The sequence below is a fragment of the Prunus mume genome, linkage group LG5, assembly GCF_029339155.1.
Source record: "Prunus mume cultivar Tortuosa linkage group LG5, ASM2933915v1, whole genome shotgun sequence".
Classification (NCBI taxonomy): Eukaryota; Viridiplantae; Streptophyta; class Magnoliopsida; order Rosales; family Rosaceae; genus Prunus; species Prunus mume.
In genome coordinates, this window is record NC_142702.1 from 12,219,774 (window position 1) to 12,271,547 (window position 51,774).

The window sequence follows — 51,774 nt, forward strand, 5'->3', positions numbered from 1 at the left end:
CAAAAATTAAAAAAAAATAAACATTCAGAGATCAAGTTACGGGACAAAACTTTTCGACGGTTATAAACGAAAAATCATGATTTAATGGTTATTTTAACTCTAATTTTGATGATTTTTTACAGCTACACTCCTTGACCCTATATGAATACAATGACTGAATTTGATCTTCATTTTAAAATATTTACACTAGTGGATACCACAAAATCTTATGTTATATTTAACGAAAGTATAAATAAACTTTTAATTGTTAGTGAATATATTATTTTGATGGCATACGCATTCAACAAAACTAGTTTCAACAATCCAACCGTCAAACTTGTTTGTTTATACTTCAAGATCATATACGCCAAAAATCGGAAAAAAAAAACATTCAGAGATCAAGTAATGGAACAAAACTTTTTGACGGTTATAAATGAAAAATCACAATTTAATGGTTATTTTAACTCCGATTTTAATGATTTTTTACAGCTACACTCCTTGACCCTATATGAATACAATGAACTAATTCGATCGTCAATTTAAAAAATGTATTTTCTAACAAAAACCCAATCCGAACAACAATAATATATTTTTCTAGCAAAAATCCGATCCAATCTAAAATAATAAATTTAAAGCTACTTAATAAAAATATATATATACCGTTTAATTTCTTAAGTGTTATGCATACAAAATAAAAAACAAAAATAAATTGGTTTAGGCAATGAAATGTTTGGATTACGCCATGCAAAGATTTAAAAAAATAATTTTCTTATTTTATTTATTTTTATAAGGACTTTGCGCGACGAAGTTTATTGTTTTGTCGCGCAAAGTCACTTTGAGCGATGATGTATTGTCGTCGCGCCAAAGTTTGTCTTGCAAAGTGACTTTGCGCGACGAATTGTTTTTCATTGTGCAAAAGTTGGTTGTGCAAGACTTTGCGCGAAAAAGTTTTGAATTGCGTCGCGCAAAATGATCGTGTGCGACGAATAGTTTTTCGTCGCACAAAATTTGGTCACGCAAGGGTTGTTTTTTACTAGTGACATATGCCACGCTAGCCTTACTTATGTGATTTAATACATCAATGACCAATTAACTTTTTAAAACTTTTTTTTTTTTTTTTTATGGTTTTCAAAACGCGCGTGTTCTGAGCGAGAAGAGCGAAAGCATCTAAAGGAAAATAAATGAGGAGCTCGTCGCACAAAATTTGGTCACGCAAGGGTTGTTTTTTACTAGTGACATATGCCACGCTAGCCTTACTTGTGTGATTTAATACATCAATGACCAATTAACTTTTTAAAATTTTTTTTTTTTTTTTGGTTTTCAAAACGCGCGTGTTCTGAGCGAGAAGAGCGAAAGCATCTAAAGGAAAATAAACGAGGAGCGAGCTCAGAGCGATACCAAAGAGACCAGAGAGAGCGATACCGTCTTCTTCGACAAGCGAGACCAGAGAGAGCGATACCGTCTTCTTCGACAAGCGAGACCAGCGAGACCAAAAAGTGCTCAGAGCGAGACCGGCGATACGATCTTCTTCGATGAGCCAGCTCTTCGACAAGCGTCGTCCTCTTCGTCCCCGTCGTTTCGGTTTCTAAGTTTTCTCCCAATATCATGTGAGCTTTCTATTTCTCTTTGCTTTCAATGTTAGTTTTGATTTCATTTGAGTTAGATTTGAGTACGATTGTGACTCTGAGTCTGATTCTCTATTCCAGAATTCCCTAGTTCTCTAGGTTTGAATTGATAAATAAAGGCTTTAAGAAAAACTTTGTGTCCTTAAATCAGCTAGGTTTTCTTTTGGTACTCAGGCAGAGCTTGATTTTAGGTTCAATTTTGATTTCAGTTCTGATTATTGCATTTTTTTTTATCTACTGCTTGTTGTGACTTTCAGTTTGCAATGGACATGTTCTTAGTTTTCCACTATTAGCATCCACTTTTAACATTCGTAATCTGGTATTGCTATCAATTTCTAGGTACCATAACTTGGAGTATGTGGATGAACGGCATCGGCATAGATATGAGGTTGGTTGTAATTTAGTTCAGGTGAAACATGATCTTTCACAAGTGCCTTTATGTGGTGGACATGGTCTGATTCCGTCACGATGCAGGTGAACCCAGATGTTATTGGAATTCTTGAAGAAGCGGGCCTAAAATTGGTAGAAAAGGATGACAGTGGAAGACGAATGGAGGTAGGTTTTCTGCTGGTCTTATGCTCACTTGTAGTGAGCATTTGTCAGAATTTACATTCAGTGATGATCTATCAAGTCATTAAGTCTCTGTACTTCATTTGACATCTGTGACATTGCAATTCTAGGTCTTATCTTGGCAGCAACAGGGCAGTTGGAAACATATCTTGACCAGCATCCAAATACAAGTTGACAGCATTGAGTCGCTGTCTCAATATTCCCAGATAATTTTTTCAAGGTAGATTTGAATGTGGATGTGGATGGGGCCTAGTGTAGTAAAAGCTAATGTCTTATCTAATTTTGTTACTTTGATCAGTGCACTAGTAAAAAGATTGCTATAGCAGTTATCCTCAACTTCATCATCAATGAGGTTAGCTTATAACTCTCATCTTACTGCAATACAATTTTTGCAAACTGCACAATATACTAATTTCCTAATTTCCAGTTATCCTCGACTTTATCATCAATGAGTTCCTAATTTCCAGTTACTTCAGACAAGTGACAGATAAACTTTAAGCAACTAATTAATTAGAGATGCGCTAGCATGCTCTTGAGTTTAATTATTCTTGCATTTAGTTAATTCCCGGTTTATTGCATCCCAAGTAAGAACTGACATTATTCTTTGTTTGATGCAGGTCTGATGGATAAAGGGCAGAAGACAATCTACTAGTGATGAATCTTATGTTATTTGTTTTTGGGAATCACTTGGCATATTAGGTTGAACTTAAATATGCAGCATTTTGTTTTTGAGACATCTTGTGAATTTGTTGGAAGAATGTTATATATATGGATTCCTTTTGAATGCAATGAATTATTCGATGCTATAAATTTTATCTACAGCACTGTTTAAAAGAAATTAATTGTGATTTCATATTGTAATACAATAAATAAAGAACATGGAGAGGTAAACCCAATTTGTTACCAATTTTTTGAAAAACATTAGTGACCAAGCAAGTAGGTCACTAATGTGGGCACGTGACCCAGTTTCAGTGACAAAAATGTAAGCTCTTTAGTGACCAAATTTGTGGTCCCTAATAGTGTTTTTATTAGTGACCAGACAAGGATAGTCACTAATTCTTTGTGTTGTAGTGACCAATGGTTGACATTGGCCATGAAATAGAATTTGTGATGAGCTTCTACTGACCACCCAGTGACCACCAATATTTGGACACTAATTGCATTCAGTGACCAAAAAGGGTAGTTACTGTGACCAAGTGGGTGGCCACTAATACCTGTTTTTCTTGTAGTGATTGTTGGTTCCCTTAGTGAACTATTCTTGCTTCCATAACTCATCAAACTACAGCTCGTGCTGCGTGGCTCTCCCTCGAGAAATGATATGCCTCCTCTAATCACCATCGCATCCTCCATCTTTGCAGCCAACTTATGAATTTCCATCATGGTGATTTATCTGTTTGTACCATATTTGGAAAATGGGCCAAAGATGATTTTATTTCTAAAATAAGATTACATTAAACCCAAGCCCAACCTCTTTCTTTCAGAAACAACGAAAGGGATTATTTTTATTTTTTTTTCGGCCAGCAATGGGAAAAACCCTCTCAAAAGCCCATAGTACGAAAAGGCCCCAGCTTTGGTACACACTAAAGTTAAGAAAATGGGTAACTGTTACCTATTGACCCAAGTAAGGGTCTGAAGAGGGGTCATCACCATTAATAACGACTTGATTGCCGTCCCTCCCAGCAAGAAAGCAAGTTGGATTTTAAAAGCCAGAATTGGAAGGAAACATTTCCCAACCGGATTTCCAGCTTCGAAAGGACACAGATTAGAGAAGCATCCCTTGAGACCAGTAGTTTCATCTGAGATATCCTTTCCTCCTACCTATGGACCGTCTCACGAGGACAGACCAACAGCTAACTTTGGACAACATCCAAGTATCCTCCTTGAACTTTCATCATTAGGGATCTTGCCTATAAATACAGAGGCTCTACTGCACCACAAGAGGACTTTCTCTCCAAAATCCGACACAACGTATCGAAAACACTTGAACAAACTTCATAATTTTTTTTCAAATAGCTAACTTACTATATAGATAACCAGTTGACAACTCCTACGTTTATCTTTTATTGCTCTGCCATCTCATGGTACGATCTTTAATAGTATTGTGCATGTTTTGATGATAACAAATTGTTCCTTATTTATCTAATATATTTCAAGTGTGATAAGTTGTAAGTAGCAGGTATTTTCAAATGGATCAAAAATACTGTACACACTGGAAGACTTTTGGAACATTGAAGCAAGAAGCCGATACTTAAGCATATATTTTTTCAATATGGAAGAGTTAGATTATTCTTGCAAAACTCTTTATGAATTGAACATCTAAGGCTCTTTACCTTGATTGACCTTAGGTTCCTTCATGGATTCATGTCATACATGCAAAATTGTTTTATCAAAATTTTGGCTATGTATGAAAAATGCTTTTTCAGAATAATCATTTTCTCAAGATAATTTTTGGCGGCTTTTATTCCCTACATATCAAATAAGAAAACCTGATTTTATGAGATTTTTATATGGAGTATATATGACTTAATAAGCCTTCAATTTTATTCCAAATCGCATGTTGAACTAAAACTGATTTTTTCATATTTTGATTTGGTGGAAATTTGATTTTCTAATATTTTTATTTGAATTTAAATGAGGGGTACCTCCTTATTTACATTGTAAACTTAAGTAAATGGAGTAATATAAAAATAAATGAAAGAAAAAGGACATCTATATTTTTCTAACATATCTGTTTCTAACGGCTATACTTCCCAACAACTATATTTTTAACGGTTATATTTCCCAACGGCTATATTTCTAACAAATCTATTTTTCCAACAGCTATATTTCTATACTTATAAATATGTATTCAGATTTTTTATGATAACAACAACTCAACATATTCATCCAAGCTTACAATCATTCATCATACTTGGAATATCTTTTTCTCTTGAGCCATTCATTGTTCAAATTCATACAAGAGTTATAGTGTCCAAACTTTCCTCTGTAATCATCTACTCAAAAAGGAGAGTTATCTTTGTGTGAGGTTCAAGTGTATATCCCTCTCAAATAGCAGAGATTTTTGTTCCGAGAGTTATTTCATTCAAACTTGTAAAAAGGGTTGGTTTGACCCTATGAGGTGAGAAGGGGTCTTCCATCTTGTGTAAGAGTAGTGTGCTCAAGCTGTGAAGGAGTGGTGTACTCTGACAGTGTAAAGGTTTCAACTCCACTTGCAAGGGTTTTTCCAAGATAGCGGATCGAACTCTCAAGTGGTGTGCCTGAGGACTGGATGAAGGTCAGGTGGACTGAACCAGTATAAATCTCTGAGTCTAAATCTCTCTTTTCGTATTTCTTTTATTATTGTGCTTGTCAAATTCACTTATCTATGTTTAAATTTAAATTTGCAATTAACCTTATTCACCACCCTCCCCAAGGTTTTGGGTAACATCTTCTATATTGTAATTTTTTTAAAAGCATTTAAATGGAGAAATCTTTGGCTGTCGTTTCAACCTGTCATCATTGTAGAGTCGGATAGAGAAATCTTCAATGTCTGGAACCTTTTTTCTTTCTGAAATTTACTCTAGTTACTTTTTAAATATATGTCGTTTATCTGCTTCGTATATTCTCGTATACTAATTTATTTTCCCACCTTTACATATTCAAGTTTCTCGTTATTCAGACACAAGATAAAGGTTTTAGGCCCTAATAGGGCTTTATAAGTCCGAAGATAAGGGACTGTCCGAGCTCTAGCTACATTATTGGGGCCGAATTGGCTGAATCTTGACCTGATCTAGGGTCATCTCGAGCCCAAACTAGGTTTTTTAACCAGATCAAGGGTGCATTAACCAAAACATTTCTTTTCTTCTTATTTGATCAGGTACTGCCCGTATTTATCAAACCAGCAACGCATGAGTAAAAGAATATTGAAGTCCTCTTGATTGAGGCATAGAAAAAAACTCATCCAAGCCATACCCCCCTTGGAGCACAATGGCTTGATCAAAAGTCCAGAACTAGCGTGAATCCATCAAACAAATACCCTACCTCACATATATCAGCTCTATTGGGCTAGTCTCATACCCAATAGTAGCACGCCTACGCAACTTACACTCGGGTAGGAAGAAGGAAGTCCAGGCCCAGCCCGAGCTAGCCCGCTCTTCTCAACCTGATCCAATTTTCAATTTTATCCAAGGTTGAAGGAGTCCTCTCGTGAGCCAGAAATCCAATCGGGGCATCCCGAAAAAGGGACCAACATTATCTATTTCTAATTTCCTTCACAAAATCAATTCTACTGCTGATTTCCTTGCTCTCTCTAGTTCTCCGGTTAATGGCAATGATTTGCTTGCTCTCACTATGGCCAACGTCGGTCATGCATATGAACATACGGTGGCTTTTCAGGCTCGTGACACACCCATCTCCTATGCTGATCTTGAGGCCCTGCTTCTTAGCGCTGAGCAATGTGCCAAGGCTGCTCATTCCCCTCCTCTCACCGATCTCACGGCTCTTTCTGCAACTTGTGGGCTCTCGAATTCTCGTGATCATGGTTGTCATTCTTTTTATGGTTCTTGTGGTGGTGGCCGACATGGTGGTTCTTTCTCGCATGGTGGTCCGCGTTCTTCTTAGGTTTTGCCTATCATGATATGGGTCGCTTCCATTCCTCCTCCTCTCATTTTGGCTATTCACCTAATCAGGCTAGTGTTTTAGGTCGTACCCTTGCTTCACACAATTCTTTCTCCTCTCATGGGTCCCGAGACCGCTATCAAATCTATAATCGATCTGGCCATATCACACTTGACTGTCCTTAGCATGGAAACTTTGCTTATGAAGGCCGACCTCCACCTCATTGTCTCATTGCCATGGCAGCGACGTCCTCTCCCTCAGATAGTTCTCAGGATTGGGTTGTGGATACCAGGGCCAACTCACACCTCATCAATGACTTGAGCAATCTCTCCATTTCCCGTGAATATCGTGGCTCTGATTCTGTCGGTGGTGTGTTGGCGGCACAAGTTTGTCAATACATCAAATTGGTACCTCCAACCTTTCTCTTTATGATTTTAATTACCCCCTTAACAATGTGCTCCATTGTTTCGATGCATTGCAACAACTCTGATCTGTCAATAAATTTGCCAACGATAATTCTGTTTCTTTACTTTCTTTGCCTATTATTATATTGTGTAGGATCTGTCAACGGGGAAAGATCCTTTTTTTTAGGAGGTTTATTCCCATTATGTTAAATTCAAAACCCTTGTTGAGAATATGTTTTCTACTAAAATTAAGGCTTTACAAACTAATGGCGAAGGGGAATATACTAGTCGAGCTTTTACTCAATTTTTGGCTCACCATGGCATGTTCATCTTCATTCATGTCCACATCATCCGGAACAAAATGGGTTAGCAAAACGTAAACACAGCCATATAGTGGACACGGTCCTTACTTTATTAGCCCATTCCTCTATGCCTTCTTCCTACTGAGTTGAGACCATGCACACTGTTATTTATCTCATTATATATATCAAAAACTTTAGATTTTATTTATCCATACCAAAAATTATTTAATAAACTTCCTAATTATGGTTTTCTAAAAACATTTGGTTGTGCTTGCTTTCCATATTTGAGACCTTACAATCATAATAAGCTTCAATTTCATTCCACTAACTTCATTTTTTAGGCTATTCTCTTAATCACCAAGGTTATCGGTGCTTGGATTTTTCCAGCAACTGGGTGTTTCTATCTCATCATGTGTTGTTTGATGAACAATATTTACCTTTTCATGAGATACTCAGTCTCCAAAGCCCACAAAAGCTACAAGGAGATACGAATAGACCTACACACCCAATTTCAAGGGATAAAATCTCACAATATTTAATTATTAATCCAACATTTAAGTTTGATTTATTTATCAATTTGAATGTAAGCAAACTTATGAGTTTGCTCATGACACAAAGAGAAATAGAGGAATTAGAAGAAATTTTCTTTGTGACGGGAGATAAGCAGTAAACGTCAGTCAGTCAGGAAAAAAAAGTTTTAACTTTTCTTTTATACCCAGAAAAGAACTTCATCCAACTAGAAAATATCAGAACTTACAAACCATAATATTGGCAATCCAGAAAACTGGACCTAAGATGCTTAAATGTGGCCTTACTAATATTTTGCCATAAAAACCCCATGAAGCGTTTCTGGTCAATGACATGCACGGAAATGTACAATCTCTAAATGCAAAGACATGTAATCCATAGTAGCATATTAAATACATTGACGTTATTTGATTTCCTAATTTATTTTCATGAAATTAGATTAATATTTCACAGTATTTGTGATTAACGGCAGTATCTTACCTATTCTTAGTTGTACCATCTTTTTGTATGTAAGGGGCAGAGCCCAAAGCAAAGCAAAGCAAATAACTTCCAGGCTCGATGAAAGGGTTTTGTAGCTCCATTGTTTAAGAGCAATTACCCTTGCACTCAGGGTCCTGTATTCATATGACCCTTCCCTCAATATCACTTGTATAAAATAACAACAACAAAAAAATACTTCAAGACTCAATCCCCAATTCTTTCTAAGATGATTAATTTCTTTACAAAGAATGACATTATACTAGAAGTAACATGGGGTGGGGAGGGGAGAGGAGCCAAGCAAAAGGTTCTCCAATTCAATTATATCTTCTCAAGAACAAATAAAATGGATATTGAAATTTTTGTTCTTATGGCCAATTTGGCATTGCTGTGCTGTGAAAATAATCACTGTCAGATTTATTGTGAGAGAAATCAGTTCGGCGTTTGGTAAATTTTTTTTTTAAAGTATTGTTGGTATTGATTTTACGCATAATCAGAAAATGATTGTCGTATAATCATTAAACCTAACGCCTTTTCGAAACTGATTCCTGCATAATCAGAAAATGAAAACACCTCATTAGTTGCTTTCCCTTATAGCTTTCTCTCGCATCAATTTTAAACAATAAGTGATTTTCTCACTGTTTACCAAATGGGTTGGGCTTTTCAAAATTTAAAAAAAAATCACTTATCACCCCAAATAAGCAATGCCAAACTGGCACTTAATAGTGTATACAATACATACAAGCTTCTAAACAATAGATTTTTTGTAGCTAATGTGGGAGCAGATATTTTCGTCTCCAATCACAGCACGCCACGTGGAAAAGAAGATTATTTCTTTTAATTAATTAATTGAACCAGTTTATCTGGCCAATTAATTAATTGGGATAAATATCTTAATTAAATGATATTATCTTTATTTAATAAGATAATATCATTAATTAAGATATTATCCTAATAAAGAGAAGATAATGTCATTATCTCAGATATTATCTTCATAAAAAGAGATAATATCATTTAATTCAGATATTATCTCCATAAAAAGAGATAATATCATTAAATCAGATATTATCTCAGTCCGACTCGATCCCTATGAATTTGGGTAGAGAATAAACTCAGCATATTCTCTACGAAACCCTAGCCCCGAGGCTCCTATAAATAGATGACTTCATTCATCATTCAAGGTACATCTAAACCTACTCCTTATACCCGAGAAAAATAGCCGGAGCTCTTTCTCCCTCTCCACTCTCCATATTTTCTCCACACGGCTCCGGCCGCCCGGTTCACACCCTACATAAACACTACTCCGTACCCTTTGCTTAGCTATTGTTTTTCTACGAACACTCAAACTAACTTAGGCATCGGAGGGCCTTTGGCCAACACCCCCCGGGTGTGGTCTATTTACCCAATCTGTTTTACAGGAATCGAGGAAGAGAGAGAAGGAAGATCGAAGGTTGAAGGATCTAGAAGCGAATATTCTCCCGTGAGATTATTTGCACAAACAGCTAACCCGATATCACCTAATCCATATATTTTAATAATAATATTATTATTATTATTAATTAATGATAAATAATAACCTTTAGAGATCCCATATCCTCATTAACCCATATTGAATCGATTTTCAATCAAAACTCATTATGCAAGAAATTCCATATTAAAAGAATGAAGTACACTTGAAAATGAACGTCCACTTATTTACTAATAATTATAGCCAAGACCCAATACTCACTTCCATAACCCATCGATCAAGTATCCCATGCTCATCCATTCCATAACTTCAATTATCAAACTAATATCCAAAAATTCCATAGATACTTTAAAACAATATCATAATCACAACATAATCAACATAACTCAAATAACAATTAAGACTCTTAATAAGGTCGTTCTAGTACTTCTCGAAGGGTGAAACTACCTCGGAAAACTCACGGTCAACAGAGGGGTCAAACTACCCAAACTTGGTCAACCTGGCCCATAGGGCCATGACCTCCGTTTTCCGATCTGAAAGTTCTTATGGGTTCAACAAGGTTTATTAAACATGTCCAGCAAGTTTGCTCCGAATCACAATGTCAGATCGCTATTGAACGGTTATCTTTTAACGCAAACTTTAAGTTATTGATTTGGAGCATCCCGAACTCCGATTCATGATCCGCGAATTCCTACACGATCCTAGAGGTGCCTAGATCAGCATATTTGAAATTGGAGTCGATCCAACTGTAACATATCGAACCCGAATAACGCCTAATATGCGATATCCGTTAGACAGTCAAACAATAACCAAATTCAAATTTGAGTATACCATAGTGTTCGGAATGACATGGTGATCATTTTAGGATCAAGAGGATCACCCAAACAGTGCTCACGTGCCGCCACATGCTCCAGTAGCGCGTCGGTGCCCAAAGTGATTTCGGAGATCGAAAAATCTTCAAACGGCCGGTTAAGACCTATACCTACATAATCAAGACAACGAATGGAGCAACTTTTGTTTTGGACAATGGCCAAAAAGTGACCAGAACTTTCCGGAATCACAAGCTGAAAATTGGCCAAACTTTAAGCTATAAATCTAGTTATAAAACGCAGAAATCGATCCTACTCAAACCAACATTCAGCTAGAACACATTGAGAGGATGAAAAAGTATACCTAGATCGAAGAAATTGGTGGCCGGAATCGCCGAAACAAGTGTCGGAAAGTTTCAAGAAAAACTGGTCCGTTTTCTATTTTTGGGGCAAAATATTCTTGCAGTGGTGAGGGTGGGTAGGAAGAGGGAAGTGTGTTGGTTCTTTTGGGACCGTACCACCCAAATTGGTGGCGGATGAAGTGGCGGCGACCCAAAAACCGTTGGCTTCAAAAACTGCAGAGGGGGGACACACAAGGGGAGAGAGAGAGAGAGAGAGAGAGAGAGAGAGAGAGAGAGAGAGAGAGAGAGAGAGGAATTTCAGCCATTTTTGAAGTATTTATAGTTTTGCCACTATGCTTCCTTAGATAGTAACTTTTTCATTACAACTCCGATTTGAGTTTACAACGTGTCTACGGACTCATCTCGACACGGTCTACGTCATGGTGCCAATCATTTCCCCAGAATCCTTCAATATTAATAAGTGACCAAAATAACCCTATCCCTGAGGGCAAAATTTTAATTTTGTAATTAAATAAATTAATAAATCTAAATAGTCAATAAAATTAGGGTTGGGGTGTTACAAAATATCCGCACAGGGAAGAATTGATTCTTCACCTTTCAAGTTTCCTTTTCTTTCTTCCTCCTCGGTTCCTGGAAAAGAACTCTAGGTCAACGGACCACACCCAAAAGGTGTTCACCAAAGACCCTTTAATGTCTAAGTCAGTTAAATGATCTTGAGAAAAATTTGGAGATAGCAGAAAGGTCAGAGTTTCCTTTCACGCAGAGAGTGGGGCAGCTGGAGCCTTGTGTGGTGGCTCATGACAGTGTGATGTGAGAGAGAGAGAGAGAGAGAGAGAGAGAGAGAGAGAGAGGGGCTGTGAAAGAGTGATTTCTCTAGGGTTTCAGGATTTAGTTTAGGATTACCTCATATGTGGTGTGAGGCCGTTTATTTATTGTCTCCTTACTTGGCTAGGGTTTGAAGAATAATCCATATTTACTTAGGATTATTTTTACTCAAAACGATGATATAAATTAATCAAAGAGGGTGAAGGCTGTATCAAGTTTACAAGCAATGAGGGTGAAGGCTGTTAACTATATCAAGTTTACAAGCCAAGAATCATAGACATTTCGTCCCACACAAAAAAAAAAGGAAAAAAAAAAAGCCAAGAATCATAGAAAACGATCAAGTGATTGAAGTCTACCAAGAAATGTAAAACTTGTCTTTCAATTAGATAAGTTTCTTATGAGGAGGGGAATTGCGTCCATCGAATTAATTATATGTGGTTCCTTAATAGATGGAAACCAATTATATATACACATGGCAAGCAAATACATGGAGAAACAAGGTACCCTTACACAAGATGCTCACATAAGTCTCTGAAATCTGTGTCTATTATGTCACACATCTTAGCAGGGAGGCTATTATGTCCATCCCCAATTTTTTTCTTAGAAGCTTGATTTCTTCATGAAGAATCACATTATATTAGAAGGTCCATGGGGATGGGAAAGGAGCGACGCAAACCTTCTCCAATTCCATTATATCTTTCCCAATAAGAAATAAAATAGATATTCAACATCAAATTTTTATTATAGGATACAAAACACATGCATAGCAAGCGCAATACATAAATGATATTACAAGAAGTGACAACATTACGATACAATGTCAAGTACACGTACCATCAAGAATTATGTCCGTGGACCATGGTTTCAGCTTCCTATCAAATATTCCTCTTCCATAAGTCGAAATGAAAATCTCAACAAGAAGAGGAAATTGCATCCAAATAAATAAGGTGATTGGAACACTAGCAAGGAAAATCATTGGAATAACAATCCATGATTGCTCATGGATCATAATGAAAAGGCCAGAAGAGAAGGCAACCATCATGGCGGCAATAGAGACAAATAGGGTGGAAAGGCCTATTATCATCTTTGTTGGTAACGATTTGAGGAAATCCTCTTCTGCATAACGAGATGTAAGGATTCCCAAAAACATCAACACTGAAGTTGTGGAAGAAAAGAGCGATATAGCATCTGATACTATAAAAGCCATAAATAACTTTGTTTTCAAGAATATGGGAATGCCTGTTTCTCCATTGTTTCCACCAGGGACTGTAAATGCTGAAGCAAACATGATGGTAATAATGAGAGCGCCTACAACTGTACACGAAGTTGCAGTTTCTTTCATCCATCTTTCTCCTTCCTTCACCAATTGCTCGTGGTTCTTGGTAAATAGATCATGCGGTGTCATATTCTCTTCATTAAAAATTTCTTGAACTCGGGGAAATACAATAGTCTCCACCTCCTACATGAATATAAGGTTATTACTCCATTTTCCCAACCAACCCTTGAATCTTTGAAATTTGAGAGGCCATATAAACAAAAACTATTAGACAACAATAGTACAAGAAGACTTGAGCGGTCACTGTAACTAAAAAAAGTCTATAAAAGGGCGCTATTAATTTAGGAAAACTATTTCATAAGAAAAAAAATATATAACTATGAATTGTATGGAATATAGTCTGACCTTGAACCATTGTAATTCTCTCTGCATTTGCAAAGCTGCACCTGAGATTTTATTGAGCTTTGCTAATGGGGATAGCATCCCTGCCATATGTAGCGTGGAATTGCGAGAACTATCTGCAACATTTCCAATCACAGTTCTTTTTTTTTCATCGAATCTATAAATAAGGCTATAAACCTTTTCTTGACGACACTCAATGGCAAACTGAAAGACGGTCCTTTTCATTTGATTAAAACTCCCAATGAGATCAGGACTTGTTTGTAATAGACGATCAACAAACTCAAAAATCCCTCTCTCGATAGCTTGGAAGATTGCTTGATCTATACCTCTCTTTTCGTTCTCTTCTGAACATTTTATCACTTCACACATGCGATCTAGGAGTTCAAGGGCTTGAATATGGATCAATTTCATTTCACGTATGCGGTTGATTCCTAGGTTGGCATTGAAAAAGCATGTCATAAAAATACTTCTAGAAAAAACTGATTGTTAAAAACATTAATGGAGAACAACATAAATAAGAAAAGAAATGTAGCATACCCAAAAGTTCAAGGAGATTTGAGATCAGACCTTTCAAGAAACCTGAAATTGTGCAATGCGAATTCAAAATCCAAACTATATGATGGCAAAAGCTGTATGTATTTCTGTTAATTAGATAATGTATGATATGAAAAATGTGAAAAAGGAAAAAGTAGTACCGCTCACATGAAAAAGTTTCATACTAGGTAAAAGGAATATTTTCATACACACATGCGAACATGGTATACTAAATATGATTAATGGATTCCTAATTGAATAACCAAAATATGATTAGATGTGGAGAGACAGAGACCATCTCTAAACGGTATAAAGGGTTGGCAGATGAACTTGTTTTCAATTTTTATTTTGATGAAATATCTATTCACCTCATCATGTTTTGTTCGATCATGTTAAACTGGATTATGAGCAATATCGATCGCTGACTTGTTATCACAATGTAACTGCATTGCCTTCTCCGGTTTAAAACCCAATTATGTCAAGAGTCTTCTAATCCACAATAATTCAATAACTCCTTGAGCTATACCTCGATACTATGCTTCTGCACTAGACTGAGCAACCAATTTTGTTTTTTACTCCTCCAAGTGACTAGGTTACCTCCAACGAATGTAAAGTAACCCAATGTAGAGCGCCTATCTGTAATGGATCCAGCCCAATTAGCATCTATATATCCAACAACTTCGACATTCTTTGAGAACATTAATCCCTTTCCAGGAGCACACTTTAAGTACCTTAAGATCCGATCAACGACATTCCTATGAGAAACACTAGCTGAATGCATAAACTGACTAACTACACTCACAACTATGCAATATATGGTCTTGTGTGTGCTAAATATATCAACCTTCCAACAAGGCACTGGTTTTGTTCCAAATATGACTTTTTGGGTTCGCAAACTTGATTTTTCTTGTCGAGAGCTAAATTGCATTCTGGTGGTAAATCCATGTATACTTCTTCTTCCAAGTTTCCACGTCATAAAGCATTTTTAACATCGAACCGATGTAGTGGCCAATCTAGATTTGCTACTAGAGATAGTAGGACTCTGATTGTATTGATCATGGCTACTCGGGCAAAAGTCTCCTGCTAGTCCGCCTCGTACTTTTGTGTATACCCCTTTGCCACCAATCTGGCTTTATATCTTTCAATGGATTCATTTACTCTGAGTTTCACAGTATAGATTCACTTGTATCCCACCATCTTTTTTCTGTGAGATAAAGGCATGAGCTCCCATATGGCATTCTTCTGGAGAGCTCGCATTTCTTCATTCATGGCTTCTTTCCATTTTGAGTCTTATAGTGATTCATTCACACTATTTGGAACAGCTATGTTGGCCATCTACTTCACAAAGTGTACATGTAACTTTAATAATCTGCGTAGAGATATATAATTGTTGATGGGGTATTTTTCTTTGGCTTAGGATCTACTTCGTACTATACTCGAGGTTTCCCCTAGTTCTTCATCTCTAGAAGTTGGTATATAAGGGTATCTAGAACTTTTATGCTTTCTAAACGCAAATCATCATGATATACTTTATTAGTGTTACCAGTTTCAAGGGGAGAAGTTACATGAACAACTTCCTCGACAGGTGATTAGGGTGGTACTATAGCGGAAGACTAGTCCGGAATGGGGAAAATCTCATCAAACGGGTCAACTTCCTCCTCTTGATTTTGACAGCTTGAAGGCGATCGGTCACTTCAAGGCTGAACTTCCATTGTGAAAAAATCTAGAAACTTAGGGGTGTTTGGTCACTACAACAAAAAGCGAAAAAGACGACCAGAAAAACACGACGGTCTAAGTGAAAACCGTCGTTGTTTTTTAAAAGACGACGGTTTTATAAAACCGCCGTGAAATAACACATTAGACAACTAAAAAATGGAGTTTCAAATGGCTGTTCATAAAACACGACGTACTTAATTTAAAAACCGACGTCTTATTGAAATAGGATTTTCAAGAGGTAAAATCGAAGCCAACAAATAACGGCGGAAGTTATGAACCGACCGACGTAGAAAGTAAAGACGACGGTTTCAAAAAAAGCCGTCGTTTTACCCGGAAATTAACACGACCAAGTTTTCGTATAAGGCGCCGTAGAATTACAAATAAATCCACGGCGGTAAAATACAAAATACCGCCGTATTAAATTAATGTACAACTACGGCAAAGGTAAATATAACGACGTCTTTCTCGTATTTCTACGACGACATCTTTAATTCTTACCAAGTTGGGGTTTTCATATAACGACGTATTATATAATTTAACGTCGTATTTGTCCACTTTATACGTCATACATTATATTTAAACCGTCGTCTGAATAAGAATTGTTTTTAACAATTTATTTCTTGGATTTTGTTATCCTACGTCGGTAGATCTACTTAACGACAAGAATTGAAATAACCACGACGGTTTATATAGAAAACCGCCGACATAATCAGATTATTCTGAGATCACAAGGGTTAGGAAATCTTACAAGATGGAACTCTGTTGCTCATCATCATCTTACCAGAAGACAATATTTTAGAGGTTAATGATGTATGTGTATTTGTGTCTTTGAGATACACAAACGCACATACACATTAACATCCAAAAAATTGCATCTGAAATTTGACGACGGCAGCCTCAGATTTGCAATCAGAGAGACAATTTTTTGGAAGTGAACATTCACATCCAAACAATTGCCTCCTAAAACTTCACGACGGCAGCCACAGATTTGCAATCAGCGAGACAATTTATTGAAAATTGGTGATTTGCAATCAGATTTGCAATCAGAGATGAGGTGAGAAGAAGTTGAAACCCTAATCGAATACTTAAACTGAAAGAACCCGTGGAAAAAAACCCTATTTATAATTAAAAAACCAAATCCACGTCGGTTATATTACACATAACGACGTTTAACAAAAATAATCCTCGTCGGTAACAAATACATTACGTCGTTTTCTTCTTACTTAAGACGACAAGAAACAACGACGGTATAACAAAAACAGTCGTTGTTTTATATTTTTATTTGATTTAAATCAGTCACCTAGAAAAGAAACTTTATAAATTCTAGAACATTAATTTCCTCGGGAAAAAAAACTATATGTATAAGGCAATGTTTTTGAAAAATAAACTATAAGAAAAAGGAGAAAAAATTATATTTATAATAAAAAAATAAAATCCACGTCGGTTATATTACACATAACGACGTGTAAAAACGAATCCACGTCGTAAAAAAATAATACGTCGTTTTAGTTTAGTGTTATCCACGTCGGTATATTACAATAAAACGACGTATATTATGAAAATAAACGTCGTAACTTTAAAATAACCGTCGTTTTAAATATTTCTACCATGACGCGAGATATTGAGTTATCGACTTTTATTTAGGAGTTTACTACGGCGGTACCTACAACACTACTGTCGTATTATGTACCACGTCATAAGTTCAAATTAACGTCGTAGTTTGTCTATTAATACGTCGTCGTTATATGTAAACCGCCGTCTTATTACTATGAAACGGTTTGTATACATATACAACTTTTCGTCTACCTGACTTACACATGCACTGTTTCCAAACCCGAGAAAAAATTTCAATCTCCCAGAGAAAACTTTTCGTCTTTTTCCTTGTCGAGCATCGTCAGAGTATCTCATCGTCTTCCTCTTGTCTTCGTCGTCGCCTCTGAACTTAAACACCAAAATCCGAGAGAAAGCTTTCATTGCACGCAAAAGGTAAGCTTTCATTTCTCTGTTTTGTTGCTATTTTGCATGCTCATACTGTTTTTGTTTTGAAAATCTTTTTACCTTTTTTCTGGCGAAAATCATTTTTACTCTTTCAAGTTTGATAAAATACACAGAAAGAGAGGGAAAGTTTCAACTTTGAACACAACTAATTCAACTAAATAAGACGACGGTAGCTTTGTATTTGCGTGGTTAAATATGTAGACCACGACGGTTCGTCAGTCGTCCTAGCGTCGTCTTAAAATTGATCTAAGTTGTTTTTAAACAGATGTCAAAATTTTTATTTGCTTGTTTAGTTGCAGGTTTGATTTCTCTGAACCATGGTTTTCGTTTTTCCTAATTTGATAAAATACAGAGAGAAAGAAAGTAGGGTTTGGTATCTTATATAGACGACGGTATCTTATTATTGACGCCGTGTGAATGTTCATACCACGACGTTGTTTTAAGATACCGTCGTCTATAAAAAGATGCCAAAGCTTTTTTTCTTTCTATTTTATCAAATTAGGAAAACAAAAACCATGTTTCAGAGAAATTAAACCTGCAATCAAACATTCACAAAGAAAGAAAAATGTTTTTGGTTTCTTATAAATACGACGGTAGCTTATTATTCACGTCGTGTGAATATCCATAACACGACGGTATATTAATATTTACGTCGTGTTAATATGAATATCACGACGTCGTGTAAATATCGCCGTAATAAGTTCTTTTTACGTCTTATTTAATATTGTTTCACGTTGTTTAAACATTTGTATTGTTTCTTCTTTAAACATTTATTACGTCTGATGTTATGTTATTACGTCGTGTAAAATCTTATCATACGTCGTAGTTTATAAATAACCGTCGTTTGTGTTCTAATTTTTTCCCGAAATATTTTCACTTGCAGGTTTGTTTATTCTGAACCATGGTTTCTCAAGACCAAAGTAAGTACTCTGGCTCCAAAAAAAATGGAGGTAAGGAGCTTGGAATGGAAACTCCTCAAGACAAGCCCTTGAAGAAGATGAAGTTTGTTTCATCTGCTGAGACAGAACCAAGCAGCCCGACAACAATTTCTGAGGATTCAAAGTCTGGTCGAGGTATGAGCACAATGCCTCGTGTTGTGAAGAGAAAATTGCAGAAAATCAAGCCAGTTGTTGAGTACAATAAAAGGGGGAAAGGATGTGGCCCTGCACATACTGAGATGCAGTCCTACATTGGTGTGTTGGCACGCTCCAGAGTCCCACTTGTGGACAAGAAATGGGCTGAAATCCCCAATGATATAAAGGAGCAGATTTGGGAAGCCGTTGACATGGCTTTTGTGGTAGGTCAAGGGGGCAAGACCTCGGTGTTATCTTCTGCTGCCAAGAAATGGAAGGATTTCAAGTCTACACTGACGAGGCATTATATCCTTCCATACATCAAGGAGAGGGAGAAATTAAGCCAACCCCCTGAAGTATATAAATTCATAGAGAAAGCAGAATGGGATGCCTTTGTAGCTTCAAGGTTATCCAAAGAATTTGAGTCTGTGCATTCTCAACATGCACAGATTAGGGAGAAACTTGAGTACAATCATCGATTGTCTCGAAAAGGATATATTGGTTTGGAGGATCAATTGGAGGAAACCATGCCTGGGGTAGAAATTGATCGATCTACCTTATGGAAGAAAGCTAGACAGGACAAACATGGTAACATCCCAGATCCAAAGGTGGCAGAGAAAGCAAAATTATTTGTAAGCCTACACACTCTGTTTTAAATTTTTATTAAACTGTGTATATATAATTCTTATTACGTCTAATGTTATATTTTTTCGTCGTGTCAATGATTTTACTACGTCGAAATATTTTAAAAAACGTCGTGAAAGATCTAAAACTGGAATCACAACTCGTTTTCTGTAAGTATAGATAAGACGTCGGTGGTTAATTTTTTCGTCGTTTTAATGTTATTACTACGTCGAAATGTTTTCAAAAACGTCGTGAAAGATCTAAATCTGGAATCACAACTCTGTTTTCTGTAATTACAGCAAAAGACGTCGGTGGTTTATTTATTGCGTCGTTTTAAACATCTAACCACGTCGGTTTTAATTAACGTCGTTATAAATATATTATAACGTCGATTTCTATTTTGGTGCGTCGTGTGAAATTATATACTGCGTCGCTTTGTTTATAAATAACCGTCGTGTGTTTTCTTGTGCTGACTTTTTTGTATGTCTTTGTTTTAGGATGAATTGCAAAAACAAGTGGCTGAAGGCAGTCCGAGTGTAATCGGCAGTAATGATGTCTTGACCTTGGCTTTGGGTCCCGAGCATCCAGGGAGAGTAAGAGGGGTAGGTGCTGGGATTTCCCCTAGGCAATTCTTCAATTTACCTAGACCACAGAGGGTAAAGTTTGCTGATCAATTGAAGGAAAGTGTAAGACTTGTCCTTCAAGAGGAGACTAAGAAGATGGAAGCTAGAACCAAACAATTAGTAGAGGCTGAGAGGGAACATTTACTAAGTCAGCTTTCCCACCTCATCCCCAATTTTGATCCAAGCATGCTTAAACCGAAAACTAGCCCCTCTCAAAACCAAGGTCTACAGCAAAGCCCCATAAATCCAATGTCTGATAAAGCTAGCTGTTCTGGGGCTGAAGGGAGATCCCAACATTTAGAGGATGATACTGCCAAAAATGGGGAGCAGCAGGAAGAAACGGTAACATAACTGAACTTTGAATTCTCTGTTTTTTTTTTACATTAGACGTCGTTATTATGAATAAACCCGTCGTTTTAAAACCATACCACGACGATTTTATAAATAACCCGTCGTTTTTATTTAAATATCACGTCGTATTTAGTTTACTTGTTTTACACGCCACTAGACGTCGTACTTTGTGGTTTTTAGACGACGGTTTTAGTCCTTAACGACGTAATATACAATTACCACGACGTTTATTATTTACCATCGTTTAATAATTTTAAGACGTCCATAATTCTTACATACCGTCTTAGGTTATGCCTTACCACGACGTTTTGGTTTAATTTTTTTACTCTCTGTACAATCTGTCTTATATATATATTTCTTTATTATTTAAAACAGAAATCTGGGGCTTTAGATAATCAAGATGAAGAGAAGAAAGGAGAAAACAAAGATGAAGGGAAGAAGGAAGAAAAACAAGAGAAAAAAGATGAAGGACAAAAGGAAGAAACAAATGATGAAGAGAAGAAAGAAGAAGAACAAGAAGAAGAAAAGCATGACGAGGAGGTATATTCTCATAACTTTGCCTTTTTAATTTGTTTTTCACATTTCAGACGTCGATATTTTTCTTTAAACCGTCGTTTGTTTTCACATTAGACGTCGGAATTTATTTTCTACGACGTCTATAGTTATATAAAACGACGGTATTTAATTATCGTCGTTTAAATTATAATAAGACGACGTTTTTTAATTTAAACCGTCGTTTTTAATGAATTACCACGTCATTTTATTTTGCTTTATTTCTTTAAACAGGGTACTGAAGTAGTTGATTATTCGAATGTGGAGGTGCCATCTTCCTTACAGTCCCTTTGTCGTTATGTGGAAACGACACTAAAGCCTCAGGAGAAGATCATGACCTTCAACATTGAGAAGGAGGTGTTTGGTGCAGCTCGAAGTACCTTCATCTTGCATGAAGATATTACACAGTTTGCAGGCATGGAAGAAATTGGGGCTACTGTGGTTGCAGTATATATGAGGTTTGTCATAATCAAATATCAAACATTATATCATAAGACGTCGGTTGTTTAATTATTACGTCGTTTTAAACCACTAAAAACGTCGTTCTTTTTCTACCGTCGTGATAAATTAGTTATCACGTCTGTTTCTATTTCATTTCGTCGTGTGAAATTGTATAATACGTCGTTTGTGTATAAATAACCGTCGTTTGTTTTATATATTTAGGTGCTTATATGATGTTTTGAGAGACGCAAATATGTGCAGCATGGTTGGCTTTATCGACCCTGCTCAAGTTAGTGCCAACGCTGGGTCACTAAGCGATGATCACGAATTGTAGCCAGTCGACTTCAAAAAACAGATGGTGAACAGATTTTCATGATGCCTTACAATCCAGGGTTAGTCTCCTTAAAAGGATTTTGTTTGTATGATTTTCACTAATTGACCACTTATAAAACTGTTTAACTAATTCTGTGTCGTTTGAAACATCTAACCACGTCGGTTATTTATTTATTGAGTCGTTTGAAACAACTAACCACGTCGGTAGTTAATTATCGTCGTGATAAATTTATAATAACGTCGATGATTAAGTTATTACGTCGTGTGAAACTATATAATACGTCGGTTTTTATATTAACCGTCGTTTTTTATTTTATTTTTGTGCAGCCGTCATTGGGTCTTGCTGATTGTGAGGGCAAAGAGGGAAACCGTCTATTTTCTGGATCCTCTGCCTGGAAATCGTGTGGTTGATGAGGAGGGCAAAAACATCGTGAACAGTGCTTTAAAATTTATAATTCCCACATAGGCGTACCAGGCCGTAAAGCACCAATCTGAAAACTCGCCAGCACACCAAAGCAACCCAAAGTGTCGAATGCGGGTATTATGTGATGCGCTTCATGAGGGACATCATCATGGATCCTTCCTTGGAGTTTGAGAAGAAGGTAAGAATAAAATTTTCAGAAACATTTTTTGTGGTTTTTTGTATTATCAACGACGGTCATTTAAAATTACCGTCGTTGAATCGATATACTACGTCGGTTATGATAAAACAACGTCGTCTGTCTCTGAATTTCTTTTTGTAAAGCTTAATAATCATTGTTTATGGATTGCAGTTTGCCAAGGGAAAAGATCAAGCGCCATACCCCCAAGCAGCCATTGATGAAGTCAGGAAAGAATGGGCAGAGTTTGTTTGCCTTCATATGGATTAGATGATTGTTGGAACACTTGATATTTTTATATAATATATAATTTTTTCTATAATATATAATGTCCAAATTTTGTTTATAATATACATCCTTTTTTTCCCTGAAAATTTGTTGAGGTTTTCATATTATAAAAGAAAAAACAAATTGCGTAACCGACGTGTAATAACTTTCCAACGACATAATTATGTAAAAACCGACGTAAAATGATATTTAGACATGATGGGGCGTACATAAGACGTCGTTTTGATGACAATTTCGCCATGGTTTCGCTTTTAAACGACGTGCTTTTGAACAAGTAAGTCGTTTATTAGGGTTTAGGTTAATACCTTATAATGACGGTGATTAGGTCGTTGAATATGTATTTTACGTCTGATGGTGAAACATCCGCCATGGTTTCTCTTTTCAACGACGTCTTTTTACATGTGAGTCGTTTATTATTATTTACAACGTCGTGGTTTGTTGTTGACATAAGAATATTTTATTATTTTTAATTCAAAATTTTAAAAATAAATTTAAAATAAATTCAAAAAATTCAACTTCAACTCCTATGAAGTCATTGATATATTTTCTTCCCTAAAACCCAAAAAAATGCAATTTGTGTAATAAAAGATTAAAATGTCCAACCTAAATAAAATTGTTTTGATGAGTCATAGCATCACTTACATAGTTTGATGGTTTAGGGTCTAGGGTTTGGGGATTAGGGTTGTTATTTATTAGGGTTTATGGTTAAAGTATAATTTTGGGGTTTAGGGTTTATGTTTGTTATTTCTTAGGATGTAAAACCATAAACAATTTTATAAAATTAAATTTTACAAATATATAATTTAGGGTTTTAAAGTTTAGGGTATTACTTTTAACGACGGTGATTGAGTCGTGGAATACGGAGTTTACGTCGTATGGTGAAAAATCCGACGTCGTTTCTCTTTTAAACGACGTTTTGTTTACACGTGAGTCGTTTGTTATTGTTTACAACGTCGGTAGTTAATTAACCTCGCCGTGGTTTGTTGTTGACATAAGAATATTTTATTATTTTTAATTCAAAATTTTAAAAATAAATTTAAAATAAATTCAAAAAATTCAACTTCAACTCCTATGAAGTCATTGATATATTTTCTTCCCCCTAAAACCCAAAAAAATGCAGTTTGTGTAATAAAAGATTAAAATGTCCAACCTAAATAAAATTGTTTTGATGAGTCATAGCATCACTTACATAGTTTGATGGTTTAGGGTCTAGGGTTTGGGGATTAGGGTTGTTATTTATTAGGGTTTATGGTTAAAGTATAATTTTGGGGTTTAGGGTTTATGTTTGTTATTTCTTAGGATGTAAAACCATAAACAATTTTATAAAATTAAATTTTACAAATATATAATTTAGGGTTTTAAAGTTTAGGGTATTACTTTTAACGACGGTGATTGAGTCGTGGAATACGGAGTTTACGTCGTATGGTGAAAAATCCGACGTCGTTTCTCTTTTAAACGACGTTTTGTTTACACGTGAGTCGTTTGTTATTGTTTACAACGTCGGTAGTTAATTAACCTCGCCGTGGTTTGTTGTTGACATAAGAATATTTTATTATTTTTAATTCAAAATTTTAAAAATAAATTTAAAATAAATTCAAAAAATTCAACTTCAACTCCTATGAAGTCATTGATATATTTTCTTCCCCCTAAAACCCAAAAAAATGCAGTTTGTGTAATAAAAGATTAAAATGTCCAACCTAAATAAAATTGTTTTGATGAGTCATAGCATCACTTACATAGTTTGATGGTTTAGGGTCTAGGGTTTGGGGATTAGGTTGTTATTTATTAGGGTTTATGGTTAAAGTATAATTTTTGGGGTTTAGGGTTTATGTTTGTTATTTCTTAGGATGTAAAACCATAAACAATTTTATAAAATTAAATTTTACAAATATATAATTTAGGGTTTTAAAGTTTAGGGTATTACTTTTAACGACGGTGATTGAGTCGTGGAATACGGAGTTTACGTCGTATGGTGAAAAATCCGACGTCGTTTCTCTTTTAAACGACGTTTTGTTTACACGTGAGTCGTTTATTATTGTTTACAACGTCGGTAGTTAATTAACCCCGCCGTGGTTTTTCATAGTTTTAACGCCTCTTTTGATTTTGCGTGGTACATATTTTACCACGACGTCCTTAATGTAATTAGCGTCATGTTTAATGTTAAATTTTAACGACGCGTGTTTTTTCGGTCGATGTTTTAAAAAGCGCGGTTTCTTAAAATATTCGCGGGACCTAAAATTTTCAGATTTGGCTCTTATTTTTATACTTCTAACCCTGAACCCTAAAATTGTTAGATTTCGCGCAACATAACATTTCGCTCTCTCACTTCATCTCTAATTCAAAGTTGGGCCAGGCTGTGTCAAATCCAATTTGGTCATAATCTGTGAGCTCTGCCAACCTGTAAGTACAAACCCTCTCTTCCCCTTGTAAATTCATTGAATGATATATTACGTTGTTTTGTTAAAGGGTTTTAGGTATATGTTTTGCGATCTGTTAATAATGTTGTTAAAGGGTTCATGGATTTTCTGTTTAATGTTTTCTTGATCACTCTCTGTTATGTTGAATTGGGAATGGATTTCATTTTGTCGGATCTTTTAATCACTCTCTGTTATGTTGAATTGGGAATGGATTTATTGTTTTCATGCTTAGTATATGTTGGTTTCACGTATATGTTAGTTTCTTGCTTGGTTTCATGTCTATGTTGTGTTGTTAATAGGGTTTTCGGATCTTGAAAATAAACTGTTTAACGACGCTTTTAGGCATACAACGACGGTTTTTACTTTAAACCGTCGTTGTTATTACTTATACACGACGGTGTTATGTAACTACCGTCGTGGTTATAATTAGACGACGTAAAATCCGTCGTCTATAAATGTCAAATACGTCTGTTTTTGTTTAAAAACCGTCGTCTATGTTGTATATTACTTGCTATTAGACTTTATATAATCTGCTATAGTGATGGTCATTGCTTTCCTTTTCACTTTATTATATATAATAGGGTATAGTGTCGGAGATGGATAAGTCATGGATGCACTCGGATAGAAGATCGAAGGCATATGAGTTAGGGGTGGAAGCATTTTTGAACTTTTCTGTAGAAAATCTTCTAACTACCACACATATCCGTTGTCCATGTGTTAAATGTGTTAATTTGAAATTGTTTGGGGTTGGAATTATAAGGGATCACTTATACTTTAATGGAGTTGACCAAAGCTATAAGAATTGGACATTTCACGGAGAACCTTGGGAAGCAACTACTAATGCTAGTAGAAATGTTGAAGAAGATGATGACCATAGTAGGTACAGTTTTGTGTCTGAAGAAATAGAGATGGATGATAATGATTTTGGTGATTTTGGATCTGATCCTTATGAGTTTGCCAATGTGATTGGGGATGGAGATCAACCATTGTACCCTGGTTGTAGAAAGTACACGAAGTTATCGGCATTAGTGAAGTTGTATAATTTGAAGGCAAAATATGGGATGAGTGATGGCTGTTTTACAGAATTATTGATACTTCAAGGCGATTTGCTTCCAGAAGGAAATACAATACCGGCCTCTATGTATGAGGCAAAAAAGACTTTGTGTGCATTGGGGCTGAGTTATGAGAAAATGCACGCATGCCCCAATGATTGCATCTTGTATAGGAAGGAGTATGAGGATTTAACTCATTGTCCTAATTGTGGTATCTCAAGGTGGAAGGAAGGCAAAGATTCAATCTTGAAAGAGGGTGTGCCAGCGAAGGTGGTGTGGTATTTTCCTCCAATTCCAAGGTTTAAAAGGATGTTTCGATCACATGAGACTGCTAAGAGTTTGACTTGGCATGCTGCTAGAAAATCAATTGACGGTTATATGTCTCATCCAGGGATTCCCCGTCTTGGAAACTTCTTGATGATAAATGGCCCGAGTTTGGTAATGAGCCGAGAAACTTGAGATTGGCTCTGTCATCTGATGGATTCAATCCCCACAGTTCTCTAAGTAGCAGATATAGTTGCTGGCCAGTTATCTTAGTTACATATAATCTCCCTCCATGGCTGTGCATGAAACGAAAGTTCATGATGTTGACCTTATTGATTTCCGGTCCTAAACAGCCCGGAAATGATATAGACGTCTACTTGGAGCCTTTGATTGATGATTTAAAATCTTTGTGGGATGGGATTGGAGGAGTGTATGATGCACATAATGGAGAATACTTTACACTCAGAGCTGCATTAATGTGGACAATTAATGATTTCCCCGCCTATGGAAACTTATCTGGTTGTGTTGTTAAAGGATATAAAGCTTGTCCAATATGCGGCGATGATACACCTAGTCACAGGTTGAAAAATGGCCACAAAATTTGTTACATTGGGCATAGAAAATGGTTACCGATCAATCATCCATATAGGAGGCAACGTGCAGCTTTTAATGGGAAACCTGAATATGGCACGCCTCCGAGCCATTAACCGGAGAAGAAGTGCTGCATATGGTTGAAGATGGTGACAGAGTTTGTTGGAAGAAGAAATCAATATTCTTTGATCTCGAGTATTGGAAATACCTTCCTGTGAGGCATGTCCTAGATGTTATGCACATTGAGAAGAATGTTTGCGATAGTATCATTGGTACATTGCTGGAGATCCCTGGAAAAAATAAAGATGGGATTGCTGCTCGATTAGATTTATTGAACATGGGGGTCAAAACTGATTTGCAACCCGAGTATGGAGAAAGACGTACTCGTTTGCCTCCCGGGCCTTGGAATTTGTCAAGAGCAGAGAAGAGAGAGGTTTGCAATTCTTTCTATGGTATGAAGGTCCCTGAAGGTTATTCTTCAAATATAAAAAATCTTGTATCTTTACAAGATTCAAGACTTCTTGGCCTTAAATCACATGATTGTCATACCTTAATGCAACAATTGCTCCCTGTGGCAATTCGTTCTGTTTTGGAGAAGCCTGCAAGGTATGCAATAACTCGTTTGTGCTTCTTCTTCAATGCTATATGTGCAAAGACTGTTGATGTTTCCAAGCTAGATAAGTTGAAAGAAGATGTAGTAGTTACTTTGTGTTTGCTTGAGAAGTACTTTCCCCCTTCATTCTTTGATATCATGGTTCATCTAGTAGTACATCTTGTCGAGAAGTTCGTCTGTGTGGGCCAGTATATTTTAGATGGATGTACCCGTTTGAAAGATATATGAAAGTGCTAAAGGGGTATGTTCAGAATCGTACTCGTCCCGAAGGTTGCATTGCTTGAGCGGTATATAGTGAAGAAGTGTAGAGTTTTGTATCTTGAGCATTTATCTGATGTTAGTACAGTTGGAGTGCCTTCAAGCCAAAAGATGGGAGTTTCAAAGCCATTATCAGGTTGCACAGTGAGCGTAGTTGATCGGGACTGTTGAACCAAGCACATCTATATGTCTTGGAGAATACGGAGGAAGTCCTACCTTATATCGAGTACGTATGAGTTTTATTCTTTAAGTTTCCATTTTAAATTATTTCTTATGTTTATCTTATATGTTTGGGACCGTAATACTTGAATTTTGTGTGTCATGTAGGCAACATATGATTCACATCCAGACCACTTATCCAAAATTTAGAAAGAGAACAAAGTGGCTGCAGGATAAGCACAATAGCACTTTCATTCAATGGCTACGCTTCAAGGTATATGTTATTGAATAACATATTGGACTTTTAATTTTCTTCTTTCTATGTTAGATTGAATGAAGTTATATGATTAATTTGCAGGTTCAAAGTGAACTTAATGAGGAAGACAATCATGGCGTATCAGAAAATTTAAGGTGGCTAGCAATGGTCCAAACATGGCAAAGTGCCATTATATAGGAGCTATCTCATTAAAGGTATTAAATTCAACATCAAGGCACAAGATGATGTGCGGACAACTCAAAATAATGGAGTTTATTTACTTGCACATACTATGCAAGTTGCTAGTGCCAAGGATAAAAACCCAATTCTCTCAAATATGGGTTTCTATGGTGTTATTCAAGAAATTTGGGACCTTGACTACCAAAAGTTTACAATCTCAGTCTTTAGGTGTGATTGGATTGATAATACTTCTGGTCTTGTAGTGGACGAACTTGGATTTACCCTTGTAGATTTGAGTAAAATTGGACATAGGAATGACCAATTTATTTTGGCTTCTCAAGTCAAACAAGTATTTTTTGTTGACGACCCGATGCATCGTGGTTGGTCGGTAGTGTTATCAATGCCTAATAGAGAATATAATGATGTTATTGGTGATGATGTCTTAGGTGATGTGAGAATTGAGTGTGAGCCATTTACTAGGGGGATGCCAAATGTTGACACATTTGATGAAGTGGTGGTTGAGTTAGGGAGTCAAAATATTCGAGATGGGTGTGAAGATATATGGGTTGAATGATGCTTTTAATTGGCAGTGTATGACATTAATTTTGTAATATATTGTAATGTGATTTCTTCACTTTCATTATACAGGTTTTGGCCACAAAACAATCAGAACAAAAATTACTGGTTCCAGATTACAAAACACGACGGTTTTGATAAAAATGTAATAAAACGACGTCTGTTCTAATAAATAACGACGTTTTGGAGCATTCAACGACCGCAATATATTTACCGACGTCTTAAAGCAAAGTAACAATGAAGAACCACGACGCTATTGTGAAACAGTAATCCAGGATAACACGTCGGACAAGCATAAAGAACCGCCATGTAATTCAAAATAACACGACTCCAATCCCATAATACCGACGTCTAAAAGATGAGAATTTTAACCTGAACGTTACAAAAGACGACGTCGTCATGAATTTACCACGTCGTAAGTTCTTTAATAAACGAAGTGGAAAAGGATGAATTCACGACGGTATTTGAAGTCCATTAAATTCGTCGACGTTAAGATGAATTAGACGACGTTAATTTTTTTAATGAAGACGTATAAATTATTAAACACGACGGTCTTTTTCATGGTACCGACGTTGTATATAACGACAACGTCGTCCTTATAAATTACTGTGTCGTAATTAATGACCCCATCATTTTTTCCACGTCGTTTATTTTCAAAATATGACGTATAAATTCTGTAATACGGCTCTCATTTATTTGGAACCGACGTTGTTTATTCATTTAAACGTCGTCTAAGTAAATACATACGTCGTAATTAATTAACCTGACATCTATTTCCACGTCATAATTCATAAAAAATCGAAGTGGAAAATTTATTTTACGACGGTTGTGGGAAATGTTGTGACGTAGTAGGTGTCAATAACGTCGTCTATTATGATTGTAAAGACGTCGTATTTATATTTGTCATCTGTTTCCTTTTTAACGACGTTTTTTTTGTTGGAGTTGGTCGTCTATTCTCATCCTCGACTGTTTTTTATGTCTTTTTGCAGCACAAAGACGTCGGTTTTTATTTTTTGATGACGTTTTTTGGTTTAACAACAACGGTTATTCACCGTCGTGGTTTTGTTATGGAAAAGATGTCGGTGGATTCCACGACGATTTGAAAACAGAATACACGACGGTGAATACCCGTCGTGGTTTTCCTTTTTTGTAGTAGTGGGTTCTCAATTGTCCTCCTATGCTTCTGAAAAGTATATGTTGTTTTCCGGGAACACTACATCTATGGAGGTATATACCTTCTAACTTTGAGGGTGATAACATCGATAGTCTTTCTGATGAGGAGCATAGCGAATGAAAACACATTTTTCTAGTCATGGATCAAATTTGTTTCGTTAGTGATAATGTAAGTGGTTCAAGGTTTGGGGAGAGAGGTATTTGGATATAGTGGTGAAGTGTTTGAAGAGGAGTTTGGAAATTCAAGATATTTGAGGAAATCCTATTGATAAGGTAAGCTTTAGAGAGGATGACTTCTCCCCAAAAAGGCCGAGGCATGTTGGCATCAAAGAGAGAGAGACACGAACTACTTTCAGTAAATGCCAGTTCTTTCACTCAGCCAGCCCATTTTGTTGTGAAGTATATGGACACGAGTGTTGATGTATGATGTCGTGATCCTGTAAGAAATTGTTGACATCATGCTTCAGAAATTCTCCGCCATTGTCAGAACGGAGAATTTGGATTCGGGCTTGAAATTGAGTCTCCGCCATTTTATGGAACTATTGAAACTTTAAATTGACTTTTGCTTTGGTTTTGAGAAGGGAAGCCCATTTCATGCATGTGCAATTATCTATAAGCGTGACAAAATATTGAGCCCTTATAGAAGTGGAAATTTTTGCAGGCCCCCAAACATCATAATGAATAAGAGAAAATGGAACCAAACTTTTATTTGAACTTAAGGGAAAAGGAACATGATGGTTCTTGGCTAGTTCACAAATGTCATACTTAAAATTAGAAATATCAAAGCTGGAGAAAAAGGACGGAAATAACTTCTATAAATAACCAAAAGAACCATGTCCAAGACGCCTATGCTAGAGAGTTAGAGAAAGATAGAGAACCCTCCCCAATCACGGGGGAAAGGTTACAATATAGCATTAGACACCACAAATTGAGGAAATGGTGTATGAGAGGTAATTTATCCATGATCAAATGTCATATGGTCAATTGCTTATGAGTCAATGATCCATGTGTTTTTTTTTCTGGATGAAATATTTAAAACATAGTCTTTGGTATCTGTTGTGGCTATAGAGACAGATGCAAGAGCTAGTGTAGCCGGAATAATAGGACTTTCAGGATCTGTTTATGAAGATATATTGAGTAATTTCCTCATATTCCTACGTGGAGCTTTAGGGTGGTCCCACCAATCAGGGTACCCAATTTACTCACAACAACTAGCACAAGTATGTTTGTCTTCTCCACAGTTGGTGCACTTTTTCTCCGAACGAGATCCCAAGGCCTTATTCTGAGGAGAGCCACTTGTAGAGGTCTGCAATCCTTTGTGACGTTGAGCCACCATGACAGAAGCTTCCTAAGCACCAATCATGGACATTCTTTGTTGAGCATATCTACGAATATAAGCAAAAGTTTGATCAAGGTCTAAATTAGGATCTTTGCGTAGGATTTTCCCTCAAACTAGATCGAACTCAGGGTCAAGACCGGCAAGAAAAAGGTGAACGCGAAGACGATCAAGTTCCTTATGACACTTAATAAGGCCAACGGTGCAGTGCATGCGGATAGGACTCCGATGATCAATTTCGTGAAAGATGCCCTGCAACTGGTTGTAGTATTGATGAACAAGTGTATCAATCTGTTTGATAGTGAACGCTCGTTTATTCATATTGAAAAGATAAAATTCATCACCACTATCATAGTAGGTCTTCTTGATGGCAGCCCAGATTTCTTTGTCAATACTTAACTGAATGAAACGACTCATTAATTCAGGAGGCATAGAATCGATTAACCACCCCTCGACTCAAGAGTTTAGGAAGTTTCAGAGTGTCACTGGTTAGATAGCCCAATTTTTGTGTGCAACAATTAGCATCTCCATGACCTAAGACCATAAGACATAGTTGGTCTCATTCAGGATGACGCCGATGGGGACTGGGGAGTTGTCACTCTGAATGTTGACGATTTGATGGTTGGAAGTGGAAGATCCTCAAATGGGCAGAAGCTGTGTGTCGCCCATTACATCGGAACGATATAAAATTTAGATAAGGATATGTGTTTATGGATTCTGAAAAGAGAAGTGGATTTGATAAGAGGAATTTGATTAGGGTTTGTGTTTTAATGTGATGATATGATTTGAGGGCTTAGAGATGACCTAGGATCGGCCGTTCTTATACTAAGCTAAAATATGAATTTAGTTTGAATACTTCAAGTTAATTATATTCTTCTCCATAATGCGGTATATATAGGAATTTACAAGTGTGCTTTACAAGGAAATAGATACAATAATTAATTAGGAGAATTTCTCCTAATTATACAAGGATTGTCAACTATATGAAACAAGGAAGTAAATCACCTAATTAACTTAGGAAATAATTTTCCTTGATTTGATAGGTTAATTCACGTTAACAAGATACCTCTAGAGTCCCAAACATTCCTCTTAGGCTCTAAATAGAATTCTATCTACCATTTTTAGAGTCCCACAGACAAACTCCTATTGAGCTTGCTCTAACATCAAAGAGTGCCAGGTAGAGAGCTCGACCCCATATACCCAATATTTTAATTCTAGTCTCTACACGGATTAGTGTAAATTTGTGTCCTTGGATTGTTTTCTCCTCGAAACTGTGCATATGATCAATTTATATTTGCTCCTGAATATTAGTTAGTCTCCACTATTCTTAATGCAAAAAATAAAATACGAATACAAATAGGACTTAATATTAGAAAATGTGAAATATGATTTCAATTTTACTAGATAAAAACAGAGTGACTTTTGGGTTGGAACATACCTGACCAAGTGATATGCGTTGGATTGCTGCCTTCATTTCCTTCATTTTGAAGTCTTACACGAATATCACGGATGGCACGAGTAGGTTCTATGTGTATTTCAAGAATATACAACAACCTCACTTAATACTTTAAATTAATATTTCTATTACTATTGTCGATATCACATGTGATCATAAATGATTTATATATATGTGTGTTATATATCGATATAGGAATCCCTCAAATAAATTATTTAGATATTATACCCATAACTATTATTGGTATTATAAAGAAACATTAAAACATATAAATTAGAGAAAAAAAGAGTTTTTCTATTTAAACCCTACACTTCTCTTTGTTCATCCCAACTTCTAATTCAAATTTTCACAATTTCTAATAAAACCCCATTATCTTCTCAAATTACACCTAAATACACACCCAGCAGGAAAAATAAAAAATAAAAGAATTTGTCTATTTAAACCTAACACTTTTCTTTGTTTACTTCAATACTTAAATCAATAAACTCTTAAGTTTTATTATTGTGTAAAGAGAAAAAATAATCATATATTGTCATGAGACGATCAATAAAACTTAATATGAAGAGTGGTGGGGTGTGTATAGATGTGCTAGGGTTAAATATTAAGTTAGATGACTTTTTTATCTTTTTACACAATAATAAAATTTAACAACTTAATGATTTAAGTAATGGGGGTTTAAATAGACAAACTCGAAAACAAAACTCAAAACTGGACAGATGCCCATTTTCTTAGTTTAATGTAGGTTTTTAATCACAAATGGTCCCTAAGGTTGACGAATTTATCCCCTTTCATCCTTAATTTTTTTTTTTTTTTTTAACACTAATGGTCCTTAAGGTTACATTCCGCACATCAAAATGGTCCATGTCATCAACTTCCATCCAATTTTATGTTAAAATGCTAATGTCGCACATACATGGGCCACAAATCCAATAATATAGAGCAACGTGTTTTTAAATAATATATTTCAAATAAAATTATATTTTTTAGGAAAAAAAGGATGAAAACTTAAATTTAAAAATAAACCTGCGGCCATTCCCTTCGGGCCCTCCCTGCCCCTCTGCCATTTCTCTCTCTCTCTCTCTCTCTCGCTCCCATGCCCACTAAGAAATCCCTCCCTCTTCCGAGTACTCCATTATAAAAAAAAATAATAAAATAAAAAACAAGAAGAAGAAACCAACACAATTTTAAATTTTAAACCATGTACACAGTAATCACAAAAGCTTCATCTCTCTCAGCATCTTTGACTAAAAAAGAAAAAAAAATTCCAACCATCATCTCTCTTTTTATTTATTTATTGATTATAATTTTAAATTAGCATATTCAGCTTCTCTAGACATCCTTAGTCATCCTATAGGTAATTTCGTTTTCGTTACTAGATTGATTTTTCGACTTCTTATTCTTATGTTATTTTGAGATTGAAATCATGTTCTAGGTCTGTTTTTGCTTTTGATTTGTATAGCTTTGGAGTATTGGGTTGGCGTTCAATTGGCTTTTGAATTAAGCTCAGTTCTTCATCCCCTAGATTTTTGTTGTGATTTCACACGCCTGAAATTGAGATTGTACTCCTATTATTCTTGATTGCATCCGTTTTCCATTTAGATTTTCTATATTCCCCTTCAATCTGGCCTCACCCTTCCATTGTGGCTACTAGTTCTAAACACGTTTTATTGTGTATTTCATGGAAGATGTGTAGATCTCTTGCTCGAATGCTTGCACCACCTCCTTTCTTTTACTTGGTACTAGTTCTTGTGGCCTTGGGTAGTCACTTCCCATGGTTGCTTTTCGATTGGCCGCTGCGTTCGTTCATGTGCATCGACAGGTTCAAATTTGGTGGTGTTGGTCAATCTTGGTTGGCTGTGTTTTGTTTGTGTGTTGAGGGATGTTGAACTTGTTTGAAAATCTCTATCCTTGTTTATGTTGTTCTTACTTGTACGGCGGAATTGTTTCTATGCTCATAGAGGTGGGGCGGTTTCATTTTTATTTTATTTTTATTGTTTGCAAGGGTTTGAATTTTACTATGCTTTAGAGTATTTCCGTCCACTTCGTCATGATAAAGGAAGGAATGATAAGTAATGGCAGATACTTTTTATGTGAATAGTGATTGTCTTACCTTTTTTATTTTGCTTTCCTACTCATTCCCATGGCAAGTAAAGACAGACACTATTCCCATGAGATATGAGGAGATAAATTTGTATGGAGTTTTGATGTGAGAAGTAAAGAATATGGCTAGGTAGTTTTATAAAAAATATATATATATGAATTTTTCCTCTTTCATTTTTTGGTATTTAAATTGGTGGATAACATCAGCATGAGGACAGCGCCCGCATGCAGCAGCTTAGACAATTCTTACCTTGGGCTGTCCTTGGGCCCCATTCTTGCCCAACCTCCCTTCGGCCCTAGCAAAACTAGTGGAAGTCCACTTAGTTGTGGGCTTTGGTGGCCTTTATGCTATTAGTGGGTGTTATGCCTCTGGTGGGCTTTGTGCCTTTAGTGAGAGTCTGCACTGAGTTTCGTGATTGGTGACCTCTATGTAGTAGTTTTATCTCTATGTAATATCTCTCTTTGAGACTATTCTCTATAAGCAAGAATATGAGATCTGTTCTTGATTTATCTGTATCTGTATCTGCCAGTGTGAGTGAATGGGTGTAAATTCCAGCGATTATGGGGGTTTTCTGAATTTCGTTGTTTGGGATTTCCCACAGCTGGTTACGCAAATAAGATGCCTTGGTTTTGGTCAATTTTGTATATATTAAATTTTTTTTTGGGGTTGAATGTGTGGGCTTAATTGCAAAAGTGGGCTGGCAGTTGGGTTTTGGGTTTTTGCTTTGTATGAAAAATTTGTTGACGTCTTTAGTAAAGCTTTGGGCAATATTGCAATAATATTAGGCTGCTTTTCAGTTTATTTTTGTATGTAATGGAATCACTAGTGTAGTGGTTTAGAGTAATTAATTTATCAGACAAGGTTTTGGGTTCGAGTTCTAATATCTGTATAGTGTGTGTGAGTTTAGTATACTATCGCCCCTCTCAATAGAAAATGTCCTTCAAGAAAAGTTTGTTCTTATTTGTTTCGGCATGTTAAAAAGACAATTGGGTTTCTTTCTAGAGTTTGTGGAGTGTAGAGTTTTTCTATTCTTTTGCCCCTATTTTAGGCTATAATGTAAAACTCCCGAAGGACACCTTCTAGGGTCTGCTATGAATTATATTTCAAGGATAAGAACCGTGTATTTTTCAAGTCTTCATTTATTGATCATTCTTGTCAAAAATTAGTCAAATACAAAATATAAAGACATTTAGTCGTGACTAACAAAATAGACGGGTGCGGTGTATCAAGAATTTGTAAAAGGAAAGAGAATGTGGATATATACTAACAATTATAGATCCATTGTTGCCAAAATTTGAGGTGTGCTCCACTTGGGAATGCTGAAGACATACATGCCAATGTTTGAATCGGTGACAGCCAATACGGCCCTTTAGTAAGGACCAATTGTGGGCAAAACTGAATTAATTCCTGCGCAATATCTGCAATAGAGAGAAAAGAAGTTTTGTAATGTAAAAAGCATTAATCAAATTCGTTGTTATAAGTTAAAGACTTATACCAAATTTTTTGGCACCAATAAAGTGGCAAAGAAGTCCAGCGCCGTAGGGGCCTTTCTCTGGCTTTAGATCTTCGAATGGAGTGACAGAGTAGAGATAATCAAGGACATCCCAATGTTCATTGACACAAGCCAGGAGAATTGGAGTCGAGTTCTTCTCAGTGGCGATACTAAGTATTTTCTTGCTCTGTCTAACCATGCATTCAACCATTTTTATATTTCCTTTATTTGCAGCAATAGCAAGAGCTGTCCAACCAAAAGACTGTATTTCCAAGTCTTCCTTTGGCATCAATTGCACCAACTCTTCCACAATATGCTCGCGTTCAAATTCTGTTGCTATGTGAAGAGCTGTCTGGTTTGAATATGGAATTCTTGCTCTTACTGCGTTGGGATGTAGAGTAAGAAACTCCTTTGCTTTATTCCAATCCCCAATCCTGACAGCATCGAAGAATGGCTGATACTGATTGAAGTCACATACAATCTCGTCATATCCTGCACCGAGTTTTGGTTAATTAATTATTTCACATTGATAACATAATCCAGTTATTTCTTATTTGAATGAATTGTACTCGTGCATGATATGTATGCATCTTTTTTGCTTCTTTTTTTTAATAGTAAATTTGACTTTTCCCCTTCAAATTAATATTTTCTTACTTACAATCCATCGTTTTATTTTTCTTTAAATAAAACCCGTTTTTTATAAGAAAAATCCGATGACTAAGATCCAACTCATCAGTTTTCTCGAATCACGGGTGGGTATGCCATTCCCATCCTCATCCCCGTTAAGCTTTTTTCCCCCATCCCCACCTTCATACCCGCAATATTCATATCGGGAATTCCCCATCCCCACCTTAATTGGAGAATGGATTCCCCGACCCACCCCATTACGGAAGTAAAAACCAATATATAACAACTTTGTTGAAAGAAAAAAAAAATGTACTAAGGCAAGATAATGAATATATATAATATATGCTTATAAGACAATATAAAAAATATTTATATATGTACTGGAAGTTAACTAAATAAATAAGCAGTGTGGCTTAAGTTTTGTATCAATTACATAAGTATATAATATATAACATTAAAATATAAAATATAAAACTAATTCGGTACAATCACTTTAATAGCATATTTATATATACTATAACATATACATACCTCATCAAAAAATTAATATATATATATATATATATTCTAAACGGGGACGGTTCAGGTTGGGGATTAAAATACCATCCCCGCCCCTCCTCGAACACCATACCCAAAAAATTCCCCATACCCATCCCCATACCTGTTTTATGTCCTTCATACTCGACCCATTAGGGTCACATCCCCACGAAGACCCTTACTCGCGGGGAAAATTGCCATCCCTAGTTAAATGTTATATTTTTTAAATTCCTATAATATCCTTGATTACATTTTTAACGTGATTTGTTTAAGAAATTAGTGCAATTCAATGCCCATTAATTGTGTTTAAATTTTATATAGATTCCAAGGATTTAATGAGTCAGCTTTTTCCTTATTAAAAAAATGTAATTAACGCTTGGTGTAATTACTGCCGTAGGTAAATTAATATACAACAAACTAAGGTAAATCCTTAGCCCCAAAAAAAAAAAAAACCATGGGTAAATAATTTACCTATACACATTTATAGGTATATCGTAAAATAATTTACCTATACTTATTTGTAGGTATATATTATATATTTTGTAGGGAATCGCAACCAAAATAAATGGGGTGATCAATATGCTATTAATAGGGAGTATTAATTACAATCGTAGCAGTTAATGACATGCTTGAAATATATTATAAATAAAATATGAAGGTATATGGCATATACTGTAATTTAGTTAATAATACTAGGACAAATCTATTTTATGTGGAAACGGTCGGGTGTGCGTTTCTAAATATGGTGGCAATGATGTAAAAACATAGAAATACTATGACCTCTTATATCCTACTAGTCATTTAAATTTGAAATTAAGTTTTACACATAAATTTATGGAATGACGGGTATATATATAGGAAATAGAAAATATAAGAGCCTGCTAGAAAGTGTGAAGGAATACTGTATGGAGTGGATATCAGCATGTATATCCGGCTTTTTAAACCAATAAAAACAAAGTTGATCTGAGGCGAAATGGGCCTAACAAATGTCTCCCTAATCATGTGATTTAAGTGGTCCCTCTGTCACATATTTATTTTTCCAGAATGAGAACCAAGTATACCTGGGTTGTTTGATGAGGTTGCAGATTCAAGCAAATCACTTGGAAGTAATGGTTGTGCTTTGAACTTTTCTGCCAAAATATCCCAAGCACTTTTGGCTGATTTGATACCCCTAATCAGCGCAAAAGTTTCCGGCCCGCACGAAACTTGGATTGTATGTAAAGCCATGGCGTTCTTCTTCCTCCAAGCCTTGAACTGGTCATCAACTTCTTCTTCTTTTTCTTCTTCTTCCACTACATCCCAAAGGTCTTGAGCCAACAAGTAATTTCTAACCAAATCACTCCAATCTACGTAGTTACGGTTGTTAAGGACTTCGACGACAATTGTACCTGCGGAGACGGCACTTGTTGCCATTCTTACTCAGTTAAGCTATCACACATGCTCCACAAAGAGAGACTGGTGCTATATATATATGCATATGGCTGAGGACGTACAATAATAATAATATTGACCCAGTTGCCCCCACTTGGTCACTCGTTCGAATTCCAGGAAAAATCATACTGCAATTGGCCATGTGCTACAGTGGACTTCGCATTCAAATAAGACAAATCATACTGCAGTTAGTTGGCCATGTACATTTATAATTCAACGACTAATTTAATTATTATTTTATGTTTTTAATTCATATTCATTGACAATCAGCAATTAAAGAAAGGTTTAGCAGCCAAATGAAAAAATTCATACAGCAGTTGGCCATGTGCACATACAATTTCAAATAACTACTATAAATAATTAATTAACCCTAAAATTAATAAAAACATGCTCTAGTTGCTATACTGTTATATTTTTTTTTTTAGTAAATTGAGTTTAGACCCATAAAATTAATACAAATTGTAAATCACCTACAATCCTTTTCTTTAGTTTTCTATTTAAAATACCTAATTTTTTCAAATAACACCTGATTACTAGGATCCAATTAAGTAAGTTGCCTAATATAACTTAAAATTTGATTTATTGTATTTTTCGGATTCCAAAATTACCCCTGCTTATTAGTTAATGTGTTATGGGGGGTGTAACTAATGACATTCGTTGAATTTGGAAAGATCTCCAAATAGTTGTAATGGATGTAGGAACTAATTTAGAAACTTATTTGAAATTAAATACTAAATTCCACTTTAAAGTATCAGTAACTATTTTTAGTAATCTATTTAAAGTATTAGTAATTTAAATTCAATATTAAATTGAGGAATTAATGTTGTTGTCTTTTATGAATTATATGACCAGTATTATTTTTTATTATAGTTTTATGAATAATAGTGTACATTCTAATTATGTTGAAAAATAATTTGATAATCTATTTATTTTTTTGTTTTTAAAACATTTTTTTTAATGAACCGATTTTTTCTCCAAAAATTGTACCTATTTTTTTCTTTGTTACTTGTTTTATGAAAAATAATTTGATCATCTTTTTATTGTTTGTTTTAAGAAAACAATCTTTTTTTTTAAATGAGCCTATTTTTTTCTCTCAAAATAATGTACCTTTTTTTTCTCTCAAAATAATGTACCTATTTTTTCTCTCAAAATAGTGTATCTATTTTTAATTTATGAAAAATGTACGAAAATTTCAATTACAAAGTAATTGACCTATTTTTGTTATTTTTTTTTGGTAAATAATATACCTATATTTTTATACATATATATATATATATATATATATTTATATTTTTCATATGTACATTATTGGATATGTAATTTACATATTTTTTTTATTTGCACTTTTAAGGGGCCATATGTTAGAGGGAATGACAACCAAAAGAAATAGGGTGATTGATATGCTATTAATAGGGAGTTTTAATTACAATTATGGCAGTTAATGAAATGCTTGGAATAAATTATAAATAAAATATGAAGTATGATGGCAATGATATAAAAACATAGGAATACTATGACCTCTTATATCCTACTGGTCATTTAAGTTTGAAATTGGGTTTTACACATTGATTTATAGAATGATGGTATATGTCTAGGAAATAGAAATTGTAAGGACCTATATTAGACAAGCCCAAAGTATAAAACATCAAGTGTTGACTACATAAACCACTAGCAATTATAAGGTCGTCGATATTTGAAGACAGTACAACTCATCACTACTACAAAAATCGTAATAGACAACGGGAATCCACCATCGTGAAATCAAACGCCATTTTTAACTACTAAAACCACAACAGTAAATTACCAACATTGTTACAACATACTACGTCATCTCTAAATAAAAATCGAAGATTAATTAATGCAAAAATAGTAAAAAGGCCAACTTTGACAAGCTTAGACGGCGCTTTTAGAAATTTTGCATCGTCTAAAGGAGATAACATAGCACATTTTACCCACTTCCCGATGTAGCACAGAGTAACCACAACCCTAAATATTAACTTACCATCGTGTAGAATCCCTTCCACAATGGTACATTAAAATAAACTGCCATAGTTAATAAATATTCCACGACGCTTATGGTCTGTATCGATGTGCAAATGAAGTAGTAACGGCTGTAAATATGGAAAGAACGTAGTTATTACTAAATTTTTTAATATAGTAAAACAATACTATTGGTTCACAACCAAAGACGCTATTGGTTCACAACCAACGTCTAATTAATATAAAAAACAGTAAAAAAAGGCAATGTCGATATGCTTAGATGACGCTTTTTGGAACATAGGTGTCATTTGAAGGTAATGACATGTCACAATTTATCCACATCTCGCCATAACATAGAGTAACCATGACCCTAAATATTACATAACCGTCGCGGTTAATATTATTCCACGATGCTTTTTGTCCTTATTGATGTGTAAATGTTGTAGAGATGACGACTTGACTGCCATCTCTCTCATCAAGGAGGCAAGCTGGCTGATTGACACCAAAACCATGAGGAGCTGTCTTACGACTGGTTTTCTAGCTGCAAAAGAATAGCAAATCAAAGGAACATCCCTTGAAACCAGTATTTTCTTCTAAGTACTTTTTCTCCTGACATTGGACAACACTCAAGTTTTATCCTCCACCCATCACCGTCATCGTTGGAATTTTTTGCCGATAAATATAAAGGCTCAACAACAGCACTCAAGGACTCTCTCTCCAAAATCAGATGCAATGTCCCTTAAACACTTAAACAAACTTCAAGCTTTCCAAACAGCCAACCTACTACCCAAATAACTAGTTGACAACTCCTGCGCGTATCTTTTACTACTCTGCCATCTTCTTGGTATAATCTTTGTTAATTAATAATTACACTAGCTTCCCTTTAAACAGCTAAAACTTGTAACGGATTGGATAGAGAAATCTCCAATCTCTTCATTATTGTAACTTCTTCTTCAAAATAGCTAAATGGAGAAATCTTTAGCTTTTGTCTTAACTTGTTATCATGCTTGATATGGATAGAGAAATCTCCAATTTCTGGAACTTTATTTCCTATGCAATTTACATTACATTCCTACCATTTATCTTTCTCACACTTTACTTTCCAATAATTTACTTTCCTGCACTTGAGATTTGAATCTTTACTTTTCATAATAATATAACTATTCATTGTTGGACATGCCCAGAACAAGGGTTTTTAGGTTTGAGTAGGGTTTTCTTAGCCAGAAAACAAGGGTTTATTTAGGCCGAATTAACTAAGTCTTAACCTAATCCAAGGTTATCTTAGGCCCAAATTAGGTTTTTGGACCCAATCAAGGGAACATTGACCACAACATTGAGTTTTATGTCTGGCTAGGTATCGTTTGTACCTTCCAAACCATAGAGCACAATTGAAAGAATATTAAAATCCTCTTAATTGAGGCATAGAAAAGAATTCATCCGAGTTCGTACCTCCCTTTGAGCATAAGACCATCTCCAACCATGGGAGGTCAAACCTAAAATTTGAGATTTTTAGCCCAAAACCTTCTCCAACCCATGTATTTGGAGGGGGGGTAATTTGAGTGGACTGAAAAATTGGGTGGAATTTCGCCTCAGATTCCAGTCCAGGCAGAATTTTTGTGGGGCCCATTTGGCGAAAGACAAGAGACATGTGAGGCCACATTTGAAGCAGATGATGGGCTGTTGCCCACTACCCCAAGTTGCTGGCCACTTGTCAAAGCCTAGTCAACTTAAAAATTGGACTTCTATGGCTGCAAATAAAATGGGCTTCTTTCAATTTTTTTTTTCAAACCTAAAGGCTAGAAATCAACGGCTGATATTAAATTTTGGCTGGATCAAAGGGAAAAAAATTAATCCAACAGCTGAAATTTAAATCCAAAGGTCAAAATAAGTAAATATATTATTATAAGTTGGATGCAACCTCAAAACATATCCTAAACTCTATAAATACCCATCAATTTGTTAATAAAATTATGTTTGTGAAATTTCAAAAAATTTATGTCAAAATGTTCAAAAAAATAAATCATGAAGTAATATGCAAAAATTAATTTAAAAAAATTAACCACAAAAACAAAATAGGATTATATTACTCTTTAATAATTTAATAAAGTTGCAGACTCAAATTATGAGTCCGCAAGGTTGGAGGAAAAAACAGTTTGAGTCCTAAAAATACATGAATAGTTGTATTTTGGAGGGTGAAAATTTGAGTTTAGCCCTAACATGGTTGGAGATGGTCTAATGGCTTTCATCAGAGGTCCAGAACAAGCGCAAATCTATCTAACAAAATATTCTATACCACATATACCACATCTATTGGGGTGGTCTCATCCCTATTAGTGGCATGCCTACGCAAACTACAAATCGAGCTAGAAAAAGTAGGTAGCCAGGGCTAGGCTCGTGCTCTCCTGCCATTTTTAACTTGATCCAACTTTTAATTTTGTTCAAAAGTGAACAATCCTCTCACGAGCCAGAGATCCAATCAGAGCATTGGTGTTGACTCAGCCTCCTCTCTTTTCCTGCTCCATTCTCAAGAAGGGGCTGAGATACTCAAAAAGGCATCAATAATAATGAGGATCTTCGAACCCTCAGTTATACATACACGATTGAAGAAGCACTTATATTTTTTAGATCAAGTATATATCCTTGATCACCAATTATATTTTGTAGATCAAGCTCTTTTGTGATGATAAAAGTTAAAACACTATCACAAATGATATGTTGAAGTAATAAACTTGTAAGATATATATAGAGATCGCTACCAAAAAAAAAGGTTATTTATTCAAATAGTTCTCAAACTTATACCTGAGTTGCATTTTGGTCCCTTAATTAAATTATTCGTTCAAATGGTCCACTAACTCTATATTAATCGGCAAATTGGTCCAAAAACACTGCAAAAACAACCAAACAAAACAAACACACAAATAGACCTAGATCCAAACAAATCTAGGCTAAAAATCCCATATCCAAGTAGATATGGAGAGAGGAAGAGGAGAAGAAGGGAGAAGAAGGGCGGAATGGTGTTAGTCTAAGACGGTGTAGTCAATTAGAATTTTAGAGGATCTTGAGAGACTTTTAAAAATAATTAAAATTTAGATTAGTAAATTGAATCTTTGGGTTGTGTCATTTGGTATCTTGTCTTTGTGTGTTTGGGTTTGTTTTTACCTTTCATTGTTTCGCTTATCTGTATATATGACTTGAAGCAAACTTTCATCCTATATATCGCAACCATAAACTATACTGAAAATATCCAACATCATCAACACCTACAACTTGGATTTTTGCCCAGAAGCTTCCTAATCGATTTGATGGTCCTTTTTTCTCTGACAATGAGGGAAAGAGGTTGGAAACTAATCTATTAAGTAAATGGATGTACATACCCAAAATTGATCAAAGCTATATTTTTGTGGTCAGAAATTGAATAAGAAGGAGAAGTTAACACATATTTTAATTAATTGGTTTAAAAGCTGGCACATGTGAAGTTTTCGTTAGATCTGGATGTAATTCAGATGATCCAAGTCAGTTGGCTTAAGCAGTAGGTCAACAAAAACACTCTGGCCTCCTTCCTCGAAAAGCTTTTAGAAGGAAGAAAAAAATTATAGCCTGATCATGTGAAAAAATTTCAGGCTCCGCCTTTGTATGCAATCAATGTAGAACTTTAATAAAATTTGGCATATATTATTTCCAGAGCTAAACATTTGCTTCTAGAGCAATATACAATCACCTCTCGTAAGCATGTAACTCTCTAAAGGCAACAAGTTTAGCTTTGACATTAGCATTTTCGTATTTATACACGTTACTTTAATACTTCTGATGCATTATTTGCACAGTATCATTAATTGTTCAGCGAGCCACCAAAGCCGGACTTTGTTTTGGAAATTCAGCCTTACTTCCCGATCCAAATGCCGGTTGTTTCTCGCTGCAATTGCGACCGTGACTTCCCTGATCGGTCTCTTCCTCGATGGTTTCCAATCTTTTTCCAAAGCTTGGCCTGCGCTCCACACGAACAAGACGTGGTGGCGCTGCTTCTGAGCTCTGCAAAGTGATGAGACTTGATGACCTTGACATGCCTCTTCCTTCTCTTCAATATCTATGCAAAAGTAGCAGCATGCACACACTTAATTATAAGGCCAGAAAGCATCCATTATTTGGATGCGTCAAGCGTCATATATTCTCCACAAATTTATTAAATTCATCCTTTTATGCATGTCTTTGCTTTTATCAGGAAGGGAATCCATATTGAAATATTTTATTAATAGTGGATTCCTTTTGAGAATCATTTGTGCAGAAATGCATGTATGCAGATACGTATTTTACACGGCAATATGCCAAATTTTGTACATACAAGTAGGAATTTTGACGTGCCATGCATTATTAATGTTACACAAATTCGCCGATGCATTAAAATACTGGCCATTGGATGTTCAATCAGATCAACAATATTCTCACTGATCATCAAGTGAGAACAATAATGCACCGTCATTATTTATGATACATGCACTTTCAAAGAATCCATGCGGTCAATAATATTCTCAGTGGCAGTTAGATGGATAGCAAGGAATTGAATCTGTTCTTTCTCCTTTTCATTGATTTTCTTTCATGGGGTGTTTGAATCAAATCTGAGAGATAGATGAATATTTAGTAGGACGGCCGGCCAATACACGATACCTTACGTATGTATACGTTGGGTCAAATGACTTTTTTAGTGTTTGTAGTATGGCTGGTTTTCCACTTTGATTCTTATATATCATTTCAGTTTTATCAATTTTAGTCCTGTTGTTTAGTTAGAAATTTAAGTCCTACAGGTTTTAATGAGGTTGCGTTCCTACATGCAGGTTCTTTTGTAACGTTTTATGACGGTTTCTAAAGATATATCCCATCGTCTAAAATAAATAAATAAAAGTCCTACAGGTAAAAATTTGTTATCCTGGGTCTTCTTTAGCTTTGGATGGACTTGGAACCATGCTTCTCAAGAAATCGAAAAGGAAAGCCAAAAACTATTGGGCCATGGGCCATTTGACCCTTCTCTTGAACCTTGGGCTTAACTAGCTATTTAGCCAAATATTACAAAAAGCATAAAACTAATCCCCCTTAAACTGAGTTCGTTTGGGACTACTTTTCTAAAAAGCACTTATGTTCATAATTGCTTCTAGCAAAAGCAATTTTGTTATAAAAGCGTTAAAATTTTCATAAGGAATTAAAGTGTTTTTGGTTGTCAAAAACTGCTTTTAGTCAGTCCAAAAGCACTCCCAAACAGGTCATGAGCATTTGGTTGGCGCCGCCAAAGGGGGCAAAGGTTCTCACACACAAACACTGCCAAATTAAAGTGTCATGAGGATTCAAAGATAAGATCACTGTAGGTGTTTTTCCCTTACACACACAACAAATATGTCATAGAACCTGAGACCTTTGTTCTGTAAGTTAAGACCTTATTACTTTATTACAGTCAATAATAAGAAGTTATCATCTCATGAAAAAGCATCCTTTGAGGCCATGTCGAAATCTTATACGTGCTTTGGAAAGAGAATCTCACACCATATATATAAAGGCCAAATAAAAGAGCTCAACCGAATCCAAAGATACACACTTGATCATAACGCTGAAACCCATCAGTCCAAGTAGGTAGGAAAATATTCATGAATTCAATGTATTTGGACTCTCTGATTGTTGGATCCAATTTTTGGCATCAATTCACTAGATTATGATAAAATCAACTTTCCATGGTGCATCAGGATGCCGGGACGCCTTTGCCAACTCCATTCATTTGAATGAATTTACCATTGACTAGGATCGAAGTTTTCTTAATAATTAAAATATATATATATATATATATATATAATGAAGAAAAAAAAAACTTTCCTAGCTAGATTTTGTCTTGAAGCATTTGGCAACTAACTTCATTTGGATAAGATTTCCGGTCTCAGGCCTGACAGATTCTGTAAGATTCAACCAAATCATCCCATAAAGATTGGATTAAGAACTTATGAAAGATTCTTAATGAAGTAAGGCTTTCAAGCTGTAATAAGTTAATGAATAAAGCTCCAAATTAATAATGTTTGTTGACATTAAGATGGTGACATTTAGCAATAAGTTCAAAACAGATATATTAGCAGCATTCTCATGCGACGTTTCAAATTTTCAAGAAATCTGAAATGTTTTTTTTTTGTTTTTGTTAATTTCAGTTTGGTACTTTGCAGTTGTACTCTTAAGACATGTCTGCTCTTGCGGTTTCAATTTTAACAATGACGTACCCGACGTTAACTTAACCGTTAGAAAATATGTTAAATGCTGATGTGGCACATATATGGGCCTTATTTTTCAAATACTTAAATGAAAAAATTAGTAATGAAAATTAAAAATTAAAAATTAAAAAAATGGTTAATTTCACTTTAGTACCCTGAACTTTCACCCTTAAGGCATGTTTGTCTATGCACTCTCAATTTTAACAATCATGTACCCTAATCTTTTTTATTTTTTGCAATCTGGTTTTAGCCGTCAAAATTTCTATTAATTGCCTACGTGGTTGACCTAGGTCTCACCTATTCACTTCTTTGATGTCAACTGAAGTGTATTTGGACAATTGGTGCATTCCCTCCCAAACTTGCAAAAAATGTGTCATAGTTTTTTAACAAAATTATTTGGGGAAGACACCAATTACTCTAAAATACCCTTTAATTGACATTGAAAGAAGCAAAACAGTGGGACCGAGACCTGCCACATAAACAATTAACGAAAATTTTGACGGCCAAAACTATACTGCAAAAAATTTAAAAGCCATGATTGTTAAAATTGAGAGTGCATGGACAAACATGCCTTAAGGGTGAGAGTTCAGTGTACTAAATTGAAATTAACCCTCAAAAAAATTTTCTTTTCTCTCTCGATAGCCCCTTTCCCCCACCATTATCTCCAGCCACCTCACCCACCACGACCACTACCAATTAATGCCTCCTCCTCCTTGCTATTTTCCCAGCAATCAAAAAGCAATCCGAACCTAAAATCTGTTAGTAGTATGTCTTTAAAGCCAACTAATTATATGATAATTATTGTTAAGGACATTTTTTGTAATAACTTATTAAGTTATTCGTGGGCAAGATCAATTGTTTTCAACCTTGATAATTGATCTATTATCATAACAATAAATAACCATAGTCCTAGGAACATATAAGTGGACATGAGAACTATGTATTGAGATTGCATACATCGAGACTTATCATGATCTCTAATCCTAAATATGTTCCTGGTCATAGGAGTATCAATTAGGTATTGATATTCCGCCAAGACCAATACACACATATATGTAGAAAATGACGAGGTCTCAAGTTATTGATTGTGGTGACACCAAGATATGTATGTAGGTGTTTGCAGGGAACAAGTATATTGAACGCAATCAAATACATGAGATATAGACTGGAAGTCTTTACTCATATGCCAAACTAGAACTCGTAGATTGCAATGGTGCAAACTAATCCTTAAACTTGAGACATCATAGATGTCTTGTGGCTATATTGTTTGTCTTTGAAGGCACTATACAGTTGTGTTGTAGAAGACATGACCTAAACGTGTTTTATCATGACTCTCAATAAATTCAAGAAGGTAAATGAATGTATAACAAAAGATCTTTACTTTCAGTAAGGAGAGAGAATACTCCAACGATATGATTGATCAAATCTATGTCAAAGTAGTGGATAAAATTTGAAAAATAGGTCTTCAAATTTTACCGAGATAATCATATAAATGACTAATTCGTACTAGGATAATTGACATTAGATTCCATTATCTAATAATGTGAATAACGAGTATTGTATTGGAGAATGATTCAATTGCACAGTCATTCCAATTTGAATAAGTTCTTCCCTACACCCTATTTAGCTCGAATAATCATGACATGCTGCTAGGCGTCTACTATGATTTATGGAAGTCCTAAAAGATTTCATCATAGTTGACCTTCACTAATAGGAAAAATTAAATAGTGAGATTTAATACACAAGTCAACTCAGAGAAGTTGAGTCAACCCACTACCTTGTTAAAAGGAACCTATGGATCGCACACCGAGAAATGTGATTGGAGGAACAAATTAAGAGAAAAGAAATTATGAGTCAATAGTCAAAGTCAAATATCAAAGTCAACGGTCAAAGTCAAAATCAACATATTTGATCAAATCAATTGACTGAGTCAAATAGTAAGACTATAAGTGTAACTTAATGGTTAAGTTATAATTCATAATCAAGAATTAATTATAGAATTAACTTTGACTAAGGAATTTGATTAGGTTTCTAAATATGATTTAAAAGAAAATGCAAAATACCCAAAAATCAATTGGGCCCAAGGATAAGTGTTGTATGACACCATAAATCCAAGGACCCAAAGTGAGGCCCATCCCCTCCCAAGGCTTGCCATAGAGAGAGCTTGGGTTTTTGATGTGTAGGACAGACATCCTCCCTATCACATTTCTTAGTCAAAAATTGGTCCAGCCTAGAAAAAGACTAGCACCTAAGTTCTCTAGGTTGATTTATCTTCATCTCTAGTCCATTTTGGTGTGGTGAGGTAAAGGACTTCACTCTAGGAGTCTTGGGTCGACTCCTCCAAGCGACCGGTTGCCCCCCAGTCTTCCTTCACAGGCGGAGCACTGTGTCAAAACAACTGGTTACTTTGTCCCACCGACCAGTCACTTTATCCTCATTTGCCGCTTATTGAGACTTTGTGTCAAAATGACCAATCGCCAATGGAAAACGACTTGTCAACTCCACACTATCAAAATCAAGTTAAGGAAACTGAACTATGTTTTGAGATTTTGCCTGCTCCAAACCTGCCTACATCTCTAGTACCACGCCAATCCCTTGCTGAGGAAGTCATTCAGGTAAGAACTGTGGTAAATCTTGAGTACAATATGAAGTAGATCTTAAAGCTAAAGGGAAATACCACATCAATAATTATATATCTCTACGCAGATTGTCTGAATCATGTGTATACTTTGTGAAGCAGTTGGCCGATATATTTGTCCCCAATAGTGTGACTGAAGCACTAAAAGACTCAAAATGGAAAGAAGCCATGAATGAAGAAATGCGAGCGCTCCAGAAGAAGGCTACATGGGAGCTCGTGCCTTTACCTTACTGAAAGAAGACGGTAGAATGCAGGTGGATAGATACTGTGAAACTTAAAACATATGGATCCATTGAAAGATACAAAGCTAGATTGGTGGCAAAGAGGTACACACAAAGATATGGGATGGACTACTAGGAGACCTTTGCCCCAGTAGCCAAGATCAACACTATCAGAGTCATACTTCCTCTAGCAGCAAATGTAGATTGGCCACTACATAAGTTCGATGTTAAAAATGCCTTATTATACGGAGACTTGGAGGAAGAGGTCTATATGAATTTACAAGCAGGATGTAATGTAGCTCCTGATAAGAAAAATCAACTTTGCAAGCTCAAAAAATCTTTACCTAGGTTAAAATAGTCTCCCATGGCATGGTTTGGTAGATTTGCTAAATTTATGAAAAATTGTGGATACACTTAAACTAATTTAGACTATACCCTATTCTTAAAACGCGATGGTGAAAAAATCACAGCATTAATTGTTTGTGATTTAAATGTGGGTTTTCCAAATCCTTTGTTACTTTTTCTTACTTTTCGCAACAACCACACATTGCCACAATCTTTATTTTTAGAAGAAAAAAAATAGCAATATGTGAAAAGTTCAAAAACGACATCGTTTATGAGTATATAGGATAGTGATATTAATGTGACAGAATTTGTCATGTCCTTTTACAGTTAATGGGCTATATGACAACATGTTAAAACCTTAATTAAGGGGTTTTAAGGTACGGAATCACACACTTTAGGGTTTAGGACTTTTTTGGGTAAATGGTTGTACGGTTTTTGTTTTGTTTTTGTTTTTGGCTAAATACACCAAAACAATCCGAAAGTATGGGAAAAACTTGTATGTCATGGAGATAACATTGTTATACTCAACCAATTACATTATGGGTAAATAGTTGTTCAGTTTAGGATTTTTTGTTGCTAAATACACTACAAATATGAAAATACGAGAAAAACTTGCATGTCACCAATCAAGTTTTGCCACATGGAATACAAGTTTCACATGCAAAATATGATTGGATGGGATAACACAATAAAACGTAATTAGATGGAAATAGCAAAACATTACTATTCCTCCCGTTACATGCAAATTTTCAGCAACAAGGAACATAGGGACAGAACCCCAGGCACCAGAAACAAGAAGGCCCCATTTAAGATGTTTATAGTTATGGGTTGCTCTACCAAACCACCAACCTTCTGGTTTCTCTAACAAAGGAAGGAAAAGTACAGGTTTTGGAAAAGTTCGAATTCTGGTATTGGTACGTTTGTACTAAGTTCTTAATGGACGCCGCTCGTGCTTGCACTGTTGATTGTGCTAAAAGAGAACATTACACAAACTAACCAGAAATGTATATTATTTAATTCACTAAGTTGCCATGAATTCTCTTTTCAAGGGCACCAAGATAGACAAAAAAATGTATCCCT

General features: G+C 35.5%; 3 protein-coding genes across 3 annotated transcripts; 1 reads left to right on the forward strand and 2 right to left on the reverse strand.

Moving 5' to 3' along the window:
- Positions 1 to 12,705: 12,705 nt before the first annotated feature.
- On the reverse strand, positions 12,706 to 14,044 carry LOC148916952 (uncharacterized). Its single transcript, XM_089051548.1, has 2 exons — positions 13,627 to 14,044; positions 12,706 to 13,404 (listed from the first exon to the last, which is right to left on the reverse strand). The coding sequence occupies exons 1-2, from the start codon at positions 14,032 to 14,034 to the stop codon at positions 12,766 to 12,768; spliced, it is 1,047 nt and encodes a 348-aa protein (XP_088907674.1). The 5' UTR covers positions 14,035 to 14,044; the 3' UTR covers positions 12,706 to 12,765.
- Positions 14,045 to 20,151: 6,107 nt separating this feature from the next.
- On the forward strand, positions 20,152 to 34,582 carry LOC148916953 (uncharacterized). Its single transcript, XM_089052336.1, has 4 exons — positions 20,152 to 20,533; positions 20,918 to 21,082; positions 21,329 to 21,552; positions 34,519 to 34,582. Exons 1-4 carry the CDS (start codon positions 20,288 to 20,290, stop codon positions 34,580 to 34,582), a joined length of 699 nt encoding a protein of 232 aa, XP_088908462.1. The 5' UTR covers positions 20,152 to 20,287.
- Positions 34,583 to 36,668: 2,086 nt separating this feature from the next.
- On the reverse strand, positions 36,669 to 39,256 carry LOC103334783 (uncharacterized). The gene is made up of 2 exons (XM_089052337.1): positions 38,905 to 39,256; positions 36,669 to 37,171 (listed from the first exon to the last, which is right to left on the reverse strand). Exons 1-2 carry the CDS (start codon positions 39,254 to 39,256, stop codon positions 36,669 to 36,671), a joined length of 855 nt encoding a protein of 284 aa, XP_088908463.1.
- Positions 39,257 to 51,774: the final 12,518 nt, after the last annotated feature.

Excerpts from the sequence above, each read along its gene's own strand:
- LOC103334783 (XM_089052337.1), bottom strand. The coding sequence starts at position 39,256 with ATGGCAACAAGTGCCGTCTCCGCAGGTACAATTGTCGTCGAAGTCCTT. Across the intron at positions 37,172-38,904 it reads AACCTCATCAAACAACCCAG|GATATGACGAGATTGTATGT; the intron begins GTATACTTGGTT and ends AACTCGGTGCAG.
- LOC148916952 (XM_089051548.1), bottom strand. The coding sequence starts at position 14,034 with ATGAAATTGATCCATATTCAAGCCCTTGAACTCCTAGATCGCATGTGT. Across the intron at positions 13,405-13,626 it reads GAGAATTACAATGGTTCAAG|GAGGTGGAGACTATTGTATT; the intron begins GTCAGACTATAT and ends ATATTCATGTAG.
- LOC148916953 (XM_089052336.1), top strand. The coding sequence starts at position 20,288 with ATGGAAGCTAGAACCAAACAATTAGTAGAGGCTGAGAGGGAACATTTA. Across the intron at positions 20,534-20,917 it reads GGGAGCAGCAGGAAGAAACG|AAATCTGGGGCTTTAGATAA; the intron begins GTAACATAACTG and ends TATTTAAAACAG. Across the intron at positions 21,553-34,518 it reads GTGGTTGCAGTATATATGAG|GTCTGTTTTTGCTTTTGATT; the intron begins GTTTGTCATAAT and ends ATCATGTTCTAG.